The 72089-nt window shown below is 42.4% G+C and overlaps 1 protein-coding gene across 1 annotated transcript; it reads right to left on the bottom strand.

Moving 5' to 3' along the window:
- Nucleotides 1-15596: 15596 nt before the first annotated feature.
- Nucleotides 15597-71152, bottom strand: TEKT5 (tektin 5). The gene is made up of 7 exons (XM_032787274.2): nucleotides 70580-71152; nucleotides 69643-69726; nucleotides 66276-66346; nucleotides 60765-60908; nucleotides 51774-51996; nucleotides 30957-31111; nucleotides 15597-15815 (listed from the first exon to the last, which is right to left on the bottom strand). Exons 1-7 carry the CDS (start codon nucleotides 71150-71152, stop codon nucleotides 15602-15604), a joined length of 1464 nt encoding a protein of 487 aa, XP_032643165.1. The 3' UTR covers nucleotides 15597-15601.
- Nucleotides 71153-72089: the final 937 nt, after the last annotated feature.

Here is a 72089-nt window from a genome sequence, read left to right as displayed (position 1 = left end):
CTGCAAGACAAACCCAAAGAAGGAAACCAACAGGACTCCCACTGGCCATTTCACACCACAGCCCCCAGCTAAAACCTCTCAACGCATCATCAGGGATCTACAACTCATCCTGGACAATTGATCCCAAACTTCCACAGGTTCTTGGGTGGCACGCAAATCCATGCCCACGACAACCTGCCAACCTGAAACGTATTCTCACAGCAATGCACACCGGACCCATAGATAACTCTAGCTCCGGACCAATCCATTATGCCAAACAAACTTTGATTGCCAACTTATGCCACAATCTACACCAGCGACACCCATCACAGGCCCCCTAACCAGATCAGCCATGCCATCATGTTTATTCGCCTTGCATGTCCACCAATGTTAATATACGTCATCATATGCCAGCAATGCCCCTCGCTATGTACATCGGCGCCCAACTGGACCACACGGAAAAGGATAAGGACACAAATCAAGATATCAGGAATGGCAAATACAAAAACCTTAGGGAGAGCACTTCAACCTCCCTGGCCACACATAACAGACCTTTAAGGATGGCCATCTGCAGCATAAAAAATCTTCAGGACCAGACTTTCAAAGAGAACTAGCTTGAGCTTTTCAGTTCATCGCAAGTTTGACACCATCAAGCTCTGGACTAAAACAAGGACTGTGAATGGCTTGCCGCAATTACAGAACCAGTTTCTTCCTCCCTTGGTTTTCACACCTCTACTGCTAGAACAGGGCCCCATCCTCCCTGATTGAACTAACCTCGTTATCTCTAGCTTGCTTGCTAGCATATATATACCTACCCCTGGAAATTTGCACTACCTGCGTCTGACGAAGTGGGTATTCACCCACGAAAGCTCACGCTCCAAAACGTCTGTTAGTCTATAAGGTGCCACAGGATTCTCTGCTGCTTCCTCTTACAGCAGAGGTTTAGGATGCAGCATTTACCAGTTGGAAAAAAAAAACAGTCCCTTTATCAGATTCCTTCTGTTTTTATCATCGATCTTTCAGCCTTCTTTGCTAGCCATTTACCTTCCCAGACACCAGTAAGGGACCAAAGTATCTAATCAACTTCCCACACAAGTTGATAACTCACCTAAGTGCATCTTTATTATCAGTGCATATTTTACCTTTCACTAAGTCAGCAGCCATTGTTCCAGAGAATGAATTCAGGCACTATTAAATCTCACCCTACCTAGCATTGGAGGACTTGACTGTTATGCTAGCTCAGATCATAGGAATTGCCATTCTGGATCAGACAAGTAGTTCATCTAGTCTGTATCTAGTCCCTCATGCTGACAGAGTACTTCAGGGGAACATACATGTTCCTACAGGGTAGCCAGCTGGCAAATAACCTCACCAGAGGGTGGGTTTCTTCCAAATGCCCACTAGATACAGGTTGGTTTATGCTCTGAAGCACGAGGATTTATATTTTCTAAAACTCTTGGCTATATTTTGAGCCTTGTTATCATTCATCCAGTGAGTGTGTTGGCACCACTGATGGGCCAACATATTTTCAATGTAACAGCCAGGGCTGGCTCCAGGGTTTTTGCCGCCCCAAGCAGCGGGGGGGAGCTGCAATCGCTATTGGCAGCAGCTCCACTGCGCTGCTTCATTCTTCGGCGGCAATTCGGCAATGGGTCCTTCCCTCTGCCGAAGAGCCGAACTTGCCGCCCCTCTTCATTGGCCGCCCCAGGCACCTGCTTGCTGCGCTGGTGCCTGGAGCTGGCCCTGATAATAGCGCACATCAGTGCTATACAACAGGAAGCAATGATACAAAGTCAACATCTTCTGTTGTGAACCCAAGCTACAGGAGAATATCCCATTAAATGCGGCCTTCCCCTTCCTGTCCCACCAATGTGTTACACCCTTGACCTGAAAAACACATTGCAAGGGAAGAAATTTAGTTCAGATTTCATGCCTGTTTGCTAAGACTGCCAACCAATGAGCCCATTCTGGTTTGTGTGGCTTTAAATGAGATCAGATGCACTGTATTGCAGTCAAGAGTAACAATTCTCATACAGTTGAATCAGTACACATGGCACTGACAAATTTAAATGTCTCTTTTTCCCAATTTAAAGTTAAAGGAATAGGTTGTAAAAATAGTTGGCTGTGGGACAGTGCTTAGATTATTATGTACTTACATTAGCGTATTTGTCCAAATCAGGCACAACTTAAATCCTACATTGCTGAGGACTTGAGTGACCCTGCTATTGAAAACTTGTGCAAGTGTTACAATTCTAGGTGGATCCGTGAAGGTGGTAAGCCCCACATCTTTATGAATATGCTAGCTTAACGTACCAAGGCAAAACTGACTTCACTTTATTTTAAATTCACTGAAATTAATCTCTGCTTTCCCAACATATAGTAGGAAAAGGGAGAAAAATGACCCATCAAAAGGCAGTATCATCTAGAGGTTAGAGATCAGCACCAATGCCTGTTTCCAGCTTTGCTACAGATTCAGTTTACAAATTCCTTTAATAAAAAAAAAAAAAAGATCTGCACTGCCCTTGCTCATTCTGATGTTGAGTTGTACTTGATATTTGTGAAGTGCATAGAAAGCCTTAGATGAAAGGTAAGCATGATGCCTGGGGGAATATCGTTAATTTATTAATTCCTTTGTGCTTCATAAATAGCATTTCTGATTGGGGCCAGTCATGAATTCGATCACCACTTGATGGCCAACACCTGGCTCAGTGAGGAGGTATGTCTGCAAAGGGATGACAGGGCCATCCAAGGGGAATAGCTCTACCCTGATAGAACAATGGGGTTGCAACTAGCAGAATCACTGAAGTTTAACAACTATTAGCCCAACACTCCCAGAGGGGGATTGGAGCACGGAAAACCCCCAGCAGAAGAAGAGAAACAGAAAACAGTGCAAGACCCTGCTTTTAAGAGTGACAAGTGCTCTAAGCAAGGAAGCTAGTCCCTGGGTAGCAACAGAAAACGTGGCTGGAGAAGTGAAAGAGAAAGGATTTCTGAGGCCCCAGGGGAGGGCAGGGCTGCATTCACAAATTTATTTTGTATAGATCTGTAACTCTCTCATGTGCTTTCTAAAGGCTTGTCTACGTGGTGGGGTAATGCACAGTCTGGGGTGTCATTTCTAAAGCAGATTAACACATTTTGGATTAAATGGTCAGTGTAGCCCATGCTGGAGTGCACTGAAGGTTCCCCAGTGCATTTTAGCATAGTAAAGCACTATATTAAAGCTCACTAGAGTGCACACCAGCAGGATCTACATGGACAAATGAATGGGCAACATGTTAGCGTGCTTTAGAAATCACATACCCCTAGTGTGTGTAGCCGCAGTATGTAGACAAACCCTAAAAAGGGTGTGTGGGTGGGAGAAGGATTGTTTGAGAAGTTGCTGGAAAAGCCTCAGTTCCTTACTTTACTTGCAGGGTGTCCCTGAAAACACCAGAATACTCACAGCGGTGGAGCTGTGGAGGAGCTTGTGTAAGCAACAGGGCAGGCTTGGGAGCGTCAGCACTGGTCTTGAAGCTCCAGGCAGTTGGGCTGCAGTGTCTTGCATCCCAAGGAAGGGTTGCAGACAGGGAGTGTGCACTTAGATGTGTGCTCTGCAGAGCCAGAGACTATGTGATGCCCAGATCCAGCTGTTGTGGGTTATCCATATGTACATCATCCGTCTGTACATCTCACAATGATTGCATCTTGACAAGTTATGAGCTTTCTAAAGATACCTCAGATGATATCTCTTATGGATAAATACCCTGCAAGCTATGTGTTTGATGTAATGAGTTTGACATGTCTGAAGTGAGAGCTATTTCCAAAGAACAGGAGACTGTTTGTCAAGGGGTCGTTATGTCACACCTCCCCTGTGATATTTAACCAGTAGAGCTACCCCGGCTATTCCACAGGGATCAGTTCAGGACTTTTTTCTGGACAGGGCTTTTGCTACCATGTTTTCTCTCCCTTTGATAAACACAATCTTTATCTTGTATTCCAGCAGCACTGTGCACCGCTGCAACAGCCAATAACTGGTACCTTTGGTTCTGTGTAACCACATCAATGGAGAGTGATCTTTCAACACTCTAAATTTTCTGTTGACCACATGATGTTTCAGCTGTTTGCCCACATAATTGCACAGCACTCGCTCTCTGTCAGAGTAGTTTTGTTCACTGGAGGTTAGTTTTTCACTTAGAATGCAATAGGGTGTTTCTTGTTGCTTTCCCCTGTTTGCATTACAACCGCCCCTTGCCCACCCATCCCACCTTCGTCCCCACCCCGCCCCATCCAATATTTGGCTGCATCTCTGCACAGCTCAAACACTTTACTAAAATCAGGACTTGCAGAACTGGCTTTTCTGACAGGATCTTTTTTACTTTATCGAAACTGCTTTTGATTGGTTTCAGATCAAATAACTTTTTCTGGTTTATTTGTCTTGCAAACATCTGTTCTCACTGATACAATTATCACTAAACCCCTCTACAAACCTGTGATAATTTGCCAATCCTATGAAGGACTGTATTTGCTTTTCAGTTCAGGATGCAGACCACTTGACAATAGATTCCACCTTTAGGGGATTAGGATGACCCTATCCAATGACCACAATAAGGGATTTTAGTTGATCCTATTTTGCATTTTGACATCTTAACAGTCAAACTTTCACTTTGAGTTTTTGCAATACAATAGCCACATGATTTTTGTGGTCTTCCAAGTGCTTCAAAAATGGTGATGTGATATCGCTATATGCATGTGTGAAGTCCTGTAGCCCATGTAACACCTGGTTAACAAGCCTCTGAAAGATAGCTCCTGTACTGATAGTCCAAATGGTAACACTGTAAATTCATAAAGCCCCACATTTATTATGAAGTCAGACTTTTTTTTTTTCCTGTGCCTCATTGCCTAATTAGTGCCATTACTTAGATATGCCTGGGCCACAAAAGTCAGGTCAAAGTCTTGAACCATCCCAAAGTGTTCCCGTCGCATCTGGGGTCCTGTGTCGGGCCCAACTCTAATGGGTGTATTGGTTATTTGTTGAAGTTTGCTAAGTATCTTTAGTGTATATTCCTATTGCAGGAGACTAAAGCAAGGCATATTCTGCAAACAGTACCATTGTCGTGGGTTGGTTACAGGCTGGCTGAGGTTGCTAGTGAGGTTTAAAGGATGTAGGATGGCTGTAGTGTCTGTAATCATGAAGCGCTTTTCAGTCAAATTGCCCTATAGAGCTACCCGCTTCTACTACAGACTGCACTAGCTCAATTTAAATACAAAACATTAAGCAAACAGCTCAACGTGTTCTTAAACCAGAACTTGGGAGAACTAGGCAAAGAAACCGCTGTCTCTGATAATACTCCACAATTTTATATCACCTATCCTGACCACAGGTGGCTTATAGGGCTAAACTCCCATTGATAGACTATTTTCACAGCTGCTTGTATTCATTTAAAAATTGGTTTTCACATGCTGAATTTGGTTATGAATACTTGTTTCATAAGTGAGAGTTCCCATCAGAAATCCCCCTTGTTTGTTGTCTAAACATATTCCCTTGCTGACTTTCATCTTGAGATTCCATTTTGTTTAGAGACTGCCTGGATAGTAAGACTACAGAGGATGCCTCTTTTCACCACTGCAAGCCTTATTTGTTATGTAATATTTGTCTACTTTGTTTGCTCAGGTTAAGAATGGGCATTGGAAATCTTAGGTGTGAGGATATATCATTATCGGCACTGATCTCCATGCCCACAGCCAGCAAGTAAAAGGCTGCAGGAGTGCTCATAAGTTCTAACTGAACATCAAAAGTTCAAACCGGTGTTTCGACCCACCTGGTTATTTGTCTGTTAGGAATGTGAAAACTATAGTTGGTCTTTTTTAACAAATAAGATCACAGGCGATTGGAGGAGATCACGTATGTGATGGACAAACATTATGGATCCAACACTCATCTGAGCTGAGGATTCCAAATAACTTTAAGGGAATTCCCGTTCACCAAATGATGGTTTTTTTTCTGTGCTCTGACTTGTACATTACTCTCCTGACTAAATTCAAAGTGACAATTTAAGAGCAGAAAGCAATGCATGTATTAGGATTTTCAGCAGGCCTCAGGCCAGAGAACAGATCTGAACTGGCAAGGGAGTAGTTATTGTTATGACTCTAAGAAAAAACAGGATGCATGTTCCTACATGCTGTGGGAACCTAATTCAGCAGCAGTGAAACCGCTACCATTTCTTAGCACTTTGTCTCCTGTGGTTCTCATTTTAACTTTAGGCCCAGTGCTATCAGCACATGCCTACTTTTACTCATATGAGTGTTCTAATGGGACAGCTCATCATGTGAGTAACTTTAGTCATGTGCCTACGGGTTTGCAGGATTGGGGCTTCAGCTGTGAGCTCTTTGGGGCAAGGAAGTCATCTTTATTGTGATTGTTAGACGTGCTTCCCCTCTGTGGTGCTAAATAAGGGCTTGTCTATATAAATCTACCCCTCAGTACCCGGCCACACACTAAGTGTGCACATGGATCTGGCTAGCGCGCACTAACAGTTCTGTAGTGCACTTTAATCTGCTTCTGTTTTAAAGCAGGGTGGATCAAAGTAAACTAGGAAACTTTTAGTGTGCTTCAGAGAGTCCAGATGAAGCATGAATGTGCATCAGGCTAGCGTGGAGTAGATTTACACCCTAGCTTGCTGCAAGCTCAAGTGTTTGACTAGACAAACCCGAAATAACAAAAAAGCCAAGCTGCTGCTATGTTTGCCAGAATACGGTGCTCTTCACCCCAAATTACTCACCCTGTGGCCCAGTACTGAGACTATCATTAGTGAAGTTATTAAATCCTTTGTTTTCATGCTGTATGCTAATATTGAGTCAATTCACTTGCACGAGCTGTTGTTACATAATTGAAAGGAAATATCTTGCCTGAAACTAAAATAATCTCATTGTTTGACACAAGCAGGGGAAGTTTTAGTCTTGCCGGTGTTAGCCAATTTGTTATAAGACAGATCTTGTCTTCTGAGCACCAGCTCTGGGTGCTCATTAAACTTCTTCAGCCATGAAAATGTGGCGGACCTACTTATTGAAATCTGTTGTTTCACGTATGTAAATGAGGGCGAAATTTGGTTCATTAGCAGAGATTCAAAAAGTTAAAAAGCTGCACAGTTTTTATTTTGATTTTATTGTATCTGAGAACCTCTCCAGATGCCAGGAATGAGTATCTAGTTGTCCATTAGGAACTGGATCTATTTTACATAGACTTGTATCCACATCACAACTGGAATTCATTGGCACCACTCTTGGTAGTTGTGGAAGAAGTACCACAGGCTGAGTGAAAATGGAAACTGAACATGACACTGCATAGCTAGAGACTCACTCCAGCTCACGGTGGAGGAATGTGTGAGGTAGTGAAGGAGAATTGTTGATGCTGCCCATGCTGTATTTTTCCTGTGGACTGAATTAGAGGACTTTGTTCTCCCAGACTCACGTTCTGGCATATTTCATAATAGTACTTTGCTTTCATGGAGCACTTGCCCTCCACCAATCTCAGTGGTGTACAGAGGTAGCGAAGTATCATTATCCTATTTCACAGAGGGGGTAAGTAAGACACAGAAGTGAAGAAACTTATGAAGAACACATAGAAAATCAATAGCAGAGCTGAGAATACAACCAAGGTTTCCTGCCTTCCCCATCCATTGGCTCATGATACCCTACATTCATTTTTATGAAGCAAAAAGTGACTTGTCTTTTCCACCTAAATCTAGATACACATGCTCCAGGCATTCCTGTTTTTGTACAGGCATGTGGTCTAAGCATATGGAAGTGTCTCTCTCTTTCCTCCCAGTTAGTCTGATGAGAACATGTCCTGCCTGTTCCCTTACTTTACAAAGAAGGTACTTGCATTCCTAAACTTGCTGTATCTCCAAATTACACAGATAGGAGCATTTTGTTGGCTGAATTGTCCTGGTAGGGTAACATCTAATGTCTTCAAGTCAACCCAAGTTTGCTGGGGAAGAGGAAAGATTTTGTAAGGTGCTGTCATTTTTACATTGCTCTGGATAGGTTTTTGTAATCTATTCTGGGGAGTGATACTCAAGGGGTTTCCCCTACCCCCTCCCCAAGATGGTGGTCTTTAGGAAAGTTACCATCAGCCCCCCTCAGGGCAGAGAAAATGCATATGACAGTCCCTTCTGCTAGACGTTCACAATCTCATTCAGACAAGGACAATGTTATTTAAACACAGATGAGGTACCAGGTGACAGCCATATGTAAAAGCAGACCAGAGCCTTAGCGAAATCACAGTTGAAGTGGAAGCCCTGAGGAGTCTGATTAGCTTTAATTAGAAAGAAATATGAAAGTATGACGGTTAGATCCAGTGTCTGAAATCCTCCTCCCCCACACACATACACAGTTCAGAGTGTTCTAGGTTGACCAGATAGCAAATGTGAAAAATTGGGACAGGGGATGGTGAGGGTAATAGACACCTATATAAGGAAAAGCCCTGAATATTGGGACTGTGCCTATAAAATCAGGACATCTGGTCACCTGTCGCTGCCAGCAGGTATATGGGATCTTGGGGAGCAATTACCACACAGGTGGGGTGCCAATTTTGTCCCTGCCAGCAGGTATATGGGATCTTGGGGAGCAATTACCACACAGGTGGGGTGCCAATTAATTTCTTTATTAAAGGAAAAAGGAAGTGGTGGGAATTTAACAATAAAATACGATGGGTTGGGGTGTATAGGGTGTTTACAATAGACAATGATGGGGGGGGTTCTTATTGAACAGTGTAGGGAGTTCTAACAGTGGGGTACAGTACAGTGAGGGGTCAGCCAAATGGGAATACAGTACAGTCAATAAGCAACTTAAACTTTATATAGAAAATTCTAGCGCATACGTTGGAAATGGGCTAATGTTACCAAAAGACATGCAAAATAAAAGTAGCTCTATATAAAATGGTTACAATCTTGATAAGAAGTTATAAGGTGGTGCCTTATTACAATGTAACAGCAATGGTATTAATGTACCAATACAAAGTATATCAGCAAATCATGGGTGATAAGTGAATTATGGCCAATGTAGGAAAATTACTGACTTAATTGTGAGCTTGTGTGATAGCAAAGAGTGTACCTAAAGCTGGGTTACAGGAACAGGAGGGGGGCAGTGAGTATGATTAGTGCAACGATGAAAAGAGAGTTGCAGCTGGAAGCAGCGAGACACTTCGAAGCCTGCATAGTAAGGCTAGACGAAGGTTTAAGCCTCACGGGGGAGATATGAGGCGGGGGAAACCAGGCAAAGTTTATACAGGGAGAAAACAGCAAGGGGTTGGGAAGTTCGGCCGGCAGAAGGAGTTGTAACAGAGACACGGAAGCACACGGGGGGTGTTGGAGCGGGGAAAAACAGAAAAAAAGTTATACAGAGGTGAGAAGCAGCAAAAACCTATCTTCTTAACCAACAACTAGGTAAAACAAACAAATATCACAATTCTAGGCCAAGCTATACAGCAACTACGGTAGCAACAGAACAGGCCAAAACTATAACAGGCAGACGTGAAATTACAAGCTTTCAATCTATACGGAAGCAGACAAATAACAAGGCAGGGTGAAACCTTACAGCTCTATATTCTTAACAAACTATAACTTATTAAACTAAAAAACAAACCAGATGGTGCACTTTCTGCTATGGGGAAGTTACACGGAGAGTGTAGTGCCCAGGGAATGTGGCCTACGCAGTGGACACAGCTGCAAGCAGAGGCCCCAAGGCAAAGCCCACGGAGCAGAGCTACAGCGGCACAAACTTATTTTAGCGCAAGTTGCCGCAGAGTTTAGGAAGGTTTTAAGACACAACCAAGGTTTAGCTTGAGTCTGTGTGATGGGGAGACAGCGCCAGCAGCTAAAAATAATAAAATAAAAGTACAAGAGTTTCACAGAGGGTTTTACCAGCCCCAAAGGAGCAGCAGAGGCAAAAAGCAAGCAAGAACATCAGAGGCTAGGTATGGTCTCATAATCAGGAGACTCTCAGCCAGCCATTCGCACTTCTTCGTGGGGGGGAGGGGGTTCAAAATGGAGCGTACGCCTCAAAAATAAAAAGGAGAGGTAGAAAGGACCCCCCAGAACCCCGGCTGATCCGACAGGTAGCAATGCAGGAACTTCTGATCTTAGTTTTAAATGTCTGTTCTAAAGGCAAACTCAGGCAGTTTCCCGCCAATACTTTTGATAGGCTCTCTCTGTCACAGGAGGAGGAGAGGAGGCAGGGACAAGCTGTAGGTGCAGCACAGAGACCATGTCTGGCAGAGGTCTGTGAGTAGGTTACTCAAAGCACATGAGGCTAATGAACTCATGCCAAGATCTTAAAAACACAAAGGGTCTTGCGCTCTGAGCATTGCGCCTACCCTACACCGAGCCCAGTTTACAAGGTGATAACCGGACTAACCCTTGAACAGGGGCAGTTCCCACTTAGACAAGTGGCCATCCCTTTGAGAAGGGCTATGGCTCTTGGTAAACAACTTTAAGGGGCCCTCCGTTTGAGAAGGGCAGTGGCCCTGGTAAACAACTTAACAGCCAGAGAGGGAAGGCCACAGGAGAACAAAAACAAAATGGAGTATGGGGACAGCTGTAAGAAACAAAATGGAATAGGGGGACAGCTGTAACAGACACTCCTCCCCCACACACATACACAGTTCAGAGTGTTCTAGGTTGACCAGATAGCAAGTGTGAAAAATTGGGACAGAGGATGGAGAGGGTAATAGGTACCTATATAAGGAAAAGCCCTGAATATTGGGACTGTCCCTGTAAAATCAGGACATCTGGTCACCCTAGAGTGTTCAAATCTAGGGGTTTAATTCAGGCCTACTTCTATTTTCATTGACATGCACCTTTTCAGACAAAGAGCCCCCCTCCTCTCTACTCCAGAGACAGAACAGAGCTCATCTCTCTTCAGAATGTCACCTTGTTTGCTATGTGTTTCAAAATAAGAGTTCTTGGCTTGAGAGAGAGAAATTATTTCTAGCCATTAGTAGTTGTATGAACTGGGGAAGCCGCCAATTTTCCTAAATTTATTTTAAGGCTTGAAATGGGGAAAAAATTCTAAATAGTCTTTGCTCCTTCACGTGGTCAGCTGGCAATGTTTGGTAAATGGGATGGAATACTATCAGCATTTAATAGTTTCAAGACAAACCTCTCTCTCTCTCTCTCTCTCTCTCTCTGTATATGTGTATGTATATATATATTTATATATAATTTTTTTTTTAAATCAAGTGCCACCAAATTCTACTTTTTTATCCCCTAGTAAGATGGGCAGCAACAGAAGCAAGCAGTGAGATCCCCTCAACCTCAGAGCACAGGGAGAAAGCAGTGTCCATAGAATCAGCTTCCCTTTCTGACACCCAAATCAAGGAGAGGAGCACAATGAGAATTCTACATTCCCCCGACCCAAGGACATATTGAAACAGGAGTCTTAGGGTAGGGGGTGTGCTAGCAAACGTTTCACAATAGGATACAGTGACGTGCTACTACAAGCCCAGAGAGCAGGCTACTAGTAAGGACTCCAGTAATAGAACTTCGTCCAGATCCGGCTACAGATAGGGGCAAGAACATAGAACTATTCCCCATCCTCAACGCAATCCAAGCAAAAATGAGATGTTGCAGCATCTCCCAAGGATGAGGGGAAAATCATCCTCAGGAGGCCACTGCAACCCTGGTTAGCATCAGCTTGTTGGACTTGCTTGCTGCTCACTCCACAATGGCAATGCAGATATTATCCTCATTTTAGAGATGGGGGAACTAAGGTACAAAGTCCTGCAGTGTATGTGCCAGAAGCTGAAACAGGAACAGACCCAAATCTCCTGTCTCCCAGGCCTGTGCGCCAGTGATTCAGCCCTGCCCTCTTCACCTGTAAAGTATGTGTTGTTTTTTTTTTCTTTCTGATTTTGAACCTTTGAAAATATAACATCCTATTTGAGTGCAAAGAGAGATTTAGTGACATGAATTCTCACAATGGCCATGTGACACAGATAATTGTTTTTTATTTGATGAAACTGAGGGGGACTTTGTGGCCTCGGACAAGCCACTTTAGAGTTAGAACCAGGATTAAACTTCAAAAGTTCCTTCCTGATTCATTCCTGCCACTCGCAGACCATGTTACTTACTGCAGTGGTTAGACAAAGCCCATATCTTAGAACACAATACAGGGGATAAGGAGCAGAGCAGTTTTATACAGCAGTCTTCCAAGTCTGGCTTTGATACAAAGTAAAATGGATTTTGAATGTTCATGGAGAACTACTGTCTAACTGTGCCATAAAACTCCTGTTCCTCAGGTTACTCTGTAAAGAGGCATGAACAAACTCAATAATTAAAAGAAAAAAAAATCCAGAGAAGAAATAATTATTCCAGTGGAGTGTTCTTTAATGTAGCTATTTCCATCCAAACCAATCAGGCTGCAAGGTAATAGGCAAAGAAGAAAAGAGCTTCCCTTAGTTTAAGAAGAAAAGTGTGTGCCAGAACTGCCCAGATAACCAGGAAACCTGTTTAGATTAGGCCAGCTTGTGACTTGCATATGCTTGGAGCAGTTCTCACCTTAATGAATATATAGTTCTATTTTTATTTTTTTGCAAAGGAAAGATACTGTCTCTGCAGTAATTGCCCAGAATATTAGTGCTCCGAATGAGGGATATAATTACAATTCCTAGTTGGTTTCCAATCACTGAAGTTACACTAGAAACAATTTTGTCTCCTTATCCGTAAGCTACAGTTCCTTTGGTTCTAAACAAACATAGTACTTATGGAGTCTCTTTTCTAGGGCTGTCAGAAAAAAGTACACTACCCTATTCTTAATAATTAGATAAAAGGGTAGGTTCCCTTGCCATTCTGGACTCCGAGCAATTATCTATGTAATGTAAATCCTTTAAATTGAACCCAAATTTGCAATCAAGGTGATCTATAAGTTTTGCATCGCCGTGTATTAGGATTTTCTGGCCTCTTCCTGCTGTCTCCACACCAGTAACTGGGGCTGTAGCAGTATGTTTTGGGCAGAGACAACCCTAATTATATCATTTAGTATCAAAGATAGCTTGGTGCTGATCAAGACAGTATCTACCCTAAGACATTTACAATCTAATAACTACTCAGTGTGGCCACTGGTAACGTAGGCTTATAGCCTTCTTTCTGGGAGAATGCATACTCTGTCTTCAAAGCTGTAGTAAGAAGCCAGACCGGCGAGGGATGTGGAGAAAGTCTGAGGCAGAAGTTCTTGAATGAACCTGTAGCTTTTTCCTTACTCTGACAAAGTCCTTTGTTTAAAGAAACCAGCGCTTCCTGTGTTTCTTTACCATTGTCATGTGGCTTGAAAACTTGCTCACCGTCCAAGTCTATCTCAATGTAGCCCAGATAGTGGAATATAAATTCTAGGCTATACCTGGGTCTCAGTCAGGAAAGGAAAATGATTACTTTTTGGCATTCCTCCTGTATTTCTAGGGAAGCCATTCTGGGAACAGTCAAAGTATGCCTTACAGATTGAGATGGAGCTCTGTCTCATTCTGTGCTTTTCTAGAGGTTAGGGTACTCTACTGGAGATCACTGACTGCCTATACAGTACTTAGCACAGTGGGATCGCCAGGCACCACAGTAACATATATTAAAATGCACCACAATGGAAACAGCATTTGAGCCTCAGAAAAAGTTTTAGACACAAGACAACTGTCTCTGAAGCTTCCCTCTGACAGCCACCAATTGCTGTTTGTTTGTAAGATCTGGAATCAAGGCTTATATTGAGGATCATCACCATAGCAGTGGCCCAAAACATCACCAATACCTCTCCTGCCAGAGGAGAATTGTTCCCTACAGGCCATTCATGATTTATGGCTTCCACCATTTCTCTTGGTGAACTATCCCATAGTTTAATGGCTCATAATTGGGAAGTTTACCTTTTAGTCTAAATGTTTTCTTAAATTCAACCATTATTAGTAGTTAGAACCATTTGTATAAGATTAATTCCTCTCACACTGTGGAATTTACACTCTTTTGATACCTGTGGATAGTTATATCCCCTGCTAGTCATACTTCAGACAAGCTTAATGTCCCATTAACTGTGTATAAACTTGATAACTACAGGAGTAAGATGCATTGCTTTTTGCAGCAGGGAATTCTTAGGTATCTTCAGCTGAATTTAAAAAATGTAAGGTTTTTATTGAATTAAATAGAAAATTATTCCATAAACATAAAATCAAACAAATGGCTAAGCAGCAATGGCATTGTCTGCCCCCAAAGAGCTTACAATCTTACAAATTCATGTTATGCTGCCCCTAAATTTTCAGCATGCTGCAGAATTCTATAGTGAGAACACAAACTGCAACAGAGAAGTTGGCAAAGGGACTCTGAAGGCACAGGCAGCTTGGCAGAGGACAGTTGTGGCTTTTGGCCCTTGGGAGGCTTGGGCAGTAGTAAGATAAGCTCACTCAGGGCTTGTTGATATGAATGCTTAGTATACAACAAGCTGGGTTGTTAATCTGCGCTGCACTAGCCTGGTGCACGCTAAATGTCCCTCTGCTGCATGCTAAAATGCCTGTTTCAAAGTAAGGTAAATCAAAGTGCATAGGAACTTTTAGTGCATGGAGAGGGCCCACGCAGGCACACGGTGCATGGCAATCTCATGCAGAGTAGATTCATACCCCAGCTTGCCACAAACTGTTTGTTATAGACAAACCCTTAGATTATGTCTACATTGCACAGTTAATCTGAGTGATTGGCACCAAGGCTATCCCCCTGCAGTGCGCTCCCCCTTTGTCTTCCAGTGGAAAAACACTGGCAGAGGGTCTAGTACCAGGTGACTCAAACCCATTTCTCTGTAGGGTTGTAGCAGCCATTATTCGCAGGCAGTCTGGTGTATCCACAGGAAGACTAGGCTCTTTTTTACAGTACATTGCCTTTGTTAATGGGCCATCAGCCTTGTCTGGCTTTGTCATTGTTGTACCTGAAAGGCTAGTTCTGGATGTTACCCAGAGTAAGCACATTTGAAATACAGATACATGGTTAATATTCCTAACTTCAGATACAGAAATGATACAGGTATACAAATTGGATAATCACATTCAGTAAATCATAATCTCTCCATGATATCTTACACAAGCCATCTTGCATAAAGTATATCTGTTATGCCATATCCATATCATAAGCATATTTCGATAAAGAATATGGAGTGTAACATCACACCCAGGTCATAAAAATTCCCGAAAATAAATTTCAATCCAGCCTAGGTGAGCAGTGACTTGGAGTCATTGACTGCTAGTTGTTCTGCAACCTGTATGAATCAAGCTTGATTCATCTGACTCTAGTTCCCAACTGATAGATGTTCACATCACTATAACACTGGATTTGGCAACCATCCACTCCTTTTACCACCAATACACACAGACTTTTTGGACTGTTTTCAAGTTGATCTGCTTCTGTCTGAAAGGTTTCTCATCCTACTACACAGACTGACTGCAGCTGCTGAGAACGAGTTGCTGTAAGGAACGCGCTATGACAGTTTTTGGTTTTGGTATGTTTATTTCTATTGGGTTGTTTTTGTTTTGTTTTTTTAAAAAAAACAGCTAAATGAAAAGTATTTCCTTCATATTTTGCAACCTTTATGTCACATACTGAAAGGATGTAGGAAGACTTGGGCCCTTTCAAGTGTAGCCAACCAGCCGTGGGGTGCTGGGGAAGGCTTTGTGCATGTCCATGCACTTCCTGTCAATGAAGAGGGAGTTGGCCTTCACAGAAAGGTCATGCTCCAGTCTTGTTTTGTTAAGGACCAATAGTTGAAGAGTATCGTGGGCCTCCCGCAGGCGCAGCTTCAGAGTCTGTAATGTGTCGTCTATAGTAAACACTTCATTGACGAGTCTGAAAAGGGAAGAGGAGACAAGTTACCCAAATGCCTAACAAACCCTTTCCATGGTCTGTTTCTTCAGGGTGATGGATGGCCAGGATTTGTCTGCAGGACTTAGGGGATTTAAGTGTTAAATGTGGGGGACTTAGGGAATTTAAGTGCTAAAAAGAGGCTTTGAGTAGGACTAAGCAAGTGTGAAAACACCTCTGCTCCTTAGCACCTGGTAGGAAGGGGAGCCCCTTCAAAAGCAGCTTGGGCTGCCCTGCGTTGAGACAGTTGGTGAGAATAATTTTCTCTCTCCCCATTGCCTATTGTCAATGCAGCATTTCCAGCGATGTCACTGCAGTGTCAACACCCTATTAGCTGGTGTTTTAGTCCAGTGGTTCTCAAACTAGGGCTGACGCTTGTTCAGGGAAAGCCTCTGGTTGGCTGGGCAGGTTTGTTTACCTGCCGGGTCCACACGTTCGGCCGATCGCGGCTCTCACTGGCCGCAGTTCGCCGCTCTAGGCCAGTGGGGGCTGTGGGAAGTGGCATGGGCCAAGGGATGTGCTGGCTGCCCTTCCAGCAGCTCTGATTGGCCTGGAGAGGCAAAGCTCGGCCAGTAGGACCCGCGATCGGCCAAACCTGCAGACGCAGCAGGTAAACAAACCAGCCCAGCCCGCCAGGGTCTTTCCCTGAACAAGCGGCGGCCCTAGTTTGAGAACCACTGTTCTAGTGTATTTCTGGGCTGGATGTTGTCGAACATGTGAAGCTTTAGAGATAGTACAGGATAGCCCCTCGTCAGTCAATTCTGTCAGTTGCTCAAAGCACATTTCTGTTTTCTTACTCTGTAAAATAATAAACAGCAGTTTTCCCAGGGTCCACCTTAATTTACCATAGAAGAGTATTCCCAGTTGCTGCAGTAAAATGCACAGCAAAGCTAACCTTCCTTTATTAATTAGTAGTTTATCTAATTCCTTCAGCTGTACTGTTGGCAGCACACCGAGTCAGAGAACTAGTGCCAATATTACCACTTCCTTCTAAATAAACAGCAAACTCTGATAACCTTTTCAGCTTTTAAAGGGTGTTTCAATGGGTATTTTTTTCCTCTAGCTATAATAGTTGAGCTCTGGGGTTGAATTATCCTTGTTTTTAACCATATGAGAGGAAACAACCAATACAAATTATTCCAGGAGCATAAATCCTTCAAGTGGGGAAATAGACAGTAAATGGTTTTACATTAGCTAGACGGGAGTTCACAAGGTGGATTGTATAATTTTTAGCCCAGTAAAACTCTGTTTAACTCAGAGTTTTGCCCACGTAAGGACTTCATTACTTGGATTCAGATGATTGTATGAACAAAGGCTGGGGGAGCAAGGCTGGGTAAAATGACTGCAATTGTACCTCAAGCTGACAACCTGTTACTGATCCTTTCATAGAGGGTCAGGAATATTTTCCCTATGCATTCATACAGCTACTGATTCAGATTGAGGCCAGAAGCTGAAGCGATGAAATACTGTAAGAATTGCTTCCTTAGCAATAGTTTGAGCCTGTTCAAATGTGGGGGAAAATCACTGGAAATCTCTTGCAGACCCAGACTATGTGGATAGCTCAGATATACTTCAGGGAAGCATCTAAATATTTGGGTATTTATCTGAAAATATCCTGAGTTTGGGGGGTTTGGAGCCTCTATCTAAACTGGACTTGGACAAGAGAACAGACTCATGAACTATCCAATGCTTCTGATTTCTTTCAGTTCTTAAAGCCCATGAAAATTGTACATAAGAATAGCTATGCTGGCTCAGACTAACGCTCCATCTAGCCCAGTATCCTGTCTTCCGACAGTTGCCAATGTCAGGTGCCCTAGAGGGAATGAACAGAACAGGTAATCATCAAGGGATCCATCCCCTATCACTCATTTCCAGCTTCTGCTAGAGGCTAGGGAAACCATCCCAGCCCATTCTGGCTAATAGTCATTGATGGACCTATCCTTCATGAACTTATCTAATTCTTTTTTGAACCCTGTTATAGTCTTGGCCTTCACAACATCTTTGGCAAGCAGTTCCACAGATTGACTGTGTGCTTTGTGAAAAAATACTTCCTTTTGTTTGTTTTAAACCTGCTGTTTTTGGTGTCCCCTAGTTCTTGTGTTATGAGAAGGAGTAAATAGCACTTCCTGATTTACTTTCTCCATACCAGTCATGATTTTATAGACCTCTATCATATCCCCGCTTAGTCATCTCTTTTCCAAGCTGAAAAGTCCCAGTCTTATTATTCTCTCCTCATACAGCAGCCATTCCATACCCTAATCTTTTTGTTGCCCTTTTCTGAATCTTTTCCAATTCTAATACATCTTTTTTGAGATGGGGCAACCACATCTGCACTCAGTATTCAAGGTGTACACATACCATGGATTTATATATAGGCAATATGATATTTTCTGTCTTATTATCTATCCCTTTCTTAATGATTCCCAACATTTTGTTCACTTTTTTGACTGACACTGCACACTAAGTGGATGTTTTCAAAGAACTATCCACAATGACTCCAAGATCTTTCTTGAGTGGTAACAGCTAATTTAGACCCCATCATTTCATATGTATAGTTGGGATTATGTTTTCCAATGTGCATTACTTTTCATTTATCAACAATGAATTTCATCTGCCATTTTCTTGCCCAGTCACCTAGTTTTGAAAGATTCTTTTGCAGCTGTTCGCAGTCTGCCTGGGACTTACCTATCTTGAGTAGTTTTGTATCATCTGAAAATTTTGCCACCTCACTGTTTACCCCTTTTTCCAGACCGCTTATGAATATGTTGAATGGGACTGGTCCCAGTACAGACCCCTGGGGGACACTTCTCTGCATGCTGAAAACTGACCTGTATTCCTACCTTTTAACCAGTTACGAGTCCATGAGAGTTACCTTCCCTCTCATCCCATGACAGCTTACTTTGGTGAGGGACTTTGTCAAAGGCTTTCTGAAAATCTAAGCACACTATATCATAGAATATCAGGGTTGGAAGGGACCTCAGGAGATCATCTAATCCAACCCCCTGCTCAAAGCAGGACCAATTCCCAATTAAATCATCAGATTTTTGCCCCATATACCTAAATGGCCCCCTCAAGGATTAAACTCACAACCCTGGGTTTAACAGGCCAATGTTCAAACCACTGAGCTACCCCTCCCCCAATCCACTGGATTCCCCCTTGTCCACATGCCTATTGATCCCTTCAACGAATTCTAGTAGATTAGTGAGGCATGATTTCCCTTTACAAAAACCATGTTGACTCTTCCTCAACAAATTATGTTAATCTGTGTGTCTGACAATTTTGTTCTTTACTGTAGTTTCAACAAGTTTACCCAGTACTGAAGTCAGACTTACTGGCCTGTAAATGGCAGGATCACCTCTGGAGCCCTTTTTAAAAATTGGTGTCACATTAGCTATCCTCCAGTCATTTGGTACAGACACTGTTTTAAATGATAGGTTACAGACTACAGTTAGAAGTTCTGCAATTTCACATTTGAGTTCGTTCAGAACTCTTGGGTGAATACCATCTGGTCCTGGTGACTCATTACTATTTAGTTTATCAATTTGTTCCCAAACCTCCTGTAATGAAACCTTTATCTGGGACAGTTCCTCAGATTTTCAGCTAAAAAAAATGGCTCAGGTTTGGGAATCTCCCTCACATCCTCAGCTGTGAAGACTGATGTAAAGAATTCATTTAGTTTCTCCACAATGGCCTTATCATCCTTGAGTGCTTCTTTAGTATCTCATTCATCCAGTGGCCCCACTGGTTGTTTAGCATGCTTCCTGCTTCTGATGTACTTAAAAAAATAAAAAGTTTGCTATTACTTTTTAAGTCTTTGGCTAGTTGTTCTTCAAATTCTTTTTTAGCCTTCCTAATTATATTTTTATACTTCATTTGCCAGAGTTTATGCCCCTTTCTATTTTCTTCACTAGGATTTAACATCCTCTTTTTAAAGGATGCCTTTGTGTCTCTCACTGCTTCTTTTACTTGGTTGGTTGTTTAGCCGCAGTGGCACTTTTTTAGTTCTCTATGTTTTTTAATGTGGGGTATATATTTAAGTTGAGTCTCTATTATGATGTCTTTAAAAAGTGTCCATGCAACTTGCAGGGATTTCCCTTTCGGCACTGTACCTTTTAATTTTGGTTTCACTAACTTCCTCATTTTTGTGTAGTCCCCCTTTCTGAAAATAAATGCTACAGTGTTGGGCCGCAGTGGTGTTTTCCTCGCCAGAAGGATGTTAAATTTAATTATATTATGGTCACTATTACCAAGTGGTCTTGGACCAGATCTTGTGCTCCACTTAGGACTAAATCAAGAACTGCCTCTCCTCTTTTGGGTTCCAGGACTAGCTGCTCCAAGAATCAGTCATTTAAGGTGTCAAGAGATTATCTCTGCATCCCATCCTGAGGTGACATGTACTCGGTCAATATGGAGATAGTTGAAATCCCCCATTATAAGTGAGTTTTTTATTTCTATATCCTCTCTAAACTCCCTGAGCATTTCATAGTCACTATCACCATCCTGGTCAGGTTGGCGGTAATATATCCCTACTGCTATATTCTTCTTATTAGAGCATGGAATCACTATCCATGGAGAGTCTATGGAAGAGTTTGGTTTATTTAAGATTTTTACTTCATTTGATTCTATGATTTCTTTCACATATAGGGCCACTCCCCCACCAGCATGACCTGTTCTGTCTTTCAATATATTTTGCACTCTGATATTACTGTGTCCCATTGACTATCCTCATTCCACCTAGTTTCTGTGATGCCTATTATATCAATATCCTCATTTAATATGAGGCACTCTAGTTCACTCATCTTATTATTTAGACTTCTAGCATTTGTATATAAGCACTTTTAAAAACTTGTCACTTTTTTGCTGTCTGCCATTACATGATGTAATTGAATGGGCCTCTTTTTCATTTGACTGTTTCTCATCAGATCCTACCTGTATTTTATCATCTTCTGTCCTCTCCTCCTTACTAAGACATAGAGAATCTCCATTAATAGATCCTCCCCTAAGGGATGTCTCTACGCACCTGTCAGCTTTCCCCAAGTCCTTAGTTTAAAAACTGCTCAATGACCTTTTTAATTTTAAGTGCCAGCAATCTGGTTCTATTTTGGTTTAGGTGGAGCCAATCCTTCCTGTATAGGCTACCCTTTTCCCAAAAGTTTCCCCAGTTCCTACTAAATCTAAACCCTTCCTCCCTACACCATCGTCTCATCCATGCATTGAGACCCTGCAGTTCTGCCTGCCTAACTGGCCCTGCTCATGGAACTGGAAGCATGTCAGAGAATGCTACCATGGAGGTCGTGGACTTCAACCTCTTACCTAACAGCATAAATTTGGCCTTCAGGACCTCTCTCATATCCTTCCCTATACCACAACCACCAGCTCCTCCCTAGCACTACACATAAGTCTATCTAGAAGTCTCAAGAGATCCACAACTTTCGCACTAGGCAGGGCAGGCAAGTCACCATGCAGTTCTCCTGGTTATCGCAAACCCAGCTATCTAAGTTTCTAATGATTGAATCCCCCATAACTGTTATCTGTCTCTTCCTAATAACTGGAGATCCCTCCCCTGGAGAGGTATCCTCAGTGCGAGAGGATACTATAACATCATCTGGAAGGAGGGTCCCAACTATGGGATTGTTTCCCTCTGCTCTAGTTGGATGTTCTCCTTCCCTGAGACTTTCATTCTCCTCAACAGCACAGAGGCTGTCAGACCAGGCAGGGGTGGGACTGTTCTACTGTGTCCTGGAAAGTCTCATCTATGTACCTCTCTGTCTCCCTTAGCTCCTTCAGTTTAGCCACTCTGATCTCCAAAGCCTCTATATGGTCTCTGAGGGCCAGGAGCACCTTGCACTGAATGCACACATACACCACCTGCCCATAGGGCAGGTAATCATACATGCTGCTTTGGGTGCAATAAACTGGGTAGCCTCCACTCTGTTGCTGGACTTCTGCCTGTATTCTCTTTTTACTCCTGCAGCTTGTTCCTTGGTTGATGTTTTGTTTTTATCAGGAGGTGTTTTTGGCTTTAAGTTTAAAGAATGTTAAGATTATCTAGCCCCCCCTCACGCTCCCCCATTTCCTTTTCTACTTCTGCATCAAACACGAAGCACAACTTCCTAGTAGATAAATAAACAGCTTCAGATGATCATGCAAGAAACCTTGGCTTTCTGAGGAGGCCTGATATAGTAGCAAAGGGGGGCGGGGTGGCAGATGCATGCAAGCAGGGAGATGTCCAAGAACATAAAAGGATGATCTCTATGAAATCCCTGGCCGACAGAATCAAGGATTGCCTAAAGTACATCAGTCTGCATCCTGCCTACAGAGCTATCACGCACATGGCTGGCAGCCATGAACAGCCTTCTAACATCCCCATCGTGAAAACAGATGGCTCTCCCTGTTCATTGATGGATGAGCTCCGGGATAGATGGAAGACACATTATGAAAGCATGCTGAATCCGGACCTGCTGACAGCTCTCCAGAGCTACGTAACCTGGCAACCCACACAGCTGTGGACCCAGGGATGAACACTGACCCTCTGTGTGAAAAGTCATACAAAAGCTACTAAATGGATATGCTGCTGGACCCAAGGGTGTTCCAATCGAGTCACTCAAAGATGCCTCTGAACCAGTGAGCATTGGCCTGCCTCAATTGTTCTCAAAAGCATGGGCATCAGGCAAAGTACCACCAGAATAGAAAGGCGCCCTCATAATGTCCCTGTACCAGGGCAACAGATCTCACATTGAGTATGACAACTACAGATTGATCTATTTGCTGTTGTGCCCTGGAAAGGTCTCTGCTGAGCAGGATGCAGCCTCTCCTTACAAACATAGCTGTCCACAGCAATCAGGTTTCACAGCTGGGTGGTTGACAATGGGCACTGTCTTTATCCTTCAGCTCCTGGCTGAGCTGCACTGAGAATTTAACATTCCCTCCCCCCACCCCCGCTTCATATGGCATGTATTGAAATCAAAAAAGCTTTTGATTCAGCTGACCGACCAGCACGTTGGCTTGCAGTGAAAAGAGCTGGCATTCTAAATCTGCTGATCTCCACAAAGGTGCCACTGTGAGAGTCCACGTTGGTTCCCAGCTACTTTTCTACATGACCCCAGGTGTGCCGCAGGGATGCATTCACACCCCAGTACTATTCTGTAGAGCCATCAGTTGGTTATTAGAACTTGCCGCTACTCCTGTCAGAATCCAGGTTGGTCAAGAAGTGCTCACTGACCAAGACACGGAGAACTCTGCTTTGCTTGTGGAGAAGTCAGACAATTTCAGCCTCAGCTCCAAGGTCTCAAGACACTGTCCCCACACTGGGGCTGAATGTTCCATGGCAAGAGATCAAGGTTCAGAACCTCGGAGCTGGGCCATCAGAACCTCCGGTGCATGCAGTGTCATGTACCACAGAGATCCCTGACAAGTTCATCAGCCTGGGCTGCAAGCAGAGTTCAGTCACAGCAAACCAGATGGTCTTCAATGAATAGGTCTTGCTGTCTCCTGCATGACGTCCATGTCCTGCTGTGAGGTGGGGCATCAGTACAACAGCACCCCACTCTGGCCAAGCATGGCACAGCCCCTGCACTCTCAGCCCAGCGGCGCTGTCAGTCTATTCCTGGTGCCCAGGAGTCTGAAAACCCTTTCTTCCCTCCCAAGTCTGTCAGGGAGCTTGTAGGGGACCCCAGGCCCACCTACTGCCCTGGGTTCCAGTTCAAGATGCTCGAGCTAGATAAGCAGGATAAGGCTGCTTGACTCTGACAGCCCCCCCCCCACGTTTCTTCCTACTTGCCCTTAGATCCTGCAGGTTCTCCTGCCTGTCAGTCAGTTTGTCCCCGCCTGAGCTTTTGTCTCTGGGTGTCTCTTTAATAGCTTGCTGGCAGGAGCTCCTTTCTCCAGCCTGCTCACTTGTCTGGTATCTACCCCACCCCTCTGCTTCCCAGCCCTTTTCTCCTCCAGCTGCTGCCAGGCTTCCAATCAGCAGTGCTTGGTGTGCCTGTATCAGCCCTTTGGTTGCTGGACTAGCATGGGGTACATACACCCCATGACACTCGCTTATGCCATTGTGCTGAGACAACATTCAGGATTTATCAAATGTGTGTATACAGCCCATATTGCTATACAGATCAGAAACCTGGGCCACTTACAGGCAGACTTGAAGTGGCTAGAGGCATTCCATATGCTCTAGTAGTACCAAATCATGAGCATTAAGTTGTTTGACTTTTGTGTCATAATCTCATAGAGACTGGCCTTCTTTCAATCACTCACTATATTTAAAAGCAGCAGTGCTGTCTGGCTATGTCACCAGCACACCGTGCTCTCAAATTCTCCCATCAACACGTGAAGGGGTGCATGCCTACCTGATGCCACCCATAGGGTTGCCTCAGAGACTGGTGGATTCACAGGACTGAGCCAGTTCTAGGAACTTCACTGCACAATCCCGGCGTGATGCAATTAACTGTCGTCATTCTGGCTGGTGCAACAGTCCTCAATAGACTGCGCACATTTGATGATGACAGTCTTTGCCAGAGATATTAATTAAGCTGAAAATAAAGTACTATGTGGGCTATCTGATCTCTTTACAGTATTTCCACCATCCAGGAACTGAATTACTAGAAGACCAGATTTCATTTTAGCTTCATAAATGTCTCCCAGAAAAATCTAAAAAGACTTTGAAAGTTTAATATATGAATACTAGATCTTGTGCACACCCTTTGCAAAGTTGTTGAACGTTTTCTAGTGTCCACAATGAAATGGTGTTTGGGTTGAGTTTGTCATGTTCTGCTCAGCTCATTTCATCAGAACCAACCAGCGCAGCTGTGGTTTTCTTGTATCTTTTATGATCCTGTAGCTGTGTTTGAAATGCAGTAAGTATGGCTTCAGCATGTTTACAATTAAATTGTGATAGAAGCTAAAAATCTTCCTCAACTGAGTTACATCTCTAACTATACTGAGCACAGTTAGTGTCACAGCCCACCAAGGGTGGACATGGTTGTATCATCGTACAGCTTATACTGTGGAAGTGGAATTATTCGGCTATCCCATATTCGTACCATGGTGTCTAGGAAGTGGACCTCACGTGTACATTGGTCCAGGCTGAGGTTGATGGTGGGGTGGAAGCTGTTGAAATCGTGGTGGAATTCTTCCAGAGTCTCCTTCCCATAGGTCCAGATGATGAAGATGTCATCAATGTAGTGTAGGTAGACAAGGGGCTCAGTGGACGAGAGCTGAGGAAGTGTTATTCCAGGTCAGCCATAAAAATGTTGGCATATAGTGGGGCCATGCGGGTGCCCATAGCAGTGCCACTGATCTGGAGGTATACATTGTCACCAAATTTGAAATAATTGTGCATGAGAATAAAGTCACAGATAAAGTTGCTGACTTGTGATGCAAGGCTATAAAATTGCAGTGTAGACGTTCAGGCTCGGGGACCCTCGCCTCTCACAGGATCTCAGGGTATGTCTACACAGCTACTAAACTGAATACTAGACTAGCTACTTAGGCCTGAATAAAGACTGGGAGTGGATGGGTCACTACAAGAACTAATTCCCCCGCTGATGCTCACAACTTTTTGTCACTGTTTGAAATAGGCCACCTTAATTACATTGGCCTCATTAGCACTACAAAAGTGATTTTTTTCCTCCCTTGATATTCACTCCTTCTTGTCAACTATTGAGAATAGCCTTCTTCCACCTTAATTGAATTGGCTTATTAGTACTGAACCCACACACACTTGGTACAGCAACTCCCATCTTTTCATGTGCTGTGTATTTATACCTGTCTAATGCATTTTCCACTCCATGCATCTGATGAAGTGGGTTTTAGCCCATGAAAGCATATGCTCCAATACGTCTGTTAGCCTATAAGGTGCCACAGGACTCTTTGTTGCTTCTTACAGATCCAGACTAACATGGCTACCCCTCTGATACTTGACTCCCTTTTTAAGGTGTATTTTCAGTATGTGTTTGAAGCACATCCACTGCCCTCTGAGAGCCCTTCTTCCCTGACTTAACTGAGAGAAGAGTACTAGCTTCAGGAGGAGGGTGTCAGGCATACGTACACAGTGGCCAGGCCAACAGAGTTGATGTTTCATGACCTGCACTTCTACATTGGTGATGTTGGCTGCAGAGAGAACACTGATGTTAGTGCATCAGTCTTCCCAGTTGATCCTGAGAATTCTCTTGAGGCAGCGCTGCTGGAACCCTCCAGCCCCTAGAGATGTCATCTATAGCTTACCCAGGTCTCACATCCATAGAGAAGGGAGGGGATGACAACTGCCTTGTAAAACAAGATCTCAGTGTCAGTTTGCAGATCCCTATTATTGAAGACTCATTTGAGTAGTCTTCCAAAAGATGTGCTGGCACGGTAGATCCTGTATTCAATTTCTGTGTCAGTGATGGCTGTTTGGGAGAGGTGGCTGCCAAGATATGGAAAATGGTCCACATTCTCCAGGGGTTCTCTGCTGATGGTGATTTGTGGAGTATGAAGAGTAGTTTGTGCAGGTGGGGCTGGTAGCATACCTTGGTTTTCCCAATGTTGAGAGAGAGACCCAGGCTGTGATAGGCATCTGGAAAAAAGGTTAAGAACTGCATTCTGTAACTGGCAAAATGATTCCTCTAACCAACAAAAAGGTGAGGCTTATCACATGCTCAAAGCCAAAGTCCAAAGGATGCTACGTGACATCAAAAATAAGTGGTAGCAAGAGAAGTCCTCTGAGATCCAGGGTTTCATAGACCAGGATGACTTAAGAAGCTTCTTTCAAACTCCAAAGGCCCAATCCTCTTACATTTCCAGGATGGCTCCACCCTCCTCAGTGACAATGCAGCTGTTAAACAATGCTGGAAGGAACACTTTGAGAGCCTACTAAACCGTGAATCCACAGTCTCTGAAGACACCATCTAGTCTATTCCACAACACTCAGTAGTGGAACACCTTGCTTATCCCCCATCTTCTGAGGAAGTCCGGCATGCCATCACCCAGACAAAAAAATCACAAGACACCAGGCCCAGACAGCATCCCAGCTGAGTTTTTAAAGCTGGTGGAACAATGCTCCAGCACAAATTTTGCCAACTCCTCGACAAAATATGGACCTGCAAAGAAATTTCCCTTGACTTTAAGAATGCCAACTTTGTTACAATATTCAAGAAAGGGGACAAATCTTTGTGCGGGAACTACAGAGATATTGCCCTCCTCCATCGCAAGGAAGATCTTTGCCTGGATCCTACTAAACCACCTTCTCCCCCTTGCCAAGGAACTGCTCCCCAAATCACAGTATGGCTTCAGGCCATCCAAGGCATAACTGCCGTGATCTTTGTGGAATGACAGATTCAGGAAAAGTGTAAAGAGCAACACCAGGAATTGTTCATGGCATTCATCGATCTAACCAAGGCCTTTGACTCTATCAATTGTGATGTCCAATGGAAGGTGTTGCGTAGGTTTGGCTGTCCACAGAAATTCAGACTATTCCATGATAGGATGACTGCCACCATTCTGTGCAACGGCTCAGAGACTGAACCATTCATCATGCATGCTGGTGTCAAGCAGGGCTGTATCCGTGCTCCTACGTTCTTCTTCATTTACCTTGCCATGATCCTGATTCTTATCCATGGAATTGGGATTGAGTATCGTATGGGTGGTCAACTCCTCAACCTCTGATGTCTCCAAAAAAAAAAAAAAATCTAAAAGCACGAGAATTGGCGTCAAGATGCACATGACTGCGTCATTCGAAAGTGGAATAAAGCTATATAGTAACTCCTAACTTAACGCTGTAGTTATGTTCCTGAAAAATGCAACTTTAAGCGAAACGATGTTAAGCAAATTCAATTTGCCCATAAGAATTAATGTAAATGGGGGGGGTCAGGTTCTAGAGAAATGTTGTTTTGCCGGACAAAAGGCATTATATCCATTTTAAACAAGCAATTTAATACAGGTATAAGGTTTTTAAAACAATTTTAAAGAAACAATTTAATGCTACAATCATCACTGCTGAATATGAAGCTTGGTTGAGGTGGTGGACTCAGAGAATGGATGAGAATGGATTGTCTGGCTGCTCCTCTTGCTGTTCTTGCAAGCACAGACACTGACTTTGCCAGGGGCAGGGGGCTCAGCCCTCGGCCCAACCATTCCACCCCTTCCCCCCAAGCCCCCGCCCTTGACCCGCCTCTTCTCCCCCACACCTCCTTCCCCTTTATTTCACACGCTGCATCCTCGCTCCTCCCCCCTTCCTTCCCTCCCTTCTGAATGCTGGTAGCCAGCTGATTGCCGTGGGCAGGAGGCAGAGGAGGGAGGGGAGAGGCACGCTGAGTCCTTGCTCCTCCCCCCTTCCTCCTGCCTGCGGCAATCAGCTGGCTTGCGGCATTTAGGAGGCAGGAGGGAGGGGGGAGGAGTGAGAACTCGGCTTACAGGTTCCCCCTTCCTCACCTGCCTCCTGGACATGGCAACTAGCTGATTGCCCCGGGCAGGAGGTAGGTGGGGAGGGAGGGAGAGCCTGCATGCCAAGTCCTTGCTCCTCCCTCCTTCCTCTTAAATATCGCAACCCAGCTGATTGCCACTGGCAGGGGGAGGAAGGGGAAGGCGCTGATCTGCGGGGTCTTCCGGCAGGCAGGAGGTGCTGGGAGGGGTGAGCGGGGAGGCATAGGGAGCTCATAGAGAGCTGTGGAGAAAGCAGGCAGCCAAACAACATAATACTGGATCATTGCACAACTTTAAACGAGCATGTTCCCTGATTGATTAGCAACGTAACAATGAAACAACATTAACCGGGACGATTTTAAGTGAGGAATTACTGTACTGTAATAAGGCATCTTCATACCATAACTGCATCCACTAGGCATAGTATTGGTATAAGTATTTTGTTGGGGTTTTTTTGAAAATTCACACTCTAAACTAAAATAATTGTACTGGTACTAACTCTGTGTATAGTCCAGGCCTAAGTTGCTTTAGCTAAGTCTGAAAAGCCAAATATTGTGAAGCTCTTAATCTATGACCTAGTTGATGGGGCATTGAAACAATCTGGCTTCGACCCCCATCTGAATTTTGTCCTCCGGACGTTTGCTCATTTGTCACAGTCTGGCCCCGGTTCAGCAAAGCAGTTAACCACATGCTTACATCCCATTGACTTCAATAGGACTTGAGTGCTTTGTTGACTCAGGAACTATAGTTGTAATTCTGAAGCATCAATAGCATATCTGATGCAGTGGACAGCCCAAAGGATGAAGTGATCCCTCTCCAAATAGCTTACTTTTGAAATCAGGCAAGCCATGCAGTTCAGATACACAAAGCCCAGTTGGAGGTCAGTCTTAGTGATGCAGGGTTTTAGGGGGAAGAGGGAGGGTTGATAAATATTTTTCTCATCAGCAAATTTTCAAGGTGTGTGTTTAAAGGAGAAGATGGTGGTTCAATGCTACAGAAGATCAAAAGGTTTCAAGGACAAGGAGGCAGTAAAGGAAAAAGGCACAAAGAGTGGATGAGAGATGAAAGGGATCTTCAGGAGAGTAGCTTGGGGAAGGGCAAGCACAAGCAGTGAGATCCTATCATCTAGGTATGGTAAATGGCAGATCATTATCATAGCTGTGGGCTATCTTGGCAATCACTCAACGCCTCCGAATAAAGGCATGATTTGAGCTAGAGGTGAATGTTTATGCTCACGTGTTTTTTCTCGTAAGGGGAAATACAGAACAGTGGCTGATCCTATTAGACTGCAGCTTATCTGTACATGTAATAAAAGTGTAGTTTGTTTCATATGACAGAAGCTTCAGAAAGGAAACTGTTGCTGAGGTAATATCCAATTCTAGAGCCAAAGCAGTTCCCCTACCTCCCTCTCGGATTTGTGAATTTCATAAAGATTAAGCCACCTAATATGTGGACATGCTAAGAAGAATTTCAAAGCCATCCATACTGATGCCTGAGGAGGCATGTACAGTTGGAAAAATATACTATATTCCACAATTTATGGGTCACTGAGTTGAAGGGAAAAGTGCGAAGGTGACAATATAGTGAACAATTCACTACTACATCCCAGTTTGAAAAAAGGCTATTTGATCTGACACAATACAGTTTAAAAAAAATAACTAAACACCCATGCCCAACCAGTACATGTATTATTAATCCGCTTATCCTACATGAAGCTGCTGCATACACCATTTGTGTTTTTTTTTCCTTTGGACTAAAATCAAACAGGCATCATTGCATGGCTTTTAATAAAAATCTGCAAAATTCTTCCTGCTGGAGTCTGAAGTGCTCTCTGTCTACCAGAGAAATACTGAGTGTTGGTATCGCACCATTACTTGAGAAAACCAGGACTGCATGTTCTGAGGGTAACTTTTAAAGGTTTTACATACTGGATGAAGTTCAGCAGGAAACTTTTTGCACACAGATGGTATGCTCCAAATGAGCAGGAGAAGAAGGAAAAGGTTGGACTGCCTCCTGAGCCTCTAGAGAAGGAGTGGAAACATCCTAGGTTGCACAAATCAATTACCACAGATAACACTGTACACAAAAGTAACTACATATGCAGAGCATCTGTTTAAAAGGTGATCATTAAAGTGAATAGATAAAGTATACAAGCATTGGAGAATTACTTCAGGGTTTTGAGAGCTGATCTCATGCTATTACGTATAGCTAAGTTTTAGATGCGGACCAGCAATCAATCATTTGTAATAAGTTTTTTAGTATGGTACAGAGATACAGGCTCACTAGTGATAAATGTTATTTAAAACTTAACATTTTTAAATTACGCAATTGTTGAAGAGAAAACCTAGTATTACCTTTTGAATAGGCTTGCAAAACAGTTCAGTAAACAGAAATCAAATACAGGATTGAATCTCAAGAGATGCCAGCCACCTGCTACACATTGAAGGTAGGAGGACTTCAGTGGGAATTGCACATGCTCAGAATCTCAAGTTTGGGCCCATAGTTTGAATTTGGACATACCTGGTCTGGATTTATACCTCTTTCTTTTAGGTCTTACAATTTTAATTAATTATCATCATGTAACCAACATCATTCCAATCTTGAAGTATTGTGTGACTTCTCTCTTTGTGGGCACTGTATTCATTGACATAGCCCAGAGTTAATCCATCTGAAATTCATCCCTAGAACTATCATTTGAGAAATGGGTGAACCACGACATGCACTTACTTAAATTGAGGTATGTCACGGCAAAGTTCTACATTGGGTCGTCTTGTTCTTCCCTCCAGACGGGTCTGAGCTACTTTCAGTGGGCACTCCTTTGCCATTATAGCTCTCTCCAGCAACATGATTGTATTTTCTGTCTGGAAGATTTCTTGAAGTGTCTGAATAAAACAGAGCATTTTTATAGGCCTCACCATATACTTACTTGGAATTCTACACTATTACCCTTCTCTACTTCAGTTTATATGTAAGCATTTGTGTTGAGCTATATATGAAATAGCAAAATTAGCCCAACATATGGACAGCAGCTTCCATGAGCTAAGGGGAATATTTTCCACTGTTCTCAAAGGGATAATGAACAGAAGATGCAAGTATGTTTGTCCCTTTTCTGTGTAAAGATCACGATTAATGGGAGCTCTGAGCCCAGAACAAGAGGAATCTAGAAACATGCTTTCTGGGAACATGGTCCAATGTTTAAATATCCTCGCCAATAAAAAAAATGTATGCCTGGTTTCTGGTCTGAATGTCTCACTTCAACTTCCAGCCCTTGGATCATGGCATGCCTTTCTCTGCTAGACTGAAAGGCCCATTATCATTTTCGGCCCATGCAGGTATCTATGGACTGTAATCTAGTCATCCCTTAACCTTCTCTTTGTTAAATTAAGTAGATAGTCAGTCATTGTAAGGCATGTTTTCTCATTCTTTAAACATTCTTGTGGCTCTTCTCTGAACCCTCTCCAATTATCAACATCCTTCTTGAACCATCAACACCAAAACTGGATACGGTATTCCAGCAGCACATGCATCAGCGCCAAATACAAAGGTTAAATAATCTCTCTACTCCTACTCAGAATTCTCCTTCTTATGTATCTGGAGGATTGCATTAGCCCTTTTGGTCATAACACTTCACCAGGAGCGCAAGTGCAGCTGATTATCCACTATGACTCCCCTCCCCCCACAAATAATCTTTTTCAGAGTCATTGTTTCCTAGGATAGAGTCCCCCATCCTGTAAGTATGGCCTACATTCTTTGTACCTAGATGTATACATTTGCATTTAGGCATATTAAAATGCATATTGTTTGCTTGTGCCCAGCTTGTGTATCAGCAAACTGATCTTTTAATTATTTACCACTCTCCCAATTTTTGTGTCATCTGCAGACTTTACCACTGATTATTTTGTTTTCTTCCAGGTCATTGATAAAAATGTTCAATAGCTGTTAAATAGCATGTTGGGTTCTATTTTGTCCTTGTTTTTCCTAGGTGTGACGTCACATTGCCTCGCTGATTACAGGACCAGCTATAAACCTTTGAAAAGTCAATATGATCATGGAATGTGCACTGTCTCAATCTCAGGCCATCAGCAGGAAATAAGCCCCTCAGCAACATGAGGTCTGTAGACCTCGGGGTTGGAATCCACAGATACCTTTCTGAAACTGATCTCCTCTACCACAGCAAAAGTTGCTGCTGGAAATGACAAAGCTAGTGAACGGTTCAAGGTTATCATATTTTTAAAATGTGCCAACTTCTAATTAAAACTGGCTAGTTTCTGACATCACTTTGTTGTTAATCAGTAATCAATCTCCTAAATTAAGGCAACCAAGTATCTTTGTTCCATATTGCATTGGTTTAGTACTGAAGATAGTGTCTGTCCCTTCCTCTGAGGGACACATGAGCGCGCGCACACACACACAGAATAGCCAAGTGGAGGCCCCTACAATTGCATCTCAGAGAGCTATATCAATTATTTGAGGTCATTTCTAGCAACACCAGAGTACTCTGGTATGTCTACTTGAAAACAAGCCTTGTCTTTCCAATTGCAGACTGGGAGTTTTGTAAGCAAAATGGAGTGTAAGTTCCTTAGACTGGCTCCTGACCCCCTCTCCTGATTGTGCAGAAGTAAAACACAGAGCTTTTCTGGGAAACAATTTCTAATAATGTCACACTGTCTAAAGCCAGTTTCAAAGAGGACTTTGTTAGAGTAATGGGTTATAGATTTACAGGAATTTATTTCCCTTTTGCTCCATTCTCCAATTTGCTCTCATATCAAAAAGATGCAGCTTGAGCAGTGGAAGTGTTGCACAGGTGCTCATAGACATGGATAAGCTACCATTTTCATTCTAAGTTTACACTGATTTCCTTATTTCTACCCATGTTGTGATGTCAAAAATCTTAGGACAATGACCCATTTTGGCCCCTTGAATACCACTGCATACTCCAAATGTTTCAGCAATGCCTTGTGCAAGAATACATGAATCACATTCACTCTTTGACACTAGAGCTGAATTCAGAAGTTTTTGAAAAATCCTCTCTGAGCAGAGCAAAAAAAAGCAGCTTTTGTGTAAAGCCAACCTTTTTCAAATGTAAGTAGCCCCAAAAGGGAGATGCCAATGCAGTTAGAGCAGCATAATTTTAAACTGTAAAGTAGCATGATTGCCTCCAATAACAGTACTCTCCATGTCCAAGAGCCTGTAGGCTCTTTGATTTAAACTATAATAAAAATAGGAAAAACAGCAGGGAAAAATCAAAAGTTTTTTGTTTTGACTGTACAGTGGCAGATGCAATTATATGTAAGGTAACATGTTCTATCCACTGCATTATGCTGCATTAATTTCACTGATCCTAACTCTTCATAACCAATGTGATCAACTCATTACTTGACACTTCTATAATCTGTATTGAGGCATCAGTGTGTCTAGAAACTGAAGTCCTTTTTATCCACAAAACCGGTACAGCACATGCATTGACAGTATAATCTTCTTCAGGTTGCCTCACCCTGGACCTGGAGGTGACAGTCTTTAGCGGTGGGAGGATATGTAAACTTGAGTGCCCATTTAGATTTCTTGCCTCTCTTTGGCTGAGACTGCCAAGCGTGAGTGATTTTTGCAACCCTTAGCCCAAGTTTACTCTCTAAATTAATCCACATGGCCATGGGTACCACTTTTCTGATTTTGTCCTCTTTAGATTATGTTACAAGAGAACTGATACAAAGCCAGTTATTTATACATACAATCTTTAAACCAAGACACTTACCTGAGAAGAATCCCCATTATAAAAATCACTAACCTATAACTGCACTGGTCCTTCTGTCACTTTAAATTGTCTGTTTGAAATGGTTAGCTTCAAGGAACCTCAGACCGCTTGGGTGGTCATAGTTGGTACACACGGGACTAAAAAGGAAGAATTATATGATTCCATCCCAAGAGAGATGACTGCCTGAGAATAGAGGTGGGGTGCTCTCAGAGAGACCAGGTGTGGCCAGAAGTGCACTCTGTCTGGTATCCGACAGTTGCCGCTCCGTGCTCTCCATTATCTGACAGCATGAGATGAGCAAAATAAGGCTGGTAGTTGTAGCATGTTCATAACCTTTGGAAATGGCAATGCTGATAAGGACTTGGATAACCCTGAAAAATGCCTGGATTTCTCCTGAGGTAGTAGGCATGTTATGGGGATGTAAAGGAAATTTTCAATGCAGATATAAATCCCTACATTTCAGAGAACTCTTGCCTTCTCTAGGGCTTGTCTTCCCACAAGAGTTCCACCAGTTTAATTGAAATCTTTTTAAAAACTAGTTCAGTTAAACAAATGCAAACCCCTGCCTGGATGGACATTTATATCTCTTTAACAGCTGGCTTATGCAGGTTGAGTACAGGTCAATATAAGTTATATAAACTGCTGTGGCCACTCAGAGATTTGCATGAGTTTAATCAAATGGGTTTTAAACACCCTTCAGTTAAACTGTTGCATCTTTCATATTTAGAGCAGACAAAGCCAGGTCAAGCTAAACTAAGATAAGCCACATAGGCCTTACCTATACACAAATTGTATTGATTAGTTGTACAGTTTAGAAACTGATGTCGTTACATCATTGCAACCCCATGTGGCTACTTATTTCAGTTTGAGTGATTTACATGATTTAGCTTAAGAGTCATTATCACTGAAGGTTTGTTCTTTAAACTGATTTCGTTTAAACTGGTGCAAGTTTGGGAATAGACAACACAGCTGTTGTCAGGAGTGTCAGGATGGCAGGCGGCTGCCCAGAGACTTTGATCCCTAAGGAGGCTTTGTCTGTTTATAAAGTGTTGGAGGATTTTCCCTATAGCAAAACAGTCTGATTCTATGACTAGAACGCAGATTGTACTGAAAGGCAGTGAAGCTAAGAGTAGCATGTCTCTCCTGCTCATGTTAGCATTTCCTTTTGTAATTTAGTAATCACCATATAAGTAACCTTGTATATACTTACACCACTAACAGTATGAGTTTTGTAGCCACCTATTCCGCAAAAGAAAAACTTAGTGATAAGATTGTATTGTTATATAAACAGATATTGTACACACAGTGCTGCCAGCTACATATAGCTTATTTTTCCCCCTCAGGATAGAAATCAAAGCGAGAGACCTAATTAAGTTAAATGGATTGTGATTCATTCTGCACAAAATCCACATCCTTGTTCTTCCCGTATAGCAAACACAGTAGGTCCAAAAGGTTTTGTTTCTGATCTATTGTTGCTGTTCAAAAAGCAGAACTTGAGTAGTTTCCAACATCAGTAGAATCTCCTTTGCCCTTTGTAGCTTTGCTCAGTGCTGCTAGGGTTGCTTTTAATACTACAAGGAGCTCTCCCTCCTTCTACTCTGGCAAAAGATCTGGTTTCTAATTATGTTGCCAGTGGTTTAGCAGATGTTTGTGGATGAGATCTTACAGAGCCTCTTACTATTATGCCTTACACAGGCAACTAAAATCACTATTTACCTTTAATGCAAACCAAAATATTACTTCAGCCTGCATGGGTGTAACAGGAATCTAAGGGAAAGAAACACGTGCTACTTCTAGAGGTTAGCCATTCCTTATCAGAGTCCTCCTTTCCTGTGTTTGTATTGCAGCTTCTGTCTCTACAGTAGCTCTTTCCATGCTATGCCTGGTTGTGTGCCAGTGGGCCAAATTCACTAGGGTGTAATTCCTTTGCCTCCAGCAGTGCTTCACATGGGGTGATGTTGTTCCAGCATATTAATCTCACTTTCGTGAGTACTACAATTCATTCCAAATATTTTTGAATTTTTAAAAAAGTGTGTAATGCAAATAAAAAATCTGGCTCAGGTCTCCTCACCACATAAAACATCAGGCAAAAATGTATTCATAACTAATTCTTTACCTGCTGGGTAGGTCCTGGATTTCTGCTTAAAATGGAATGGAGGACTTGTGCATTCTGAGTGAGGCATGCCACGATAGCGCCTTTTCAGCCAGATCCAACTACCACCCCTCCCTTTTTTGTCTCTCGAGCAGGTGGATGGGATGATTTAGGTTAGCTTAGCAAGTGGTTCCTGCCTGCTTTACTGAGCAATTGAAGCAGCTCAGAATAGACTAGGCACCACACCCTGGAGGGGAGAGGCAGTTTGAAATGTACTTGTGAGGGAGAAGAAACAGGGGGACTCAGCGGCCCCTTGTCCACTGCGGTGACTTAGTCTGGGTGAGCACGTGTGAGGTTGTGGGAGGAGCAGGGAAGTGGTGGGGATATGCCCAAATGTGAACAATGCAGTTCCACTGGCCGCAGTCCCAGAAAGCAAAGCATCTCCTGTAACCTATAGGCTGTGATAGTAACTAGGTCCTGCCCCCTCTCCTCCAGCTTGAGTGAAGTATTCTATTAAAAGCACAGAGCTTTTTATGATGTGGAAGGGACAGAGCAAAGCCCACTATTATCTACTATGGACAATGCTGAGCAGATCCAATATATGGCAGTGCGTGTTTTACACACGTCTAAGCTTGACAGACTCCATCCCACAACTGTGTTCTTAATCTCCTGTGAAAAGCTCATTGTCTTGAATTTCATCTTCAATGAGCAAAGAGAACATTAGGGCCAGATTCTCACTCTGGCCCCATTTCTACCCTATCTCCACTTGTGTGCAGGAGCAGTTTGTACCTTTGTGTACAAGTGTTAACGTTTTCAGCCCTGTGTGTGTTGTTGGTATGCGTCAGACCCGTGACTCTTGAAAAGCTGCTTTTATTTGTATTAGTATTCTTATACTCCACTTCTCACCCTGAATGTGGAAGGAGGCAGGAGGTTTGCTACACACCAGTGGTTCTCACCCTGTCATCTACGGACTCCTCGAGGTCCACAGATTGTCTAAGATATCCAAAGGGGTCCACACCTCCAAATATTGTAGGGTCCACAAATGAAAAAAGTTTGAGAACCATTACAATACACAGAGCCCAAGGTCCCATCAAGACAGAAAGCGCCATATCACTTGGATCACAGCCATATTTCTTATTGAACATCAGCTGAAAGCCATGGAGGGAGAGGTAGTTCTGAAGTTTGATAGCGTTATCTTATGGGTATGGCCCTACCAAATTCATGTTGCATTTTGGTCAATTTCACGGTCATAGGATTTTAAAAATCCTAAATGTCATGATTTAAGTTATTTAACTCTGAAATGTCATGGTGTTATAACTGTAAGGATCTGACCCAAAAGAGGGTAGTGAGGGAGAGGGGGTTATAAGGTTATTGTAGGGGGGTTGGGGTATTGCCACCCTGATTTCTGTGCTGCTGCTGTTAGTGGCACTGGCCTTCACAGCTGGGCAGCCAGACAGCGGCAGCTACTGGCTGAGAGTCTAGGTCGGAAGGCATCAATGCCCCAGCAGCAGCAGCAGCACAGAAATAAGGATGGCATGGTATAGTATTGCTACCCTTATTTCTGGGCTGCTCCTTTCAGAGCTGGACCCTCGTCCAGGAACCACCAATCTCCAGCAACCCAGCTCTGAAGGCTGTGCAGAAGTAAGAGTGGCAATACCACGGCCCCCCTACAATAATGTTGTAACACCCCACCCTGAAACCTCCATTTAGGTTGGGATCCCCAGTTTGAGAAATGCTGGTCTCCCCTGTGACATCTGTATAATATAGAGTAAAAGTACACAAAAGACCAGATTTCATGGTGGAGACCAGAGTCTGTGCCGCAGTTTTCATGGCCATAAATTTGGTAGGGCCCTACTTATGGGTAGTATCTAGATTAGTTATGGTGGGTTTTGTAGCATGTTCTGGGTAATAACAAGAGATGTCTCCATGCTTGTAAAACCAAAGTGTCTCTTTACTAAAAAAGCTACAGAGGTGCTGCAACTGCAGCTAAAATTCAAGCCATGTGCACACAGACTGACTTCCTGGGACCTCCTGCAAACTATTCTCCTCCCTCCAACTTCTGTACTGTTTTCTATAGCAGCACACTGCTGCTACTGCAGTTCTTCCATCTCTCTGCCTGGCAGCAAGGACCTCATAACTGATACTTTCCTCTAGAGTCACATTATTGGACTGGAGGTGCTGTGAGTGACAGCTATAGGGTGAATGAAACACACTGTATAACCATATCTGCATAGGCCACAGAGCCTTCTGCATAGGCAATGAACATGCATTTGCTCCCTCCAGAACATGGAAGGCATGGGATTATCTTGTTCTCTTATAGGAAATTGAATGAATGCATGTTTGTTTTTCCCCTCAAGTAATATACAGTGACAAGTACAGAAAAATCATTTTTCATATTTAGACTTCACTCAAGCTACATGGGGCTTGTACAATTTGCATTCTTTCAGTTAGCAAACTTTTAAAATTTAAGAAGGGTAAGATGTGACTCTACTTGGGAAGCATTTCTTTTTATTGTTTTATTGTGGCTGTCTTTATAGCGCAGTTGTCACTAGAAACGCTCAAGAAGTTATGAGAGTTTTATTATACAAGTAAATCACTTACATTTTTTCACAGTTTTATGTGTTCAGCTATAATTTCCCTTTGAATTAGCACAAAAAACAATAACTACAAAGCACTCCTTACACCATATGACATCAGTAAATGTTCAGATATATTGCTCAGAGAGCTGAGAATATTGTGAAAGCATATTATGCACAGTCAAGGAAACTGATTACTTCCACTGAAAAAATATTATTTGAACCTGCCTGTGAACTCACAATATAAACTGAAGACATGCAGCCATCTTTAAACTTTGACTGCTCATGTTTCTAATAGATGTGGTTTGGGCTTATTCCGTGTTCCTGGCCTCTATTTTTTTTTAAACACCGTCGTCTAGAACACACAAAGAAAAATGCCCTAAGGTAATCACCTCCAATGCATGGCAGAAGCTCTATACAAATAGTCTTTGATTACACATGCTGGCTGCACATTGGATTAAACCATTCAAATAATCTAAAATGCATAACCGGATTGGAGGGGAGAATCACCAGATAGTGTTGCACCAGTCCACGTCATTTCTGTAGGACCTCCAAAGGCAGGAAGAAAAAACAATAAATCCTGAATTATGTGTTCCTGAAAGAGTCTAACCAGAGATTGGCTTCAGCAACTGCCCATCATACACCCTTCACTTAGAGAAAATAAGCTGAATTTTGTGCTGTGGCATTCCTGAGGGTTTATATAAACTGCTGTTCACTTCCACCTCATCAAGGCTGTGGCTGTTACTGGCTGGATTCAATATTACTGGGAACAAGAGCTGTTGAAATCTCACTCGTACTTCATGCTGTGATCAGAATAACCTTACACACAACATATTTTTAAAATATTATGCTCAGTCCCTAGCTGTGAATGTCCTTGTTTCTGTGTTTTTTGCTAAGTGCCTAGGAGCTGAATACACTAAGGTACAGTCAGGTAATAACAAGGTAGCTGCAGCATTCTGCCTTGGTGTTTTGTAATTTCCTCTGTTCATTTCATGGGCTGATCTAATGTTCTAGTTGAGCATATTTCATGTTTAAGTAATTTCTTGCTAGTTACGTAATTTCCCTGAGTGATTAGGGTAATTATGGTTGACTTCACAATTAGTGTTACAACACCTGAGCATAGTATTTCAAGGTTTAATGATTATATGTAATAATCTTTGACTAAATTTATCCCTAGTATAACTCAGAATTTAAATCGAGTAAGTCAAAGCTGGATGAATTTGGCCCAACATCTTTTCAACTGTATCATTCTTAAGGTTTTATGCTGCTGCTGAGATAGGAATGCTGTCCTCTATGTAAAATCAGTTAGCAATAGAAAAGTTCTTAGGAGACTTCATGGTGTCTCTGGCTCTTTTCTTTTCAGAGTCAAAAAAACTACTTGGGGGTAGTGTTTTAATTTGGTTGGTTGGTTGGTTGATCTGTTTTTAGTTTCAGGTCACTTTTTGTCTTCTGGCTTTTTAAGATTTGTTTTGATTGGGGGGGAGAGGCGGTGAAGAGGGTAGCATCCCGAGGTCCATAAAGAAAGTAAAAGGTAGGTACATTTAAAACAAATATTTATAATACTTCTCTACAAAGCGTATCATCAGCCTATAGAATTCTTTGCCAGGCAGGTCATGCAATCAAATATTTTAGCTGGATTGAAAAGAGGCTTGAATAAGTATGAGCAGTAACATTTGTACAGCAGTTGTGCATGCTAAGACAGGGATAATCAAATTTCATACTTGAGAGCATCAGCTGATCAACATGGAGCCTGCCTGGAAGATTTTTTCCTCCTCCTTGTACAGCATTACACAAGTGATTAGGCACACTGTGTGTGTGAAGGGTGGTGCTGTGGACTTGATAGACCATTGCAAACTTTTCCTTACAAAGCTTCACAATAAAAAAAAATGGGCTGTACTATTCTTACTTTATTTTTCAGTTGTTCACTAAACACACACATTAAAGTCAGACATTCTTTTCATGAAGTTTGGAATTTTTGCTCTTACTAATTTTGAAAAAATATTTCTCAAGCAATCAGACTGGACTGTTAAGAATCAGACTTTAATCTATATCACACAAGTACTGTTAATACTTGTTGTTTGTAATCATTAACAAAGTTTTAATTTTGAATCTCTTACCTCCAGCACCCCCAATTTGCTCTGGTTCTAAGCTGATGAAGAAAACCATTTCCCCTGTCTGAAAATACTACATTCCTAAATGCTTCCCTTCTAGGTAACTTACTTAATATGTCCATCCCTGTATTTCCTACCATACAGCCCTTGCTAAGTGTAAGGAAAGGTTTTACTACTGCATATTCAGAAGATTAATATTCCCTTGGGTCAAATTCTGGTCCCTGTGCCAAGCCTGTGTAAACTGATTTGGCACAGATGGGCTCTGTAGTGGTTGTAGCGGAGGGATTTTCCCTCCAGCCACTGAGCAGTAGCAGAGCATCAGTAATGCCAGTCACAGATTTCTTGCATAATAATACCACAGCCGTGTGTGTGAGAGAGAATGTCTTCATCTCCATTACAGTATTAGCGAAGTTTCACTTATGCTGGATGGTCAATCCAATCTGTCTTCACACAGCAGCTTAGCAAAGTCCCTCTGAGTGTGCCTACACTGCAGTTAGAAGGGACCTTCACAACCTAAGCAGACACACTCACGCTAGCAAGGCTCAAGCTCACCCAACCCTCTGCACTTGAGCTAGGGTGGCTAACCCGAATCTCTGCCACAGCCACGATTCCCACACAACTATTTTTAGCCTGTTAGCCCTATGGTTATGTCTACTCTGGAATCCAAGATGTTATTGTAGCTCGGTTAGACATACCCACACTAGCATGGCTAAAAATAGCAGGTTAGATACAGGGGTGCCATCTTCAGCAATGCAGGTCTGTACGCAGGGTCCCTGGTGTGCTTGTACAGCCTACACAGCTGCATTTACACTATTTTTTAGCTGTTCTAGCACTGATATGTCTGCCTGGGCTGCAATCACACCTCAGATTGCAGTGTACATATACCCTGAGTGTGAGGAGAGTTCATGTTACATTACAAATCAAATCACTTCGATTCATACCAAACTGAACAGACCCTTAGAGCTATGGCAGTGTCACACAATTGTGGTCCCTCTGGCCATGCTCCCAACTTCCCCTCTCCCCCATGCTCTGTCATGAAGTGCTTTACTATGGAGTACTGCCCCATGGCATGCTGGGAGGGCAGGGTTCTTCTCCATGGCCTGTCTATGAACCATTCCCTTCCTTCTGCCCCACACGCAGGAACCACAGTGGTTTTGCTCACACCAGTGAGGGCAGGAGTTCCTCCAATATCATGAGATTAATCAGTTGTTCCCTGCTCTTCCCCACAGGGTAGCGTTCAGGAGAAATGCATGAAGTGACTTATTTTTCACCTCTACTTGTTTGTCGGCACAGGCTTAATATCTATCTATTTGTGGACAAAAATATATTTCCTCCTTTAAACAGGTTTTTCTGGGCAAGTTTGAGCTGATTGTACCAGCACACCCCTTTGCAATCACTTCTTAGTCACAGTTCACTAATCATCTGAGACTTTTACTCTTAAACAGGTTCCAATATTAAAGAATAAAATTAACTGTTTAACTATCCGGAATGGGCGTGGAAAGCTGTAAGATCCTGAGATATGAGGGCTGAAAATACTCCATGTGTGTAACCCTGGGTCACTGGTGTAACCTATTGTGGGGAATGAGTCTCAGACCTGCCCCCTCCACTCCAACTTTTTACTATCCACTGTATGTGCTTTTCAATGTGACTGTAGGTCCAACACGTTTTCACAACCACTTCTTTCCTCCCCCATCAAGTTTTAATATATTTTTATCTAAGCCTATTGTAAGCTAAGTAAGTGCTGAGGTGTCAGGCCCGGCCCTGCCCTTTTTACTAAATTCATGAGCACTCAGAACAGCCTCAATGGACAGATCTATAGCAGCTGACCTCTGAAAATATTTCGAAGGAGGTATCCAGATTCTGATTTTTACTGTAAGGGAGAGTGTTGGACCCCTTACAACTATCGTAAAGTCTAGAACCAGGAGTGAAGCAGTGCAACCTCCTTTGATCCCCTCAATAAAGAATGGGGGCATAAGAATGTAACATGTATTTGTTTTTTCTTTCTAGCCACCATGTAAGCATGTTCTATTGTTGCTAAGGAAAGAAAAAAGCCCTTCAGCTTTGTCTAAAGATAAATTATTTGATCTTAGGGGATGAGTGATGGAATATCTTATTTAAACAAGTTGGAGGGGATGTGGCTATATACACAGAATCAAACTGAAGTTATGATTTATTAAGCTTGCTTATATGGCTGACTTTGTGTTTTTGTATTGTGATTGTTTTTGTTTGACATGAAGGGCCCAGGTGAAACAGTCATGGACACAATCTAAATAAATAGGCTGGAGCCTTTTGACTTCTTCCAAAATACAATCTGTTTACTCTTTTTGAAATGGCCTTTTAGTTCTTCTCTCCATTGTTCTTCAAAATGTTGTCTGACAAACCAGCACTTGTTTGTTTTAAATCAAACCAATTTGGCAGCAGGGAGAAATAAACTAACTCTTCTAGGTGTAAATGCTTTTCTGCACTCATATAAAGTAAAAATGTCCAAATCAAAAAAAGCAGTTTACTCTCCAGTATCAATTTCTGTAGTGTCACTGGTGCACTATGCTGTGTTTTACCATCAGAAAATATAGAGGACCATGACCTTTATGAGTTACAATTTGTTGTAAGTAGACCAATGCATGGGTATGGCTGAGACAAAAAAATCTAGCTTGAATTGGTAGCTAAGGCATGTGGTTTACCAGCTGCAGTTATTTATATTTTCATGGTTTTACTAATCATGTCTGATTTTATAAAAAATTTTATATCCACGTACAGATGAGTGGCAGAAAATCAGTGTTGCAGGAAGGGTGGAGCTGTGTTTTACCTTTGGAAATTCAAACACTTCTGAAAATGTTACAAGTGTTCTGTCTTGTACTTTGCCGACGGAAATAATCAACTGTTTAGGTACGGTATAAAACAGGACTGTGTAAACATGTCACTTGTGGTCTGATATGACTGCTTCCCACAGTGACTATAGGAACCTCTCATATGCAAACAGCTTACTCCGTTGTTGTTTTCTGAGAGAGTGAAACCAAGGTAATTATCCATGTTAATGTTGATCTTGGAGAAAGGAGATGCAAGCATTTCAAGGAAAGACTGGCACTATGATAAGACTTTTCTTTTCTTTCCTGGTGTGAAAGGGTGGATGTATTTTTCCCCCCAATTCTAAAATGTGGAATGTGGCAGGGGTCCTTAAGGCTATAACTGGACAGTCTTTCTTGTAAAGAGGAATGGTGATAATTACATCCCAAGGATTCTGTACTATATTCCATGGGCTATTCAGTTTACTAGCTTCAAATTCTGGTTCTGGGACAGTGCAGAACCCAGCTTGAGAACCCAGTAGGCTAAGGGACATAATCTTATTTTTTTCATGGGGGATATCTATGCTGAAAACCCCAAAAAGGCCATTTAGACCCCATCGACAGACCTACTTCCTGCAACAGTTGCTAGATGTGATCATCTAACCTGACAACCTGTTTAACCCAGGCCATTGGACTTCCCTTAATTAATGCCTCCTTTCAGTCAAAAGGCTGTAGTTGAACAAGAACACATAGTTTAGAAAAAGATCCAGGCTTGATTTAAAAATTTCCAGGGATAGAGAATCCACCACGACCCTTTGTAAATTGATCCATTGGTTAACTACTCCCATGGATAAAAATTTGCACCTTATTTCTAGTCTGAATTTGTCTAGCTTCAACTTCCAGCCATTGGTTCTTCTTATACCTTTGTCTGCTAGGCTGAAGAGCCTTCTATTCTTCACCCATGAAAGCTCATGCTCCAATATGTCTGTTAGTCTATAAGGTGCCACAGGACTCTTTGCTGCTTTTACAGACCCAGACTAACACGGCTACCCCTCTGATACTTCTATTATCTAATTTCTGTTCCCCCTGTAGATGCTTATCGACTGCCCAAGTCACCCCTTAGCATCTTTGAAAAGTGGCCTGTGCCTCTCCCCATTCCCCCATGTGTAAGGAAGGAGCCAGGTTCTTTACCACTGTATGATTTGTAAAATGTCTTAGAACTGTAACAGAAAACCAGACTAGAGGTGGTCAGGGGACTGTTCTACACAGAAGCTCCACAATGAACCAGAAGGAGACTGACTGGCTGTCAAGGGACCATTTTTCTTGTCCTAATAGTTTCCTGTTCCATGAGGTAAAAAAGCAACTTAGTGAGTCTGTACTATTTCCTCATGCAAATCAGCTCCTGAAAGACTCCTGTTGGACTATGGGTGTGTTAGCCTCACCTGGCAGCTTCCCCAAAAGAAGTACTGGGAAGGAGCAGCTAGTTAGCACCCACTGAAAATCCCATGGGTGGAAACCTATGGCTCACTTCCAGAGTAAGTTAGTGATGAGGGAGAGTCCCAGGTGAAGTAAGGGTAACAGGAAACAGCAGCTGGACAGAAAATGTAAGAATGAAAGCAGACTTACTGACCACCTACAAGTGTTCTTATAAGACTTCCCTCCCACTGGCTTGGATGTTTGCTCTGAATTTGGATCCTGACCATTTTTAGAGTTCAGACAAATAACCAAGTCTCCAACAGCATAAAGGATAAGTACAAAGCTGATATTTGCTAAGACAAAATGTCTGCAAATTCCTCTCTTGTTCTCCTGACTGAATGCAAATTAGTTCAGTTTTTACAGTCAAAAAATGTGGTGGAACAATTGATATATCCAGTAAAATGATACAGCCTGGATTATCTTCATCCTGTGTGGTGTCTGATGACTAGTTCAGCAGGATCAAGTCCTTTCATTTTCTAAAGTAATGCAGCAAAGAGGCAAGGGCTGTGCCAGTAGATCTGGTTGGTTTTTTCCCCTTCTGTGCTCTTTATATAACCTTATCGAATCCACAAAATCTGTTTTTTCAAAACCCACAATAATAAGTTCTTAGATGCGTTCCTTGATGTTGCAACCTAAAATTAAGGGTTTTGAAGTTGATTTAAGATAAACTTTGTGAAGTCTACTGGGAACAGCTGAGTTTAACTGAGCTACATCTGAATGAAGAGGGCTAGAAGCTATGCTCCCGTGATGTGATCCTACCTGGGTTGATGATGACAAAAGTCCCACGGGAGAAGGAGTGCAGTTTGATTGGCCATCTTTTAATTGTACTACATGATCATTTGCTCACTTCCTAATAGGGAACAGATTGTACAAAGCACTCATCTTTGATAAGAGACTGGCATGCCTGGTAACACACCAACAGTGCTGGTAGGAGACCAAATACTTTCATATACAGATGGGTTACTGTGTAGTCATTACCCTGAGTCTTGTATAGTTCGTTACCTTATGGATGCCAGAGTTGGAGATGTTGTCATTGTTGGGCAAATTCCTGGCAAAACTTTTGGTGCTGCGCTTGACATAAGAAAAACTAGAAGAAAAAATCTTCATTGCATAGATACATTAAACGTATCTTTAGCGTGTAAGGAACTAGAGTAAATGAGGTCTCCTTTACAATAGCGTGCGCAGGTCTGGTCTTTGTAGAAAAGGATATTCTAAAACAAGGAAGCTAAACAGAATACTAGAGGAGCCCAGTTTGTCTCCACACTTTGCATTTTAAAAATACAAACTCAGTATTCTTTTGGAAGGAATCAGAAGGCTCAGTCTGCAGCTGCTGAATTCAGTAGCAGAACTGCTATTAACTTGGACAGATCTGCATTACTGCCCCACATTGGTGTGTCAGTAGAAGAAGGTTTAGAAAAAATTCATGAATTAAACTGTAATAAGTCACCAGGACCAGATGATATTCACCCATACTGCAGAACTCCTAACTGTAGTAAGTAACTTATCATGAAACAAGCCTCTGTACCATATGACTGAAAGGTAGCTAATGTAATGCCAGTTTTTTAAAAGGGCCCCAGAGGTGATCATGGCAATTACAGGCTGGTAAGCCTAACTACAGTACTAGGAAAATTAGTAAAAACTATAGTAAAGAACAGAATTATCAGACACATAGATGAACAGACTTTGTTGGGGAAGAGTCAACATGGCCTTCGTAATGGGAAGTCATACCTCACCAATCTACTAGAATTCTTTGAGCGAGTCAACAAGCATGTGGACAAGGGCAATCCAGGTGATATAATGTAATTGGATTTTTGGAAAGCCTTTGACAACGTCCCTCACCAAAGGCTCTTAAGGAAATTAAGTAGCCATGGGATAACAGGGAAAGCCCTCTCATCTATCAGTAACCAGTTAATAGGCAGGAAACAAAGAGCAGGAATAAATGGTCAGTTTTCACAGTGGAGAAAGGTAATCATTGGGGTCTCCCAAGTATCTGTATAGGGACCTGTACTGTTTAACGTATTCATTAATGATCTGGAAAAGGGAAGGAATAGTGAAGTGGCAAAGTTTGCAGATGACCAAAATTATTCAAGATAGTTAAGTCCAAAGCTAACTGCAAAGATTACTGGGGGATCTCACAAACCTGAGTGACTGGGCAACAAAATCCCCTAATGTCGGCCCTGGCTTTTGTATGCAGAAAAGCAATCGTTGTGACACTAGGGTGGGGTGGGGGGAGAGTGGAGTTTTGATTGCATATTCTGGCCTCTTTACATCTTAAAATAACCTGTGAAGGGATTTACCAGCCTACTTGCATTGTAAAAGAATTGACCCTCTCGTTCTCCTCTTTAAGTTCTCCTGTCAGGGAGACTCTGTACCTGGCCAAGGGAGGTATGAGGCTTTGACTCAGTCTTGTGACCTTAAGCATACCTGCCATGCTCTAGCCACTGACATTGCAGGTTGCTGAGGATGAGTCAGAAACTAAACATTACACAGAATCACTGACACTGGAAATGAAGATGTCTTAGAATATCAGTTCAGCTGGCATTCCCCATTATTTAAGGAATATCAAACAAGTAAAAGCTTTCAGATCAGTAGAAACATTTTGCAGGCAGACACTGTATGTACTAACCACAACACACGACATAGTCACCACTACAGTATCAATTACAGACAGCCCTAAGCCAGTGGAATGCATTGATCCAAGATTTTATGTCTAATTAGATCAGTTTTTACAAGCCTAATTCCAAAGGAAACCAAGTAAGTTTTCAGAGGCATTACATTAAGTTTATAGAGTAAAATATAAGCTACTTATCCAGGACTGTGTGTTTAAAACACACCCATTGAACCAGGGGTTGAGAGATTAAAGTTCTTTATGGATCTGAATTTTCACTGACTTTTTTTTTTTTTTTTTTTAACACAAGTGATACAAAACAGAACACAAATGCAACAATGTATCAGAAGATCAATTGCATGGATTATCATCCCCACACCCGTGGTATTGGCCCTTTCAGATAATTTTTGGTCATTTCCTCTGTCAAGGTAGCTGTTTTAGAAAAAACACTGAGAGATTGGTTGTGTTTGTCTGGAAGAGATTCTGACACTTTGCAAAGATGAAAAATATTTGGGATTCAGAAATGGGTTCCAAGCCTCATTAAATAAATAACTCTCACTGGTTTCAAGATAGCAAACCTTTTCAAAGAACACTCTCCTCCCCATTTCATAATGGTAGCCTGCTTAGCTGGGGAAATAATTTGGCACACAAGCAAAAGGCTTTACAGTTGTATTCATTTCTTGAGAAATGAATGCAAAAACAAACTGAAAGGAGAAAGATTTTTAATATGAAGGGTCTCTGCGACCCATTGTCTAAACAGAATCATGAATAACTGCTTTTCAAAAGAATCATAGACCAAAGGCACAACAAAGGCAATGAGGAAGCTTGGTCATTCATAGGTTTTGGCAACTGTTGCTTAGTGCCTGCCCCCCTTTATTAGCTTGTCAAATGACTGGCACCCTCGGGGTCCAGTTCTTAGGTCATTGTTCTATGACACATTCTCTAGGCTCATGAGAAGAGGCATGAACTCTCAAGCCGTCTGCTAGCCTTAGCTGCTGCTAAAAAATACCAAACTGTTCAGCAGGTAGTTCTTTTTCATCCCGGCTCTCACTTTCCCTCCTCCTTACATCCATGCCCACACTCTGGAGATATTGTCAAAGCCACCATCCTTAAGGACATAGAGCATGGACAGAATCCCCATCAAATTCTATCAACCATCTTTACCAAAGGATTTGTTGAGTGACCCAGGCACTTTCTCTTTCCATAAGTGCTGTCTTTGGAGCAGCGCACTAGGGTCAGGTATCGAAGCTAGAGTTCTTAAATGGCAGTGCAGTGAATTACCACTAGGCCAGAGACTCTCTGAAGCTCTGGTGTGTTGTCCTGAAATATGTAATGACAAATTGGAAAGATACATTGAAACTGTGAGTGGCTTAACAAAATAAGCATATGAAAATGTCATGCTAAAGAAAAACAGAAACATAACCTTGAACCCAAACCTGGCACCAACTACCAGTTTTCTTTGATATATCCAAAGCACATGTTGTGCTTTTCTCTTGTATTCTATTGTAATTATCTTCAGCAACCTGGCAGATTATGGGATGACTAATCTATTGGTGCTATGTAAGCACTAATTATTAGCACTATATCTCACCAACTCCTGGTAATGCAGTACTTACACCAGAGGGATTCTTTAAAGAGAGAGAAAACTGCAGTTTTCTAAGGAGCTCTGCAGTCTTTGCTTACCAACATGGGACATACAAAATAATAACTTCCGTATGTAAACTGAATATTACTTTCTTCCCATTTCATATAGCAAGTTACTGAAAAGAACTGTACTGTTACAGGGACACAAATCGCAGCTAAACTTGATTTTAGAAAAGCACTTCAGTGTTAAGTTTTTCATCTAGACTGTACTGAATGTTTCAGGTATATTCCAAATGTAGGATATTATTTGATAATATCCCTATCACCATGGGACATATTTCCTGTTCAGATTGCTGATACCATACATGGCACTTATACACTCCTACGGATACTCTTTATTCTACTTTAATACTAATAATTCATTCAATTTCAGGCAAACAGGATGGCAGGAAAAGCCCTAGTGTTTCCAAATGCATGTTGAAGCAAACTTGTCGTCTTTGCAAGAGAAAGAGGCTTTTCATGGAGAACCTAGCTAGTCTAACTGAAGTCAGATGAAAGGATCCCAGTGAGTCTAGACAATTTAATGAGATTCCAGTCAACATGTATCTATCGGTACAGAGGGAATATCTCTTGTTGACTTTGTTCTACATGTTTTAGCTAATCAACTAATACTGTCGGGTCTCTTCTTAAACTTCAGTGAAAGAATTACTGCAAAGCTAACAAAGGTGGAATTTAAATACAAAACTGGCTATTTAAATACCATCCATGGTTTGTATAAGTGTGAAGAAGAGAGATATAATGTATGTTTGAAAAGTCAGATTGTCTGATTCACCAAAGAACAGTAGACTGTTTTTCTTGAGCATACCCAAGCTGTAACTTAGATTAAGGATGTGGGAGATATTTATATCAAAGGGGATGAAGCAACTTTGAGCATGAATCACTGAATACTATAGTGGCATTTTATAATCCTATTAAATGAGAGGGCAGTCTTCAAGCAAGAGAAATGTAATATTTTTATTCTCCTAGAAAGGCCTCAAGCCATCTTCTGATTTGGGTGAGAAAATTGAGGAAAGTCTCTACCCAGTTTGTTTGGCATATGTGCTGCAAGTTTGTGTTTTTGCAGCTACAATTTACAAACCCCTTTAGGCCACTTGAAAGCTTGACCTTAAACAATAATGCAGATTTTGTTATTGTTGTCAACAAAACAACCGAAAAAGATTCCTGCACAGACAAATGAAACTTCTCTGCTAGCTATTACATCATCATTTGATTCTTTTGCAAAAATTCAAGAAGAAATCTCTTTTAATGAGAATTTATTGCTCACTTAAATTATTCACTTTGGGTGCTAAATTATTAATGAAAGAGTGAAGGATTAAATAATTCAGGTCAATGCAAGAGCTGTGAGAGTCTGGAGCTAAATGAGATAGCACAAAGGCCTTGGGGGAGCTTCTGCAAGTCAAGGGTGACTTGACTTGCAGAAGAAAATTAAAATGGGTTGATCTCACAGTCATTACACAGGCCACCAGGCAATGGGAAATATGGGTGCAGAAAAGTCTTTGGGATAAGGAAAGTATGTGGTTAGTGGGCTAACCTTGGTCTGTCATCCATAAACTTCTTCCATCTGTTCTACTAGTCCCAGCTATAAAATGAAAGAAATCTACAAAGTTGAAAAGCCCACATGGGCACTGGTTTTGCCTGTACAGACTTCTCAGTTTTCCCTGAACTAGATTAATGAACATTCTTAATTAAAATTAAAAAATACTTAAGTTAAAATAAATGTTCTGTGTGGGCTTTCCCCTTGTTGCTTTAAATAAACATACAATGCACCTCACTCAATATAACACTGTCCTCAGGAGGCAAAAAATCTTACCGTGTTATAGATGAAACCGCGTTATACTGAATTTGCTTTGATCCACCAGAGTGTGCAGCCTCCCCCTCTCCCCAGGGCACTGCTTTACAATGTTATATCCTAATTCGTGTTATATCGATTGGGTCTTGTTATATCGAGGTAGAGGTGTATTAAAATCTTCCCCTTCTTCCAAAATTGAGGCGTGCTGCAGCTTGTAGGATTTTTAGTACTTTCTATTTGCTTTGTCTCCAGGGTTAATGCACCATTAACAAAGAACAAAGGAAAAGATTAACCAAACAAAAGCCATTCAAAAAATGTACTCTGCCAAGACCTTGAAATCCTTAAGGTCCTAAAATACCTTGTATTTGCTTGTGTTTTTTAATTAATGTCAATTAGCAAAAAGAGGCAGTGCTTAAGTCACCTTCTTACTCCTCCTCCTTCCTCTGACATTCCAGCTTCAAGCAGCATCATAGTGCACCTGCTGAGGCACGTTTTGCATTATGGCTTTGTGGTGCAGTAAATTTTTGCTGCTATGCTAACAGCTCTTCTTATGGCTCTAAATGCAACTTGTGATCCCATTTGGAGAACATTAATAAAGCTATTTGGTAATGTGCCAACAAAGGTGCTTTTAGCTGATTATTTAACTCACCAGTGAAAACTCTGGTTATTTCTGTCCTGAATCATACCTATTACTTCTGCTGTCATTTTCTTACCTTAGCCAGGTGTGTTTGTAGTTTGTTCTTTGTATCAGCTGTTTCAGCAATGCGATTGGTAAAGGCCAAGTTGGTATCAGTAAATTGCTTCCACATTTCCTCAGATACATTCTCCAGTGTGTTTTCTGTTTCTTCACAGAGCTTGATGGAGTTGGCCCGTGCATTCTGAGAGTGCCTAATATTGTCATCACTGAACTTTGCCCATGTCTCAGGAACTGAAACTCTGGAGGAAAACAATTTGAACTGAGAGGAAAAGAATGAAGTCCTCAGCCAAAATGAAGCTTGCATTCAATTACCACAACTGCAAAGCACAAATGAATTAAACGCTTAAATCCATGAGCTAACAGTTGGGGGAGGGGGTATTCCATTATCTTATTGCTCCACCTCAAAACCAGTTTGTGCAGGAGGAACAGAAAATGTTTTCAACTTTGAACAAACTTTCAGAAGAGCTACTGCTTTTACAGTGTTCCTATAGCTTTCTTGAATTTTGTAGTAGATATCAGTTACAAAACGCCTGTGCATTTTTTTTTAAGATTCTCAAGCCAATGACAATTATCCATTGTCTGATGTACCTTAGCGCAAAAGGACAAGCTTTAGAGATGAATTGTCTTGTAAAAGTATAAATGTGTATGAAAGTGGCTGACATACAAAGGAGATATACTCACTGAGTGCACCAGCAGAGATGTACAATTTGAAACAGGTCAGAATAAAGGGAAAGAAGGATGTTAAGCTAGTTCAGGCAGCAGGAGGAGGAATGGAAAATTTATCCAACTTTCAGGAAATTAAGTGATTTACATTAATCCCACAGACAAATCTTCTTTTTCCAGCCAACACTTGTGAGACAGGCAACCTAAGGTCTCATTGCACTTGGCTTCATTACCCGGCTAAGTTTGTTTTTGTTTTACTTTTTAAAGAATGACCTGTTCTTACATAAGTTCCTCCATATACTTAAGCACAAAATTACAATTTTTCAACATCAGGCATTTATGTCAACATTATACGCCTATCCTGCTCTTTAACAAGTGTATAGAGTGATCTGAGTTCATGCCTGGTATATCTGAGTTGGCACTTGGCACATTTTGTGCAAAATAAAGAATCTTTGTTTCCCCCACCCAACATGCCATTAAAGTATCTCAGAATAGTAACAAAGTATAGGGACTTTTCCTCCCTTGGTAATGATTTTAGGAGGGACAGATTTGAAGACTACATTTTAGTGAAACAACTGGTTCTGTGACCTTTAGTATTTCAGTCTTTTTTGGATGCCTGTAGGAGGAGTTGATGGGATGCATAGGTGAAGTAGCCCCTACCCTTCCCGAGGCACCACGTCTAATAGACTTTGCTCCTGGAATAGCACTGGTTATGCAACAATAGGGTAGCCTCCAACTTCTTCTCCAGTCATGGAGTTTCTGCTGACTTACCCCCTCTTGAACAGTGTTTCTGATTTCTCACCTCAGGTCCCTGAGTCCTTGTGCTGACTAGTGCAGCACCACCTCTGAAGCACTGCTGCAACTAGTGCAATGGATTCTAGGTCATGTTTGGATGCAGGAGCCAGGCCTTACCTGACTCAGCTTAACATATGATTCAGGGGCGTTGATGAGTTGTTGGAAAGGACAGAGAAGTGAGTGATTGTACGGATGTATTCCTGTAGGGCAGTGGTTCTCAAACTTTTGTACTGGTGATCCCTTTCACATAGCAAGCCTCTGAGTGCGACCTCCCCCCCTTATAAATTAAAAACATTTTTTGTATATTTAACACCATTATAAATGCTGGAGGCAAAGCAGAGTTTGGGGTGGGAATTGACAGCTCGTGACCCCCCCATGTAATAATCTTGCGACCCCCCTGAGGGGTCCTGACCCCCAATTTGAGAACCCTTGCTGTAGGGCACCCTATATGCTTCCACTGCCTGTGCTAGTCTGCAATTGCTATACCCAGACTGGAGTTGGAGGAGGAACAAGGGTATTGTGCTTAAGGCCCTAAACTGGGATTCAGAACTGGATCCAATTCCCATCTCTTTCTGTGTGGTCTTGGGCAACTCACTTAATTCCCCCATGCCTCAATTCCCCATATGTAAAATGGGGATAACCTTGGCAACCCTCAATCCAAACTACATCATGATATATGTACACATAAAACTTCTGCTTAGGTGCCTGGCGAACCCACTTCTGGCTGACAAGCCCAATTCAAGAGCACCACTTGACTAACTCCCAAGGGTGCTGAGGAAAAATTTGGCAATATTTGTGAGGCACTTGGATAATACAGTGACTACCAGAAAAAACGGTAAATAGGTTGAGTGGAAGTATAGATGGGGCTGCTTAGAGCCAAAGTTCAGGCATCCATTAACATTCCTTTTGCAGTGTACTGTACATGCCCAGACTTTAGGGAGATTTGGTTTCATGTCAAAACTTCACAGCTGGTTTGCATCTTCACAGTGTGAACCAAAATCCCAGATTTAGACACATTAAACTCTGAGTGTATGTGGATCTGGATCTAAATTTGCAGTCTGAGTCCTTCCCAAGCTCTGTGTGCTGCAAATAGAGCTGTGTGGAGGACAGAAGTTCTCTCCTCAGAAAGGATATGAGATTTTGAAATTTGATGTAGTTCCAAATAGGCACAAAACCTGAAAATTTCAAAATTCTCCATGAAGGAAAATTCCCCATGAAAATTAGTTTCAGGTTGATCAAAACCTCATTTCAAAACTATTAAAATGTTTCACTCATTTTTATTTTGTATTGATTATAATATAATACAAAATTTTAAAATGTGAAGTGAAATATTTTAAAATGAAAGACTGAAGTGTTTAATTCTGAGATGTCAATATAGGACATTTCAATGTTATTGGAATTCTTTTTCTCCAGGTTTTCTTCAGAAATTAAATTATGACTAAATTGACCGGCATTCACAAAGTGTTTGTATGTTGTCAGAACCACATAATCCAACAGAATACAGTTCCAGCTGAGTTTCTCTGGCCAGATATAGCTGCAAACATGTGTATTTAGAACTGTTGGGAGGTTGTGTCCAGATGATGTGCCTAGATACTGGCATGGCTTCCCACCAAAAACCATAGGTGTGTGAGGGAGAAGTCAGAACAAGATTGTAGGTTGACTTTCAGTATCCAAACCTACTATACCCTGCAGATGTGGATTTTCAGCAGACTTTCCCCTTCATTTGGATTGTGACCTCCCTCTACCCCCATTGTAAATGTGTGTTAGGAGCCATGTCAACCAGTTCTCTCTCCCACACCATTATTTTTCTCCTCTCATGTGTTTTCACATTAGCTTCTCAGCAAGGGGATTAGTCGCACCTCCTTCCTCTAGCTTCTCCTGAAATATGACGATGATTCAAATGAAAATTGTTAAGAATCCCTTGCAGTTACAGGGTGATTGGAATGAGGCAGCTAGATCCTTTTGTGGAAAACCACAGTTAGGTTAATTAAAGATAATCCAACAAGGAAAATAAGTCACCCACATGGCAAAAAGCTGAAAGTTGAAGAGCTAACGTGGCTGCACAGTTACAACTCATCCTGCTAACTACTAAGAGTGCAACTGCAAATGTTAAAGGCTATTATGGAAAGGTAAACATGGAAAGCTAGCCTGGATGTGGCAGCATTACAAAGGACACACCCTACAAAGGGGAACTACACCACTGCCTTCCTTTGAATTAGTTTAATCCATGTATGTAATGCACTGTGGAGCCTACGTGATGTTGTCTCCATCAAAACAAAAATGAACAAATTTTACAAAAACAAACAAAGATTTTCATGACGAAACTGAAGTGCCAAGTCAAGCTTCAGTTTGAGTTCAGATCTGCCTTCCTCTACCCCAAGCTTCCCTCTAAAGACATGTTTGAATCTAACCACTTAAAGGACTATTCACTATTGCTAGAGCTCCAGTCTTACATTTTTTCTTTAATGTTTTAGCTGAAAACTGGGGCTAAATGTTAACAGCTAAAGGTGAGGGCGGGGAGGAGAGATTATCCTGTCAATTTTTGTTTTCTCAGTGGATATGTTATGGTTTCCCTTGGGGTTTCTCTCTCAGATCTGAAATAATAAATGTACAAAGCCAGGGGACCTGACAGCTCTTGTCACTGAAAACTAAACCACCCAAATGCCACACTTTCATTTAGGCAGTTGTCCTGAAAAGCTTCTGTCATGCAATATGACTTGACAGTATCATGGATAAATCAGCATGCTAGATGCATGAATTTATAGGTTAAACACCATGCTTGTTTGAGCCCTGCCTGCAGCTACCGATCTAGATCATCTCTGTGCACTTTCTCCTCTTTTGTGCTCTGATGGAATTATCATAAAAACAATTTGCCTAGAAGTTCTCATTCTTGACTGAATATCCTAATTGCTTGATAACACTATTTTGCCAGCCTATAATCTATCTGGTAGACTGTGCTGAAAGGTCCATGTAGAACACACCTGCTATGCTCCTGAATGGAACAGATATGCTTGAACCTGATGTGATTTCAATCACGTTAATGGAAAATGGCATTGCTGTGGATAACATGGGGGCATAAGAGGAAAATGGCTATATAGGAACAAGAGTATAAAAGTGTCAGAGGGGTAGCCGTGTTAGTCTGGACCTGTAAAAGCAGCAAAGAGTCCTGTGGCACCTTATAGACTAACAGACGTATTGGAGCATGAGCTTTCGTGGGTGAATACCCACTTCATCGGATGCATGTAGTGGAAATTTCCAGAGGCAGGTATATATATGCAAGCAAGAATCAGGCTGGAGATAACGAGGTTAGGTTCAATCAGAGAGGATGAGCCCTCTTCTAGCAGCCTGAGGTGTGAACACCAAGGGAGGAGAAACCTGATTTCGTAAGTTGGCTAGCCATTCACATCTTTGTTTAATCCTGAGCTGATGGCGTCAAATTGCACGATCTGAAGCTCAGCAGTTTCTTTTTGAAGTCTGTCCTGAATTTTTTTGCTGCAGGATGGGCTCCTTAAATCTGCTATAGTTGCCAGGAGGTGACAGTTCTCCCCTACAGTTTTTGTATATGCCATTCCAATATCTGATTTAGTGCCATTATCCTTTTCCCGTAGGGCTGGTCCGTTTGACCACTGTACAGTACGCAGAGGCATTGCTGTGCATAGGGATGCGTAATATTACATTGATGGATGTGCAGGTGAATGAACTGTGATGATGTGGCTGATCTGTTAGTCCTGTGATGGAGTCACTCGTGTAGATATGGATGTGGCGCAGATTTGCATCAAGATTGTTGCATGAATTGTTCCTGAGTTAGAGTTACATGGTGCAGTGTGTAGTTACTGTGAGAAATGCCTTCAAGGTTCGAGTTGTCTGTGGGCTGAGGCTGGCCTGCACCTAAGGTCTGTGAAAGTGAAGACCATTGTCCAGATGGTGTTGTGATCGTGATGAGTGTTGAGGGCTTAGCTGGAACTATATGTGCTGCCAGTGGAGTTCTTCTTGGTTCCTTCCTGGGCTTGTCTTGCGAGGAGCTTCTGGTACACGTCGGCTCTGTGATCTGTTTTCTTTTTCCTGGCGGGTATCATAGTTTTAGGAATGCTTGGTGAAGATTTTGTAGTGTTTGTCTCTGTGAGGTTGGAGCAAATGTGGTTGTACCTCAGTGCTTGCTGTAGACAATGGATGTGGGTGTTCTGGGATGGAAGCTGGAGGCTGATAGCTAGGCATAACAGCGGTGGGTTTTGTGAGTAGGTGTGTTACGTGACCATGCAATTATTGCGACTTAATGTGTGTGCTTAAGAAGTGACCTCCTGTTTAGATTGTCCATGCAGGTGGGATGAGTGGGTGGAAGCTGTCGATATCAATGGTGTGGCATTTTTCAGAGTCTCCTTTCCGTCGTCCAGATTGAAGATGTCATCAATCAGGTAGCGTGTCACAATCTCACTGCTAGAAGGAAGCCCATCTCCCTGAGGTTGAACTAACTCATTATCTCAGGCCTGATCTTGCTGGCATTATTACCTGCCTCTGGAAATTTCCACTTACATCAATCCGAAAAGTGGTATTCACCATTGAGACGCTCAATGCTCCATATACATCTGTGAGTCTATAAGTCCACAGACTCTGTGCTGCTTTAAGAGTATATAAACTTACCCATTGGCTATTATTTACCTTCAGTTAAGCTAGAAATTCTTGTTCACTTCCAATAATCCAGCAGGATCATGTTGTAGGCCGTTGGTGCGCTATTGCCAATTCCAGCCCCGAGATGCCTGCATTTCAGTATAAGTGTGATCCCTTATAAAAAGACTTTTAAATAAATAGACTCTCTCACCAAGCTCTCTGGTGTTTGGTGCCAGACAAGCCCAAGAAAGAAACCAACAGAATTCCACTGGCCATCGCCTACAGTTCTCAGCTAAAACCTCTCCAATACATCATCAGTTATCTACAACCCATCCTGGACAATGATCTCTCGCTTTCACAGGCCTAGGGAGGCAGCCCAGTCCTCGTCCACAGACAACCCATCAACCTTAAGCATTTCTCACCAGCAAGCACACACTGCACCATAGTAACTAACTCAGGAATCAATCCATGCAACAAACCTTGATACCAGTTCTGCCCACATATCTACACCAGCGACACCATCACAGGACCTAACCGGATCAGCCACATCATCAGCGGTTCATTCACCTGCATGTCCACCAATGTAATATACGCCATCATATGCCAGCAATGCCCCTCTGTTATGTACATTGGTCAAATGGGACAGTCACTACGTGAAAGAATAAATGGACACAAGTCAGATATTAGGAATGGCAATATACAAAAACCAATAGGAGAACACTTCAACCGCCCAGGACACACAATAGCAAATTTAAAGGTAGCCATCCTGCAGCAAAAAAAACTTCAGGACCAGACTCCAAAGAGAAACTGCTGAGCTTTAGTTCATTTGCAAATTTGACACCATCAACTCAGGATTAAACAATAAGACTGAATGGCTAACCAACTACAAAAGCAGTTTCTCCTCCCTTGGTGTTCACATCTCAACTGCTAGAAGAAGGCCTCATCCTCCCTGATTGAACTAACCTCATTATCTCCAGCCTGATTCTTGCTTGCATATATATACCTGCCTCTGGAAATTTCCACTACATGCATCCGACAAAGTGGGTATTCACCCATGAGAGCTCATGCTCCAATACATCTGTTAGTCTATAAAGTGCCACAGGACTCTTTGCTGCTTTTAAGAGTATAAAACTTACCCATTGGACTATATTTACCTCAGTTAGCTAGAATATTCTTGTTCGCTTCCAATTCCCAGCATGTGTCATGTTGTTAGAGCCAGTGGAGCGATTGCCAAGTTCCAGCCCAGAGATGCCTGCATTTCAGTAGTAAGTGTGATCCCTTATAAAAAGGACTTTTTAAATAAATAGACTCTCTCACCAACAGAAGTTGGTCCAGTGCAAAATATTATCTCACCCACCTTGCTTCTTCCTCCCTGAGCAGACATCAGCAGGTAGTGCTACCTATTATTCGTATGTACGAAGTAGACTCAGAACCACAAGTAATGCTGCATTGCAAATTGATCTCTACCAGGCAGCTAACATGCCTTTAGCACAACAAACACTGCCCTCTGTTGCATGAAGTTATTTTATTCCTGTCATTTTTAAGCCAAATGTAAGTCTCTTGATTACATCTAAGGCTACCCTCAGGACAGATTATTGTCAGTTATCAGTAGTTTTCTCATTAACTGACTAGTGCTAGGGTTTGTTTGTTTTTTTTATTAGCTTTTGAAAATCTAAATCCTGACAGTAAATGTAGAGCTATGGCAAACTTTTTCAATGTTACCAATGTAATGGAAAGGGTTAAAAAATTTTGACAAGCCCATAGACCTAATTCTCAAGTAACCCTGGGCTATTTTATGGAAATATCATGTAGCACAAAGCTTGGTGTGTGTTTGCATGGTTTTGACCCAAATCATATCACACTTTGCAGTTACAGCAAAATGTTACTTTGATTTTTATTTGTTTTTTTTTAATTGAAAGGTGGAAATATTTATGAATCAAACAGTGGGAAAAAATCTGCATGAATCCCTGCGAAGGTTCCCATAGCTTTAAAGGAGCATTCTAGCTAGAAGATAAAGCTCGCTACAGGCTAAGTTATGTACAGGCACCAGAGATGACCAACTTCCCACACATCTCCAAGAATCATGTTGACTGGACTTTCATGACAATTGCTTGTTCAAATAATGTTCTTTAAAAAGAAACAAGGAGTTTCAAATATGTGGAGACAGAGTTGAAGGTAAAAAGGATTCAGCTCCTCTTTGGGCCACCTCTGCTTTCAAAGGAGCCTTGCCAGCAAAACCTGGTGGTGTGGCTTATTATTGGTAAATATTTAATCTCCCCTCTGCCAGATGAATGAAGGGTGTTGATAAGCTCCAGAGGGAGATAGATCCAGTCATAGGTGTGGTCAACACTGTAAAGTTAGGTCAACCCAGCAACGTAGCTCAGGGGTGTAAAAAATCCACACCCCTAAGTGATGTGGGTAAGCTGACCTAATCCCCAGTGTAGACAGCACTAGGTCAACAGAAGGATTCTTCTATTGACCTAGATACCATTTCTCAGAGAGGTGGATTAACTACACCAACAGGGAAACCCTCCCATCAGTCTAGGTAGTGTCTACACTGAAGTGCTACAGTGCAGACCCTCCCTCCTTGAGGGGTCCCAGAGCCCAGGCACCAGTCTGAGTCCAAACATCTACACTGTAATTTAATTGTACTGCATCCTGAGCCCCAGGAGCCTGAGTCAGCTGACACAGAACAGCTGCCTGTATTTTGTTGTAATGTAGACATTCCCTGAAGCTTCTGAAGGAATAAATAAAAAGCAAGGAGTAACTGAAGGTAATGGAGGGTCTAATGGCAAAATGTGCAATCTTAAAGAAAAGGCCACTTTTTTTTCTTGAAGAAGAGGTGAGACCCTGATGGACATTAAGGCATGCATAGGAATCTGCCCCACAGCTATGGGGGAGTGTCATATAAGGGATAGAAAGTACAATAATTATTCATACTTACGTTCCATCTATTTTTTCCACTCCATGATAGAAGCTGATGCTATCCGATGTGTTCCTCAGATTATAACACTTCTCATCAATAAAATGTGCTGAGTTTTTGTCAGAAAGATCTCTCTCTAGTGCGTGCTGTGCATCTCTGTTGATACTGCAAAGAACAAGTTCTTACATTAAAATATAATCCATCTTTAATCAGCACATTTACTTTGGCATTGCTTACAGATTAACTGGTTCCTTTCATTTCAGTCCTGTATAGCCTGACTTCTGCCCATCTGATCCTACAGTCCATTGGCTTCTGCTGGGTAGCATGGACAGTATGAGCTTATTGCACTGACAATTGGGTTAGAGAGCATGTTTAGGGAAGTGGTAGCTATGGCATATTCTCTCCTCCATAAGAACATAAGGCAGGCCATACTGGATCAGACCAATGGTCAGTCTAGTCCAGTATCCTGTCTTCCAACAGTGGCCAATGCTAGGTGCTTCAGAGGGAATGAACAGAACAGAACAATTATAAAGTGATCCATCCCCTGTCATTGAGTCTCAGCTCCTGGAAGTCAGAGGCTTAGGGACACCCAGAAAGAACACAGAGTTGCATCCCTGACCAATTTGGCTAATAGCCACTGATGGACCTTTCCTCCACGAACTTACTTTTTTGAAGCCAGTTATACCTTTGACCTTCACAATATCCCCTAGCAATGAGTTCCACAGGTTAACTGTGCATTGTGTGACGTACTTCCTTATGTTTGTTATGTTAAATCTGCTGCCTACTATTTTCATTGGGTGACCCTGGGTTGTTGTGTTATGTGAAGGGGTAAATAACACTTCCTTACTCACTTTCTCCACGCCATTCATGATTTTATAGACCTCTATCATATCCCCCCTTATTCATCTCTTTTCTAAGATGAACAGTCAGGGGTGATGGCAGCTGTACAGGCCCAGAATTTCTATGATTGGAAGTATCAGGAGAGCAAGCCACCAAGGTCCCAGGTGTTCTATCTGATGCACCTTGCTCGGAAGTGGCTATGGACTTAGGCATGCAGCTCGGAAAATATTTTGGAGACGTTGGTCATAGACCAATTTATGCAGAGATTACTGCCAGACCTGCGTGTGTGTGTGTAGGCCAGGACAACCCATCCACCTATGATAAAAAAATCGTGCTGGTAGAGAGACAATTGACGGCCAGGGAATTGACCTATCTACCTAGGGAAGGCCCCATACAAGGCAGGTGACCAACACCAATACCAGGGGTTTAGGTGACCAGACACTCGGGGATCCTTACGTGAAAGAAGAGGGAGGCCAAAGACCAGACGGGAATCCAGGAGGATGGGAATGGATTGGGTGGGGGAAACCCCAAGGCTAAACCTCCTAACCTAGAAGAAGTACTTATAGATGTTACAGGTGTGGGAAGCTGGGTCACATAGCGGCCCAGTGCCCTAACCTCGAAGAGCCCATGCAGTGTAATCTCGGGGACTGGAGTGGCCCATGCTCCCTCCTCAACCTTGTGGGGGTTGCAGTCACCCCACACAAATATACAAGGCCAGTAAAAGTGGATGGGGTAGAAATCATAGTGCTCGTAGATTCCAGGAGTGCTATTACCCTGATCTCAGGTAAACTAGTAAAGTGCAGCCTGTTAACGCAGGCTGAACGTACAGTGGTAACATGTGTCCATAGGTCTGTTAGCTACTACCCCATCGTATCAGTAAAGCTAGAAGTTCAGGGAAATGTCACTCAGGTGAAAGTAGGGGTGGGCCCACACCTCCCTGTCCCATGCTCATCGGAAGAGATTTTCTTGGATTTGGAAACTTGCTCCCACTGGAGGGGTCAGAGGCAGAGTAGCTCCTGAACTGAGGGAGACCTCCACAGCAGAATGTTCTTCCTCAATGTTCGTGGAAGTATCCCAGGAACTATTCCCCGCCCCTGGGGGAGGCTGAAGACCAAAAGGAAAAAAAGGGCTGCCTAGGCATTGGGTACCCGAATCCTGCTATAAGGACAAAGGACTGCCTGTGTAGGTGGGCAGACACAGGCTACTAAAAGAAAAGACCCCGAGATGCAGGAAGGTTCAGAAACTGGTTCCAACACACACACACACCCCACCCCTACAGAGCCATCTGAGAGAGTAGAATAAGATCCCTCAGAGTTCCAGCTGATAAGTCACGAGAAGGCAACTTTCAGATGGGACCAGGTGGAGGACTCAAGGTATGAGAGCACTGGGAAGGAGGTGGCTGAGATAGATGAGGTACCCATAGCGGGGAAAAACTTGAGTGCCCGGGCCATACTTCATAATCAAGAAGGACCTCCTGTACCTGGTTGTGTGCGTGCAGGAGCAAGAGGTACACCAGCTCCTAGTACCCTGGAAACACCAGAGGACAATATTAAATCTTGCCCACAGTCATCTTTTTGGAGGACATGTGGGGGCAGAGAAAACCCAGGCGCAAATCTTGCGCAGGTTCTTCTGGCTGGGAGTACATGAGACTGTCCAGCAGTACTGCACCTCCTGTCCCAAATATCAATTGCACAGCTCTCATCTGCATCTAAGAGTCCCTCTGGTACTCCTGTCGATCATCGAAGTTCCGTTTCAGCAGATCGCCGTGGAAGCATTACATTACTGCCTGCTTGGCATAGATTTGTCCTTGTAACTGACCATGCCCCTCTTCAATAGATGCACCGAAACAAGGAGAAGAACTCCAGGGTAACCAAGTGGTTCTTGTCTCTCCAACTTTTCCAGTTTCACATGCAACATAGAGCAGGCAGCTGCCATTGCAATGCCGATGGTTTGTCACGTGTGCACTGTATGGCGTCCCAAGCTGCCCAACCTCTTGGTGTTGAGCAGCGGGGAGGGATATATGACAGACCCAGACTGGTTGGGTGCAGGAGTCTGGTAGAAGGAAAACACACTGCACGCTGGATGAATAGTTTTCTGTTCCCTGAGTGACCAGGGCAGGCGCTGCCCCAGAGCAGTCAGGAAGGTGCTAGAAACAATTGAGTCAGGCGGACTCCATAAGACACCTGGAACCAATTAAGAACTGATTAGAAGCAATCAAAGGAAACAGGCTAATCAGATCACTTGAAGCCCATTTTGAACCAGCTGGGACTAGTTTAAAAGTGAGCTCCTTGACAGAGACCAGCTAGTAGGAGCTGAGAGTAGGAAGGTGTGCTGGAGGAAGACTGGGAGAAAGAAAGTTTGCATGTAAAAGACCCAGAAGAACAAGTGTGGTCAGGTACCTAAGAGGGACCGTTTGGGGAAGTAGCCCAGGGAAGGGCTATAGCTCTGGTAGTATAGGAAAACTATCTGTTTCTGCTGTCAATTATGGTCCCTGGGCTGGAACCCAAAGAAGAGGGAGGATCTGAGTTCCCCTCAACCCCCCCCTACACACACACAAATGCTCCCTGAGAAGGAAAACAGGGACCAAAGAGGTTTCTTATGCTGAACCTGTTGATTGGCCGATGATGAAGGTGACTCAGTAAGCAGTAACCCTTGCCTCTAGGAGGGGAGAGGGACTACATTGAGGGTCACAGGAAACCTCTGAGGTAAACCCTAACTGCCTAGAAGTGCAGGACCCCCCCCGCCCCAAGGCAAAGCTGGTGCTTTGCCATAATATTTTTATTGAGATGATGTGTCCAGGATGGCCCACAATATTCAAGCTATGGGTTTACCCTGGCTTTATACAGTGGCATTATTATATTTTCTGTCTTATTAGCTTTCCCTTTCCTAATGGTTCCTAACATTCTGCTAGCTTTTTTGTCTGCTGCTGCACACTGAGTGGATGTTTTCAGAGAACTATCCACAATCACACCAAGATCTCTTTCTTGAATGGCAACAACTAATTTAGAACCCATCATTTTGTGTATATATAGTTAGGGTCTTTTCCAATGTGCATTATTTTGCATTTATCAACATTGAATTTCGGCTGCCATTTTGTTGCCCAGTCACCCAGTTTTTTGGGATTCTTTTGTAACTCTTTGCCGTCTGCTTGGACTTAGAATCATAGACTATCAGGGTTGGAAGGGACCTCAGGAGATCATCTAGTCCAAAGCCCTGCTGAAAGTAGGACCAATTCCCAATTAAATCATCCAACAGATTTTTGCCCCATATCCCTAAATGGCCCCCTCAAGGATTGAACTCACAACCCTGGGTTTAGCAGGCCAATGCTCAAACTACTGAGCTATCCCTACCCCCATCTTGAGTCATTTTGTATCATCTGCAAACTTTGCCACCTCATCGTTCACTGTTTTTTTCCAGATCATTTATGAATATGTTGAACAGCAAGGGTCCAGTGCAGATCATTGAGGGACCCTGCTATTTACCTGTCTCCACTGTTAAACTGACCATTTATTCCTACTCTTTGTTTACGGTCTTTTAACCACTTACTGATCCATGAGGGACGATCCCTGCCCCACCTCTTAACCTCTGGTATTACATCTGGACAGCTGAATACATTTAAAAATCATCATTTTGGTGATGGGTGGATGGCCAGAAAGGATAGAGATAAAGATTGGCTGTTTTATGCACTATGCATCTGTAGCGAAGTCCTGTAGCTGGCGTGACAAACTAGCTTTTGAAGTTTCTATCATCCTGTCTTGGAGAGGAAAAGGTAGGAGACTTGCAATGGGAACACCTGAGCCAGCTATGTTGCTATGGGTGGGAAGCAGAATGGAAAGACAAGTAAAGTGTTCAGCTCTCCCAACCCTGCAGATTTTGGAGTCAGATTGACCTAAAGCTAGTCACGTTTTGGGTGGGTAGAAAGCCACACCCTGCCTCTCTGGTGCTATTGCTCATCCTGCCCACAAGGAGGGGATATGTGGCTTCATTTTTGCTCTCTTAGCCACATGGAACCTTCGTAATAACTTCTCTTCCTTTTGCTTCTTACACAGCAGTGGACATCCGGCCCTTTGACTTCAGTGGGAAAGATCAAGACCCTGTTTTTCTCAGTAGTAAGAGATTTGCTAGTACCTTGGCATTTAAACTCAGCAGTATATCTTCTGTCAATACTTTTCAATTGAAACATTATAATCTGTATGTTCCATATTTGGTCATAAAACTGTATAAAAGTTAACTTAGCAATCACAGCCAATGGAAGTGAGTAGAATTCATGCCACCAAAATATAAACTTGGCTTTTATTTGATCAGTATTAAATACAAAATTATTTCAGATGTTGCAATAATGAGTGGCAGAAATGCACCTCAGCTTGACTCATATAACTGTACCATTGACAAGAACAGTAATTATAAAATCTATTTATATATGTCTTTCCCATGTGGCCTAACCATCATGTATAATCATCTCCCTTTGATGTATGCCTGCTTCCAGTTATACTAATGGCAGTTTTGCACCTAGCAAGGAGAGAATAGAAACATGAATCTTTTTGTCCATATCATTATTGAGTAGTTGAAGGAAGTGAATGTAATCAGACTTATCAAATCAGATATTATTTATTCTAGAATAATTTACATTTCACAAGGAAACTGGATTCATTTCCCCTTTCTTTTAGATGGGGTTTAAAAGCAAACACTTACCCCAACTGTTGATCAATTCTTTCTGCAAGTTTTCTCATTCTTTCTTGACAAGACTTGAACAAGTCAACTTCCTATAAGGAAAAATGTCAAACTGTTAATACTGTGATTACATTAATTTGCTTCAGTGTATTTAAAAAAACCTTAACTATTCTGCAGATTACATACATATCCATCACATATCTAACTGCCCTGAGGGAAGTTGAGAATGTCCTTTGTCAGTACTGAGATATGATACACTGTGCACCAATCAAAACAGGGAGCATTTGATTTCCTATTCTCTTCCTCTGGGCAATAAAGCTGTACCTTAACACTGATACAATTAGTGTTTATGGCTTGTTATGTAATATCAAGCACATTAGTAGACAGGACCACCCTAACAAATATAGGGTCAAATTCTGCTTGACTTAGGCATGCTAGAGACATTTCAGACCTGAGGCTTAGACTATTAACCCACATTCCTTAATTTCTCACTCACGTTCCCTAAGGGGAAAAATTGTGTTATCTTGGAGTTTAGTTTGAGAAAAATCTCACTTCAGGGAAAAACTCTTTATGAATACTATTATAGTTTTCTTCAGAAGGACTAATATTAGCCAAGAGCTTCAAAGTTGAAGTTCACCTGTCTTCAGAAAACCAAACTCAAACACACCATGTTGGAAACCATGTAAAGACCGTAATTATGGTCTCCCAAACAAACTTAATTTTGCCTTTGTACTGCCCTGCTGCTTCCCTTCTTCAATCCATTGTATCCTTCATACCTAGCTTGTAAGATATAGTTTTATATACACGAGTTTACAAAACACTGAACATATTTCCTTAAGTGGTTTCAGAAGTCTTTAAGATACCTTAAATTAAAAAAAAAAAAAAAAGTATTTGTTCAGTGTGGTTTTGGAAGATAGCAGCTTCTAGACTTGAGCTTCTCTGATATTAAGTAATGAGTCTTAACTACGATATTGCTTTTGCTGTTACCAGGCAAGTCTCATAATTAAATGTTCTGGATTTGGACTTTGATGATGTGGCCCCTTTAAATCTCTTCTGTGGTTTACCGTAAGTCATTTAAGGAGAAACTTTCCCTTGATGTTGGGTAGACACTAAGTCTGATTGTCCAAACCTGGACTTAAGGGTGTAAAAATCATAAATGTTGCAAAGCTGTAAATTCAAAATCAAGGTCCCCAGTTTAAAAAAATGTAAGAAATGATAGGAAAATAAGAAAATGCACAGTCAGTACCTGAACAACTTTAATTCTGGCCCAAACCTCTGCCATGATAAGCCTAGAAACTTAGAGGCAACATGAGTCTCTAAGAACACACACGCTCATGTTCGCAGATGCTAAAGCATCAGGAGCACCTCTTAGTAGACCACCTTCTGTCTTACAGTGATCGCACAATGGCATAGCCTTTGAACAAAATGACAGTTATATTCACACTGCAAATTCCTAAGACTGTTTTTTTTAGATCCAAAAGCTACCAACAGGAAAATACATATGGGGTCAGTTTGAACTTAAAAGAGCACTTGATTGTATTAGTAGAAGTAGTGTTACTGAAGTGCCTAGGAATCCAGTCATTGGCCAGGACCCTATTGTGGTAGGAACGGTACAAACAGGACAAAAAGACTGTCCCTGCTCCAAAGAGCTTAATTAATCACCCTTCCTCAGATTTAAACATGCCTCCAAATGCTGTAAAAACAATTTCAGTACTTTCTTAAGAACCCTTGCCAATAAGGTGATTTTTTTATTTTTTTTACCCCTAATTCCAGCTCTGACGCTGCCCACCATCCACTAAAGGTAGGTCTGCACTGTAATCAGGGAGCGTAATTGCAGCCTCAGTAGACATATCCTGGCTAGCTTTAATCTAGCTATCTCATGTACCGATACAATGAAGCCAGAGCAGCATGGGCTTCATCATGGGTTGTGAGTTCAGTCCTTGAGGGGGCCATTTAAAGAACTGGGGTAAAAAATGTGTCTGAGGGTTGGTCCTGCTTTGAGCAGGGGGTTGGACTAGATGACCTTCTGAGGTCCCTTCCAACCCTGATAGTCTATGAATCACACACTCTATGGTTTATGTAGCCATACCCTCAGGAGCAGCTAGTTTTTTTTCCAGATGAGTCAGTTAGTCCCGTCAAGCCCCCTTACACTCCTTGCTTGGCTAAGTGCCAAATAGAACACTTGTGACTGATTGATTGAGGGTCCAGAGCTAGGATAGGTTCATTAGATTCCTGGGCCTTACAGTCAGGTGGGTAGCTATAAGGGAGAAACCAATCTTCTGTAGAGAGAAATCCACAGAGTGTGAGTCATCCTCTAAAGGGCAGGAAAGGAAAAGAGAAAAGAAAAGCTGTAAGGACCTAGGGAGAAGCTAGAGGCCTGAGAACTGGGAGGCTGTGTTAAGCACAAGCTACAGGGAAGCAGCACAATGGAAGTTGGAGGGAGGAAGTGCCCCAGGAAAACAGCAGTATGTATGAAGCAGCAGACCTAGCTGCTTAATATAGGGTCCCTGAGTTGGAACCCGTAGTAGAGAGGGAGCCTGGGCTCCCCTGCCACTCTTGAGGAAGAGGCATGCAAGCCGAGTAGGAGGAATGTTGAGTCCAGGTTGGGACTGAAGTCTTACCCTGAAGCTGAGGAATAGTCCAAGAGGGAGCTGAAGGCTCTTTTGTATTGGGATGTTTTGTGAATTTTCAAATTGGAACCCTGGAAGATAGCAGAACTTTGTGTGACTTGGCTGGAGGGCCAAGCTATGAAGCACCTGGTGAGAGGCAGATGGACAGCAGAAGGTGCTGGAGACAAGGGCTGCTTGCAACATTGCACCCTGACACAAGAGGACAAGATGGGTGGTGAGTACACTACCTTACAGGTGACTACACAGATGAAGCCCAAAGATAACTCAAGAGCAGTGATTGGAGGAACCATCAGAATGAAGCTTTCTTTCCTGGCTATTGGGGTGAGGAAAAAGGGGTATGCTTTCATCCTTCCATCCCAGCTTCCCCTCTTCCATGACCCCTGCTGCATTCACATAAACTCACTTAGCTCCCTCCCCCATAGTGTTTATTCCCATCTCTCCCTGTCGACTAACTTCCCACAGGTTAGATTGGACTGGGTATTCAATTATATGGCGAGACACTAGAACAGAATTTATGTGATGTAGTGTCTAAAGCTTTGACACCTTACCCATCATGTCCAAAAGGTAACAATCATATTCATGATTAATTTCTCAAAATTACCAGGGGTTCCTTAACTTGATGTGTTTTCCTCCTTCTCTTCAGTCTTGCAACTGAATTTCAGAGAGAGTTTGTGGGTTTTGTCCAAATAAAAACCACCTGCTTTGATTGTTAGCTATTTTTGACATATTAATTTATTAAATAACAAGTCTCATCATACCCGTATGAGGTTCTTTTCCACATCATCATGTACTAGGTCAATCCCCATCCGCTTCTCACGGTTATATAAGCATTCCAAGGCTACCTGCAAGCAAACCAGAGGAAAATTTACATCAAATTCAGTATTGCACTATACAAAGGAACTTCAATTTACTTGTCAAGGGACCATTGAACAGATTGGTAAGAGGTGGCCTTCTAACAGAGATGGAACAGAATTGTACTTGATACTTTGGGATGGTTTCATTGTATATAACGGATGCATGTCTATGATTTATGCTTATCTCTGTTGGTGTTTGCTTTCTAATGGCGAGCTGCAGGATATGCTCTTGAATTTTGATTTTTGTATTTGTACTTGCATACAAGTTTCTTTGATAGAAATAACTTTCATAGATAATATTCTACAAGTTTTATAAACTCTAACTCTAGACTTCTGATGTTTTTAGTGTTTGCTGACATCCATTCCTAAACAGCAAAACTTAAATCCATGTTAATGCAATTAACTTGCATCTCAGATCTTCAAAATGCAATCTCTAGAGCTGTGTTTTGGTAAAAATAAGAGTAGGCTTCTGGTTGGTCTACACTAGGAGGGGGGATTGAACTAAGATACGCAACTTCAGATATGTGAGTTGAAGTATCTTAGTTCGACTTACCTGGCTATCCTCACGGTGGCAAGTTGACTGCCACAGCTCCCCCATCAACTCTGCTTACTCCTCCTGCCGAGGTGAAGTATGAGCGTCGATTCACGGATCGATTTATCTCGTCTAGACGAGATGAGATAAATCGATCCCCGATAGATTGATTACTACCCGCCGGATCGGCGGGTAGTATAGATGTACCCTTAGACATACTAATACATTCGATATTAAGCTAGAACTCTATCCATTTGCTTTGCCTGTTCCCCAAAGTGGTTTAGAGAACAGTAGCTACCTCTCACTCACCTTCAGTGGCCTTTGTGCCTCATCAGCAGCACACTCCAGCCGCCTCTTGGCTGTTTCCAGGGCACGAATCTCTGTCAGTAGACGCTCTAGCTCATAGGTCAGCTCCGACCTCCAAAAATCTATGTCAGAGAGTCTCTGTCCTAGGCTCCTTCCAGTGTTGTCCTGTGTCTGCTGGGTTAGCTGGCTTTTGTCTTGCATCAGTCGCAAAGAATCAGCATTCAGCCGGCCAGCCCAGTGCCGGCAGGACTCCGATCCTTTGTATTGAACCATGTTTGCCTGGTACCAGTCATGGGGGGAGTAGCGAGCATATAAAGCAGACCGCACTGAGGGCAGTATAGTGGGTGGCCGTAAAGGGGCAGAGATTCGCATACTCCCCTGCTCACCTGAGTTGGTGGGGACTGCAGATACTCTGTAAAACAGGCTGGGTCTCCATGAGTTGAGGTAGCGGTAACCTGGCAGGTAGTAAGACTGGTAACTGTCTTGAGTAGTGCTGGTGGAGACTGGCTCAGGGAATAAGTAGCTCTTTTTTGGGCCACAGTAGCTGGCTGTCTGAGTGGTTCCAAGGAACTCCATCCTGCTCCTTACCTCATACACCCACCCACCCTTTCTTTGTAACCCAAACACTGCAGCCTGTTTAGCTTCAAAGCCCAGAGAGGAATGGTTGTATCTCGTGGCTAGTGCTGCTTTTATTGCAGGTACTGCTTTATCCTCTGTGACTCAGCGATGTTGTCATAAAGCCTGCTGAGGACATCATTATCCACAAAGGATCCTTAAGCATGCTCAGGTTGGCTTTATTAAACAAACAAACCAACTGCACTGAGGAAGCAGGTTGCTTTGAAAGACTGCTGAGGATTGTTATTAACTGCATAAGCTCCCAGTGCAGATGTGTGCTCAGGTTCCTGGGAACATTTGGCTCATGCCAGCCATGCTTAAAGGCTTAACGCTGCCTTTGGCATAGTCAGCCCCAGACAAGTAACTGTATAGTTATCTGTACAAATGACTTGGAGAACTGGCTGAGTGTGGATAAAGTAAAACTGAGTAAAAATCTCAGGCTTTGCCTCTGTTTGTGCATTTACATGAGGTTTTTTTGGTAAGGTGGAGAGCCCTTTCTCACACCTCCTTTTAACTATCTTATTCCCTCCCATTTACAAATATTTACTAAAATCCCATACTGAAAATGCATTTTTCCCATTTCTCCTCTCTATATTTTGTCCTCTGTCTCACATCTTTGTCTTTCTTAAATCTACTGCTTCGAGACCTCCATGTGGCTCATCCCCATACAAGGAATTTTGCAGATAAATCATTTGTTTCAATAGAAATAATATTTCTCTCAAACAATATTCCTTAAATTGCTGCAGATTAGTTTCAAAACTGTAGGTGTTCAATTCTAGACAATGACCCTCTTAGCTTTTTACCTGCATCATATGAAACTGTTTAATTTTCAATTTGGGAAAATATACTGTATATGAGCATTAGTTACACTGTGGCACATTCCTGTCCGGGAAAACTA

This window comes from Chelonoidis abingdonii, chromosome 9, assembly GCF_003597395.2.
Source record: "Chelonoidis abingdonii isolate Lonesome George chromosome 9, CheloAbing_2.0, whole genome shotgun sequence".
Lineage (NCBI taxonomy): Eukaryota > Metazoa > Chordata > Testudines > Testudinidae > Chelonoidis > Chelonoidis abingdonii.
The sequence above is the reverse complement of the archived record's forward strand: the minus strand, read 5'-3'. Positions and strand labels throughout refer to the sequence as shown.

Excerpts from the sequence above, each read along its gene's own strand:
- TEKT5 (XM_032787274.2), bottom strand. The coding sequence starts at position 71,152 with ATGGAGTTCCTTGGAACCACTCAGACAGCCAGCTACTGTGGCCCAAAA. Across the intron at positions 66,347-69,642 it reads TGGAAAAGAACCTCATACGG|GAAGTTGACTTGTTCAAGTC; the intron begins GTATGATGAGAC and ends TTTTCCTTATAG. Across the intron at positions 60,909-66,275 it reads AGAATTGATCAACAGTTGGG|TATCAACAGAGATGCACAGC; the intron begins GTAAGTGTTTGC and ends TGTTCTTTGCAG.